Genomic DNA, 63,099 nt, shown 5'->3' with positions numbered 1-63,099 from the left:
AGCGTTTCCGTTAAAAAGGAAGAGGAAAAACAGCGCATTTTTACTGTAAGTGTGACAGCGCATATCTGGAAACCGGTGCCATCCTCAGATGTATATATAGTATGTGCTAATGTGTAATAGCAGGGTCATCCGGGAAATAAAGACCGTTTAGTTATAGAAAATGAAAAACGCAATATTTATTGAAAAAAACAAAACAATTCTGCTACATACATGAAGCATCTTTAAATTCTCTACATAATCACCTCCTACATTTAAACATTTGTCCTATCCGGTCACGAGCTTCAGAATTACCATGTTATACCCTTCTGCCGCCAGTTCATTAAGCCAGGTCGAGTTTCATCGTGCACATTTGTTCGTCTATTGTTGAAGATTTCGCACCATTTTCTCACATTTCCTTTGTTCATTACATTATCACCACAGGCTGCTTTCTGTTGCCGTTAAATTTCTGCCGGTTTCACCTTTTGAGCGTTCAGACGTCGCATAAAACTCCTTACCTCACAGTCGGCGGAATTTTCAATCACGCAGTTCAGTTAGACCATTACAGCAACTGCACAAGGGCGACTTCTTGCAACCTCCACACACAGCGTTATTAGCACAGCTGTTACGGAAGCCAGCTGACCCTCAAAAAAGATAGTATATGTATTTAAAAGAATTGTCTTTTCCAATAAATATTGTGTTTTTCATTTTGTATAAATAAACGGTCTTTATTTTCTGGATGACCCTCGCATGTAAAAAAATAATATGTGCTAAAATAAAAATAAATAATATGTGCTGTAAATTATATTAGTAAAAATCTTTGAAAACGTAAAAGACGACTAACAGCGCAAGCCCCAGGACATATGAAGGTGGCGGACGGGGCGCTGGGTCTTGTGTCTTGCGTGGTCACTACTTTTTTAGGCAACATGCACCAACCAGCGTGAATTCGCACTTAATGAGAGTGAAATTTCACTAATTAGTCAATTACGTGTTTGATTGCTCGTGTAATCTGCCACAGGTGATTTCTTTAAAAACTTGGTGCAGCTAAAAGAAATGCACTCTATATTATCGTATAGCAACATTGAATTGTTTCAGTGAGACCGAAAAAAAAGTACACCTCCCTTGAATGTCCGCTGTTCGATATCTTAGTAATGACGCACGTCCGTATAGGATATTCATGGTATAAAATTTATCGGCTGTTCTTAACCGTCCCACATGCGGCGTCCCTTGACCGTCCACAAAACGTTTTGTATTGGACTTTACCGTGCAATCTTATACGGACATCCATCGGATATCCGTTAACGTCCAGTGCCGGACTTGGAAGTTCGCACCTTATCTGGATATCCGTCGGATAACGGTGGTCCATTCGACAATTTTTCGGCACCGAATTTGGTTAGGTTTATGCATACTTAAAATCTAATGACTGTAGGAAGCAGATTTTTTAATTACACCTTAAATTTTTTAATTAAATTTGTTGAACATCGCTATTACTCCAAGAGACGAAAGTATCAAGATTGCAACTCGCCAACTTAGATGCCATAACTTTCGCAATGAAAAAAATGTCACAGTTTCGCCCTAAGGGCGAAGCAATGAATGCGATAGCAACACAGCAATGTCATACGAAGTAAGGTGAGCGGCTTTGGTAGCAATATGAATTGTAGTAAACATGAGCTGATTAAGTAAGCAGGTGTGCTGCGGCGTAAGTAGACCGACATGAAGAGAGATTCGATGACCACGAGAAGGCGCGTGTGAAACGGTGGTGTTGATGAGAAGCGCTTCCCGTGGGCAGCGCGTGCGAAGGGACACACCTGTAGCGCTGCACTGCCGATCCGGGCAGCATTGCGTGTGTAGCGTGCGTTGGAAAATGTGGCCCGACTATTACGAACTGAATGAACAAGCGTGGTGTGAGCGCGCACAAACACGAAGAGATCACACTGAATGACAGCAGACAACGACTGTCAAAACGCTGGCAGCAAGCATACGCCGCAGCGGGCGAAGGTACGTGCGGTCTATCGCTTCAACGGAAACTGAGCGGCGAATGCACTTAAAGGTCAGAGCCGTGTGGAGATAAGAGACGGTGCGAGCGAGCGACGAGCGCGGTTGTTGGCAGAGAAGTGCGCCCCCCCCCCCCCCCCTTGCTCCCTCCGGCGCTGGCTTCCTGCTTCCTTGCTTGCGCGTGGGAGATTGAGTGCGTTCGCTCTCCGTGATAGCGCGCGTCTCCGCACGCTTCCTCTCGGGCATACGGCGCGCGGCGAAGATTTTATCTATAGGGAACGTCACGGCGACGGCGACGGCGACGACGACGGCGACGACGACGCCGACGGCAGAAATCCGGTTCAAGTGTCCATATAATTGCTATCGCAATAAAACGATATCACATTTCTGTATACTGAACCAAATAAGAAACCGAGAGCGGACAACACTGCGATGTTATACACCCCTCTGAAATAGATCGCTAACATGTGAATATGAATTTTGCAAAACGCCTGTAAACATTGGAACAAATACATTGTAACGGATGCAGCTTACAGAACCTTTGTATCTGTTTTCAATGCAGAGTTACGGAGTTATGAACATCATACTCCTATTTTTTTTTTCTGAAACACCGTTTTCGGGCAATTTTTGTAAGAACAGTTCATGCCCTAAATCAAAATTCTACTTCCTACACTCACTATATAGAAGGCTTGGTTCGGCGGTTTTCTCATAAAAGCATCTCTGCGTTTAACACGCATTTCAATAGGCGGCATCGTAGTTGGCCCCGAGCTAAAACTTCCTACGAAGGAGTCAACTGAATCGCTCGCGTATGTAAACACCACAGCATTTCCGGCCAGACCCTCCTCTACTACTCTTTCCCATGCCAGTCACGTGGACGCGGAACCGCCCGCTACGCCCGCTCCGTTTTCAAGTGCCTCCTCCTCATGGCGGCGCGCTACCTTCTGAACCCCTAGCAGACGACCTACTAGTAGCACTGAGTGAAATATATTCCTTACGATGCTCCAAACTCGTATTCGTTTGCACCATGTTGTCAATTGTACATGATGCACAGCGAAAAGTGGCTGCTTTAAGGCTTTGGAAGCGAAAATGTGCTGCTGTTGTGTGCATTTCTGTAAGTCCAGCCAGCGAAAGAATATTCAACCCGACGTTTATTTGTAAGAGATTCCAACGGATTCCGCGCTGAGAAAACGTTGTTTAAAGGTGCTTGCGAGAAAGAACAGACAGCCATACTGAACTTCCAACTACTTTGTAGCCTGCAGTTCAAGCAGCATTAAGAAAAGAAATTGTGAGCTCTTGGGTCGCCAAGCACATACGCACAGACGTCGCGTCAGCTCGAAGTGGTGCTGAACCAAACAGAACCATGGAGTGACGATGAACGAAACAAGAACACAAACCTATGTTGTGGAGCGCATTATTTCTAACAGGTCAATTTGGCTTCACCTACGAGCCATGCTAGCGGCAAACAGCAGCGATAACATGCCTTATCAGGTTGCCAGGGGCCTGGCGCCGGCGCGCATCGGGCTGTGAAAAAAAATATCACCGCATATCCACGACGTGAATGATGATGAGTGGGCGGAGCACCGGGGGATCATTCGGGTAAACCCGAGCTACGGACGAGAGAGAAAGGGAGCGCGTGTCGGGAACGAACGCTCTTGTGCACCGCAGTGCACCTAGTGCACCTAGCTACGGACGAGAGAGAGAGCGCGCGTCGGGAACGAGAGAGAAAGAGAGCGCTCGTCGGGAATGAACGCCCTTGTGCACCGCAGCGCCCTTAGCTACGGACGAGAGAGAGAGAGAGCGCGCGTCGGGAACGAAAGCCCTTGGGCACCGCAGCGCCCCTAGCTACGGACGAGAGAGAGAGCGTCGGGAACGAGAGAGAAAGAGTAAAGTCCCTATATAAGAAAAGTACCGCCATCTACTCTTTCCTCCGCCTCCTCCTCTCCTAAAGCGCTTGCTTTTTCTTTACTTTTTGCTTGCGAAAGCCAAGTCGACGGTGGCGCACCTAGAAAGTCCACGTTGAAGCTTTCAGGCCGGGCGCGCGCCGTCGCCGCCGCCGGCGACTGCGGCTGCGCAGAGGACTTTCAACATGGCTCTGAGGCGGAAAAAAAAAGAAAATATAAAGAAGTGAAAAGCGCGCGCTATCATCGTCCAATCAGAGATACAGGATAACACAGGAGAGAGCGAAGCGGCATTTGTCAAAGGATGGCGGTACTTTTATTATATAAGGACTTTAAGAAAGAGAGCACAGCTGCACCTCTAGCGGGAGCGGCGAGTACTAGCGTGGCTACAACGGCGTGACGGCGGACAAGGCTCGACCCTATGGAGCTTCGCCCCTTAAAAAATCGCACATGATATCACTTTTGCTCGAATCAGGCAACTACGTATTGTGGAAAACAGCTACGTTCGTATCAGGCTGCGTGTATTTCGCGTTTGCCGTCAAACAAACGGAGAAGCCTGGACTGGGAGCCCCAACCGTTAGCGATGCCCCTTCGGGCCAACACAAAACTCTGATCATTTTTCTAATAAAGCTTATCTATCTATCTATCTATCTATCTATCTATCTATCTATCTATCTATACATCTATCTATCTATCTATCTATCTATCTATCTATCTATCTATCTATACATCTATCTATCTATCTATCTATCTATCTATACATCTATCTATCTATCTATCTATACATCTATCTATCTATACATCTATCTATCTATCTATCTATACATCTATCTATCCATCTATCTATCTATCTATCTATACATCTATCTATCCATCTATACATCTATCTATCTATACATCTATCCATCTATACATCTATCTATCTATCTATCTATCTATCTATCTATCTATCTATCTATCTATCTATCTACCCATCTACCCATCTATCCATCTACCCATCTATCCATCTACCCATCTATCCATCTACCCATCTATACATCTATCCATCTAAACATCTATCCATCTACGTATACATCTATCTATCTATCTATCTATCTATCTATCTATCTATCTATCTATCTATCTATCTATCTATCTATCTAAAGCAGCCTTCCTGGAAAAGAAGGGCGCTAGCCTCGAAAGCCAAAAATGAACGACTGAGATCGACGGCCGGTATCACGGGCGATGCGAGTGCCTAAAATAATGAACTTGGACAGCCCAAACACAAATATAACGTGTACAAATTTACTAAAACTGTTTCAGACTCCGAAAAAGAAGACAAGACTACTAGTACTCAACTTGTACGGCAGAGAAACCAGTATGGGTGAAACGATTTTCGACACTCGATTGTGCGCTTACATTGTGCGCTTACAGCTGCTTCACCTTCATTCAAATTTTACAACGGTATTGCGTGCGATGGAGACAAAGAAATACGAGAAACTCGTGCGCGAACATCGCAATGCTAATTATTATTAACCATGCACAAAATCTTCTTTCAATATTTGCAGCATTATTATTGTTTTATAGTAGCATATATTTTCACTGAGACATTAACAAATAAATTCTTAATCATTTTTCTGTGTGCCTCCATGCGAATATTTCTCGCCGTTTGCAGTTTTTTATTTGGGTCGTTCCACTTCATACACACTCTAACAACAGTTGCACCCTTTGGCGTGCATTTTTGCCACACAACAATAATCGTCATCTGTCTTGCTTGCGTTTCCTATCTTGAAAACTCTGCAGTTGCTACTTTCCTGTCGAAAGCGCTGTGTCACGCTGATAACGCTCTTGTCGTTCGTGACCGAGAAGTGCCGGGCGGACAGCATTAAAGAAAGGAAAGCCACGCAAGTCAGATGACGATTATTGTTCTGTGGCAAAAATACGCCCCAAAGGGTGCAACTGTTTTTAGAGTGCATGGTACGGTATTACAGCGATTCTGCGTGCCGTATTTTCAGGTTCATGCACGTAATTGTGAGTACCTGGAGCGTTTAACCATGCCTCTCGTGATGTAAGCTGTGAAATAATTTTTCAATGTACAGTAGAAACACGGAGCCAGTGGTACCGTACTTAAACCTTCCGCTCGAAAGGGAGCGGGAGAATCAGAAGCTGGCGCCCCTGGCGGTCAAAGCGTTAAACGAAGCGGCAGAGGGCTGCCCATGGAAATACGGGCGATCTGACTGCCATTCAACAAACTATAAATAATAGCGGAGGCTCTGACTCGACTGCGAAGCTGGCGTCATCAAGCGGCAATGTTTTACACTATAGACACTTGTTTGTGGCCTCTGAGATTGGCAATTGCCGTGCTTGGGCATGTTATTGTGTGGGTGTACTACCTAATCTTGGAGGCCATGTCTTGCCACCGCAGCGAACGACTTGCAAAAACTATGGAGGTGCCATCTCTTGTAGGGAAGACGCATTGTACGGGTTCATTCGCCTCGCGGCTCGGCTTAACTCCACCTCACACTACGTGGAGCTGGTGGAGCTAGCGGCTGCTACCAGGGCCAGCGCGTGTGGAGGTGGAGATTGCCCCCTGTCGCTTCGATGGGGCGTCTCATTTATCTCTGTCCTTGCTATCGATTGCACTAGTCCTCACTGAACGCCCCTCACAACAACCAACTTCGCCTGCACTGCTGTGAGATGTCATCTTCGTCATCCTCTTCGATGGGTTCCCCGCGAAGGCTTCTCCTGCTGTCAAATTCGACCATGTACAACGGCGAATTCCTCGAGTTCGCCGCCGAGACCATCAAGGATTTCTTCAAGAAGTCGTCGACCAAGCGAATTCTGTTCGTGCCTTACGCCCGCAAGGATTACGCCGACTATGCGGCCAAGGTGAGGGCTCGACTCGGCGAGATGGGCTTCGAGGTGGACAGCATCCACGAAGCCGCCGATCCGGTGAGTGCTGTGAAGATGGCCCAGGGCATCTTTATCGGTGGTGGAAACACCTTTCGACTGTTGAAGACCCTTTACGAATCCAACACCGCCGAGGCAATCCGCATCAGGTGCCTGGAAGACGGGATGCCGTACATGGGCGCTAGTGCAGGAACGAATGTTGCTACGGCCAACATATGCACCACGAATGACATGCCGATCTTTTACCCGCCAACGTTCGTGGCGCTCCGCCTCGTGCCGTTCAACATTAATCCGCACTACATTGAAACCGACCCCGACAGCAAGCACATGGGCGAGACAAGGGATCAAAGGATTGACGAGTACCTGGAAGTGGGCAACCACTTGCCTGTTTTGGGATTGAAAGAGGGTGCCATACTGAAAGTCGAGGGCAACCATGCTGTGCTGCTCTGCAACGAGGCAAAGTTGTTCAAGGAGAATGTGGATCCTGTGTACTACAAGCCTGGCGCAGACATGAGCTTCTTGCTAACCGACACTAAAGTTTAGTGGTGAATCTTGTAGTTACCTACACTGCTGTTTTTTTTTTTCTGCCATTTAGTTTTTTCCTTTTTTTTTGCTTGACTGCGTGGGCGTCGCGGCATGTTTTAATGACGAAGCAGAAATTACGCCTCAGTGCCTTTAGTGTTTGTGTGGTGCTCCTACATCTCCAGGACTGAACTCTGCAACACATTTATATGAACTCTTACCTGAAGGAGTGCAGTCTTGATTGCTCAAATCCAGTGCATGGTGAAGACAGGTCATACGGCACGTTCTAAATCAACCTTGTGTGAAACAACCACTTCAGTGGTGCAATCGGTACATAAATCAGTTGCAGTGGTGTATTTAATGTTTCTTTACAACATTGTATGTTTGTACTGTTCTAGAGTGCTAACATTGGGTGGCACTTTTTGCTGACAGCTGCATCTTTAGGTGTTTACTAATATACATGCGAGTACCTTAGCAACGGAAGCTCAAGATGTACAAATGAAAACACTGTCAAGCCGTGTTTCGTGCTGTGAAGCGTTTAGATAATGCCTTTGCAAAAAAAAAAAAAGGCTGTTCTTTTAGGAGAAAGTGTCAAGCATGCAGAAGATGCTACCAACCCAAACACTTCACCTTTTTCATTAGTCAAGCGAACCGTCATGTACTTATTTGAATTGAATTCTGTAGTTTTGTGTGGCAAAACTAAGATTTTATTATAAGGCATGCTGTAGTGAGGGACTCCGGATTTTTGACCACCAGGGGATCTTTAGTTCCCCCAATGCACGGGACATGGGCATTTTTGCATTTTGCCCCCATCGAAATGCAGCCGCCACGGCCGGGATTTGATCTGACCTCGTGTTTTTAGCAGTTCAACACCATGGCTGCTAAGCGCTAATGAACTCATTTGGAACTTGTAACAAGGTGTATAGGAAATTTCAATGCAAGCCATGCAAACTTTCCATACAGCACATGCTTTCAGCAGACCATCAGGCGCACAATTTTAAGTACAGGCTAACTCATTGCAAGTGTCATCGCTGCTGCTAAGAGGTTGCAACCATTTGCAGTAGAGATTGTGAGGGAGACATTTCTTTTGGCAGCTATACATCTTTTGTAAGCAGCACTGCATTTGTTGTAAATGTGCCCACCTGGCAAAATCATGCAGATTGACTCCACTTTGACAAATGTCAAGGGAGCCAGCATATGCAAGTTCATTGTGAAATATTCTTGCTGGCTAGATCCAACAAAAGCTGGTCAGACTTACGATACTAGCAAATTGCTCCGGTGGTATTCGAAGAACGAGGCCGGAGCAAGTTCAGGCTTTGCACAACTGCTGAGGGTCACATTTATTTCACTGACTGATTTGTACAAAGGAAGCCAGCTCATCACACACATCAAATAAATACTTGGACAACCTGTCATCACAATTGAAGAGCACTGTCATAACTAAAATGCAGCAGTGCCAGCCTACATTGTAGGGCAAGTACACTGGCTAACACGTAGTGAGAGTCATCCTTTGATCCTGATCTTGAAGCCATATTCAGCATCTTTTTTGAAGACTTCATCATTCCTGTACATGCGGGCCACAAACTCCGAGTTATCCATGGGGCCGTTGAAGCCGCCGTACTCTTCAGGTAATATCTCGGGGGGTACAAACTTGTGCAGGGATGCTATATTACATCCATGAAAGTGTATCTGCAATATTACAGAAAAAGAACCAAAGTATGAAAAACCAAAGAAAAAATGTCGCAGTTTCACCCGAAAGGCGAAGCATCAATTGCGGTAGCAAATTAGTAGAGAGGTTCGCGGAGTAAGAATAGTAGTTTTAACAACTGTATAAACTTAGACATGCAGCAGCACCAGCAACGTGCAGAACTGTTGTTGACACCGTCGGCGTTTTGCCCGCATTCGCACCGAACGCGTGCGGCGTTGGCGATTTGCCGGTGCATCTGGAAGTCTCTACCATCTTCTCGCCTCACAACATTTTTATATAACTACGCATTTGGTGCTGCAGCTAAACGTCACCTCCCCTCCCTCCCTCCTGAGGGAAGGGAGGCGACGGTTAGCCTTTTGGGAGGAAAATCGCTGTTGGACTCCATATGGAACCTCACGGCGACGCCGATGGCAGAAATCCGCTTGGAGTGTCCATATAATTGCTATCACAATAAAAGAGAACAGACAAATGTGTCTACGAAAGAAGCCACTAGTGCCGCCCTGTGTGGGCTGTATTTGCCACGACGGAGAGAGCTATAAGTAGGTAAGCGTGAAATGAGATTTAAGGCAATATGATTTGATACTATTCGCATTGCGAATCTGCAAATATCACCAGGCTACTGAACCATATAGCAACCACGTACTGTGGCAACCAGGTCAGTGCCTGCAATATCGGTTTGTTTTGCGGGTAGTTACAGCTAGTTTCCTATTCAGCAACAATGGGCACGAATTACAGCAAATGATTGAGGACCTTAACCAAGAAAGTGTAAGAGTGGGGTTGAGGATTAGTATGCAGAAGACAAAGATAATGTTTAATAGCCTGGCAACAGAAGAATTTAGGATCACCAGTCAGCCTCTACAGTCTGTAAAGGAGTACGTTTATCTAGGTCAATTACTCACAGGGGACCCTGGTCATGGGAAATTTACAGAAGAATAAAATTGGGTCGGAGTGTGTACGGCAGGCATTGCCAAATCCTGACTGGGAGCTTACCACTGTCATTGAAAAGAAAAAGTGTACAATCATTGCATTCTACCGGTGCTAACATATGGGGCAGAAACTTGGCAGTTAATAAGGAAGCTCAAGAACAAGTTAAGGACTGCACAAAGAGTGATGTAACGAAAAATGCTAGGCGTAACGTTAAGAGACAGGAAAGGAGTGGTGTGTATCAGAGCAATGGGGGTAACCGATATTCTAGCTGACATTGGGAGAAAGAAATGGAGCTGGGCAAGCAATGTTATGCATAGGGTTGATAACCGGTGGGCCATTAGAGTTACAGAAGGGATACCAAGAGAAGGGAACCGCACTTGAGGACGGCAGAAAACTAGGTGGGGTGACGAAGTTAGGAAATTTGCAGGCGCAAGTTGGAATCGGCTCGCGCAAGACGGGGGTAATTGGAGATCACAGGGAGAGGCCTTCATCCTGCAGTGGACATATATATATATATATATATATATATATATATATATATATATATATATATATATATAGGCTGATGATGACAGGTAGTTTGGCGCCATAACCGACTGATGCACAATATATACAGCCGAGTCGAGTCGAGTTCATAGCTGGATTAGTTGGTAAAGCATTGCACTGCATAGCAATAGGGCAAAAAAGAACATGAGCCACACAGAATGAACACCGATTTCAACTAGTAGGGTTATTGAACATGTGTTATGTGTCATTTTTCATCCTCTGTGGTTTGTATTTATCTTTTCACCCAGCACAGACCTAGTGTTGTGCTCCAAGTTCCCGAATTTTAACGCGAAAGCATTAAGGGCTCCGTGTCGCAGAAAACACGGTGTCGGAGGAGCTGTCCGCGAGTGAAAATTTCCATAAATATTTAGGTATATGTAATGCCATGCCTTGCTATATGGTATATGTGGGTTATATTGCCACACGATTCTATCACTAAAGTTGCTCATACGTTGTCTTACATTCTTGACCAAGTTATTACCCAGAATTTTGAAAATGACCATCCACAAAGAAATGTGAAACAAAACACCGGCACCGCATGCCTTTTATGTTAAATGTTCTCGCACTGAAATATTAAAAGTGTGAAACAATAACAGAAACCTGAAAATTATGCAACTCTTTTGGTGCAGCTGTGCGCTACCTCGGCGATTGACCCACGCAAGAGGCTGCGTTTCTACCAGAAATCTCTCCTTCATGCATAGCGTTCACCGCCAGCGTTTCCCGGTAAACATTAACGGTTACATAAGCTGTTGTTGCCAGGAGGTGCGAGAAGCAGTCGGGGATCTTTGAATGCTGTCGCATTCCATGGACTCTTAAAGGCGAAACTTAAGCATCCTCAAATTTTTCTAATGGCTATTAAATGCATGGATTTATTGCATGGATTTATTGCATGGATTTATTGCATGGATTTATTGCATGGATTTATTGCAGCATTATCCACCTTGTAATGCTTCAGCAACTGCTCCCCATCAACCCAATGCATGCTCACTACTGAAACCACTTCTCCCCATCCTCGTTCTTGCCATAAACTAAATGAAAGAAACTTAAAGACTGCAGTGGCTGAGATGTAGGCATGGAAGCAAGGGGCAAAAAAAAAAAGGGAGGGGAAAGAGCTTAAGCAAGTAAAAATAAAACAATGTCAGCAGAATACATAACATGGCACTGCTTGGAAAAGGTCGTGAATGAACAATCCAGTTCATAGCACTCTTACCACATAATTCTCATTGTGAGGTGCATCATTTTATGTGCTACTATTATGACAATATACACAGCCTATGATGTCAAGCTAAGCCACTGGCTAAGTAAGTATTTAAAGGGAAACTAAAGACATAAGTTGAGCTGTAGTAGAATATGCTTCTACAATACCAAAAGAGCCACTCTTAACATGGGAGGACGCTTGATAAGCCAGGAAAGATGCAAAATTGAAAGGTGGGTGTCAATGCCATTTCGAAGTTCCCGCACCAGCTTGCCGTGATGTCGTAGCTGTTGGCTCTGCTCGGGCATAATAAATTGTTTATTGGTAATTGTGGAATGAGTTGCATTTAAAGCAGCCAAAGATTAACTCAGAAATGTTCAAGAACTTTCACTGTGGCCCCCCACAATGGCCTAAATACTTTATGATATACCACATCCCACTGATATACTGGCACTTAGGATTGGTACAAAATTATAGAAATGACGTTTACGCTTCATTGTTATTTGATCAAACTCTTGCCGTGAAATTAACGAAAATAGAGTTGTGAAATTCATAGATCCTTTAGGTTTTTATGCACGCAATACCCAAAAGACTGAATTTTATTCTGAAGAACAGTCCACTCCATTTACTTGGTAATGAAGACCATGCAAGTCGCAATAGCCTGCAAATACTGTATAATGGACAATCCAGAGGGCACCAGGATTGGTGCACAGTTATGTTTGATAAATGAACATTACTGCTAAATGCACAAGAAAGCAGCACACATGAGCTTGACAGATGACGCATGTGTATATATAACACATCAAGAACATGTAACTGGAGTCAACTATGGGATAAATTGCTTCATTTCCCTTGCAAATATGGGTGCCGAATAGGCACTACGGGAATTTTTTCGGGGTTGAGAACACCGTTTTATTAGTGCGGATAAAATGACGTATGCTTCATCACTCTAAACTGGTAAAGTTTTCTTTAGTCTCCCTAGGGATTAAGTGTTGCTTCTAACACTTGGAACTTGTGTATAGAAAGTTGTTTCCAGCTTTTTATCAACTTGCATTTGGCAAGGGACACTCATTGGCCTAAAGCACTAATAGTAATGCTAGTTCCAGCTGCTATGCTGGATGCCGGAAACATATGCAAGATCAGCAGCTGATCTTGTGTTACCATTGTTCCTGGAAACAAAGCATGGAGGCCTGAATACGTACCCTTTGTTGGAGCTTGTCATTCAGGAATCGCCTCACAATGCTGAACAGCATTCCGAATATAGCTGGTTCATTGATGATATGGATTGCTTTGAACCTAGCAGGGAAGCAGTCCTATTCATAAAGAAGAACAAAATCAGTAGATTATTGGAATTGGTGTATACACGCACAGAGAGAGAGAATACTGCATGAAGATAGATCAAATTAACAGCTCACCACGACGATGAAATACTGGTCTAAAAGCAATGTATTACAGAATGACATTCTCACAACTATGGCTCAAAACCTAAACCAACTTTGATAGCATATATTTTTCGAAACAAGAAACCTTAAAAATTGCTAGGGCAAAATTTCATGGTTAGATGGTTGTAATAACTTTCTCTAGTGGGTTCACCTATGCTGTAAATTATAATTAGAGAATACCAGACCCAACTGATTGGTGCCATTTCCTGACCTATTAGAGGTAATGAAGGAGACTAAGAAGTACCAATGAAATCCTGTATATTGGAAGGCAGTAAAGAACCCTGCTTGTGTTCAAGCCTCCCGATGCCAAGAAGGTGTCCAAAAAATGCTAAACACACACGCACATGCACAAAATAACCAACAACCTGACAGTGCAATGTTTTTCTGTCCCACACTGCCATAGCCAGTTTAGAGCTGTTGTTAAGAACGAGAAGAGAGTAATTTGTTAAATGTGCACTTTTTTTTACCAACTATTGTCAACAGCTAGAATTTGGATGCTGTCGTAGAACGTGCAGCTTAAATGCAACTACTTTTCACAGCCATGCACCCAGAATTCAAAACCCAGTGCTGAGCAGTTTAGTATATCCACTGATCAGCCATGGTTGGTCAAAGCTGTTTCATGCCCCCATACTGGGAATGTGCATGATTGGGTATCACATAACCTACCTGTATGAGGGAGACAACCTTCTGCAGGTTGCTGGGAGGACAGAAGCGGAGATGTGTGAAGCCAAACCCCTTCATGTCCATGACTGCCACAAGCCCTGTCACCTGTGTCACAGGGTCCATAATGGCTTGCTCTAGGCAGAGAACGTTGGCCCGGAAAATGTCCTCAGAACTGCAAACATATGGATCCCATTGACCTAGAAGAGCAAATGATTAAGATTGCAGAGATGGACCAAACAAAGGAACAGTAAAGTACGAGATACGATCAACCCATGACACTATAAGCAAGCTCCATAATGTAATATCAGAAATATGTATGGCTACCATCAGTTTCATTGTTGGGAACATAGACTACCATTATTAGAGAGAAGGAGGTGCACGTTAGCACCTAGCAATATCAGTGCAATTTGTACGAGTTTTCTGAAGAGACTAGGATCAAACTATCAAATCAGGTTTATTTTTCCATAAAGAAATGGAGGGAGGCCAGAACAAAAAGTGAAAACTCGTTCACTTGACAAAAGCTCAGGCCCCTGTTTACATGGCAGACAGCAGTGGTGACCAGAAAAAAAAAAGAACACATAGGAAACAAAAGCACATAGTAATACAATTCAGTTGCAATTATACAAGTTTGATACAAATATAATGAACGAGAAGAAAGGGAACCGAGGTTATTGAGTGGTGGTGCTGGCTAACACTCCCAGGGTTAGTTCTAGTTGTAAAACAAATACCCCAGAAAGTGGATGGGAAAACGGCTCCGCGGTAGCTCAATGGTGAGAGCATCGCACGCGTAATGCGAAGAGGTGGGTTCGTTCCCCACCTGCGGACAGTTGTTTTTTCATCTGTCTTCATTTCGATTAATTTATCATTCCTTTAATTCAATTAGTAAGTACAAGTAATTTCCCCTATGTTGTTCTTGGTGTCAATGTTTGTTGGCTTCTTATGATACAAATATAATGAGATGCAAGACAGAAGAATAAAGTAATATAATGTAATATATCACCGTATTACAATATTATTACCATAATATAATGGGATGCAAAAGAAAATATGCAGCACATAATGTAAATCAATGTGATTTGAGACAATTATACAAATATAGACAATATAAATACAAGGTGTCCTACAGTTGCATAACAAAAAAAGCATGTAAACTTTTTATTTACATTTTTATTTTAATCTCGTTGTCATGCAGATAATTCAGGAGAACAGGAAGAGTGTGTCGAAGCATCTGCTTACCATAAGATAATCAAGAATACGGCACACTCCAAATATCTGTATGACGTGTAGGGTAAATGCGTGCCCTCAATGTTAACTGAGCAATAGAATCTAGCATCTTGTCAGGGGTGATAATATTTTGTATTTTATTGCCAGCGTATATGCGTAAAGACTTAGAACGGAGATAAGTTTAAAGCGCTTGAAAAGGAGTTTTGTTTGTGCGTAGAAAGGCTCCCCAGCTATGTGTCGAAGGGCTTTCTTTTGAAGCGTATGCAGACGGTTTATATTTGTTAAAGTTGTTTTACCCCTTTTACCCCAAGGATAGCAGACAAGGATAGCATATGGCGGCAATTTTCAAATATTTATTCAAAGATTACTGTTTAAGGTGACAGAGGAGCAAAGAGTGAAAGATAAACCTATCTACCTTGTTAAGCACCCTGTTTAAATCACCAGAAAGTGATGTAACAAATATGCAGTGGTGAAATTGCCATCTCTACACGGTACAACATGTACAAATTTTAGTACAATCCCTAAAGGTATGTTTCAGTAAGTTTCGTAGCAATGAATCTTTGAAAGTGGCAATAGCAGTTTTTGTATGGTATGCCCTTTCTCTATAATTACAGACTAGACCACTGTGCACACTGACACTTGTATTCAGAGGTTCTGGCACCGGGGCGGGAGGCCGTGGGGGCAGTCGCCCCCATAGTTTCTAAACTTTAAGATGAGCCCGCTCAAACTAAATGTTTAAAAGTGATGAAGTTATTAGCGACTAATTACCACGTATCACCCGTCACCCCATGGTCACCATCCCTGAAGGCATGTCTCCGATCTTGCCTTTTTATTTCAAAGCTGATATATTAGATTATATTAAAGTATTCGTAGAAACACCCGGTATAGTTTCCACTGCAATCTTTGGCCACGCCTCGTGGTGGAGAAGTGCGGTTGCACGGAAATAATTTTTTTTTCAACTGTAGAAAGGAACTAGCTGTTCTGTTTTGGCTTCAGTGATAAGAACAAGAGGACAAATGTGAAAATGAAAAAAACAACAAAAACAATTCAGAATGCGCATTTATGGAGCGTGTTCTGCCACTGCACTTTAGTGAAGGACCGCTCAATCAACGACCGTTCGACGTGAAAAGTGATTTTGCTCTGTCCCGTGTGCGTGGAAGAAATAGGACAGCATGATAGATCGAGTGAGGACATGGACGCTGTTCCCCTTGTTTTTAACTGCACTGCATGCTTTTGCGTTATTCTACAAGTTGCATATAGTTACTCTAATTAGCTATTTCTTCATACTTGATCCTATATATCATGTAACAATTACGAGTTGTAAGTACACATAATGCAGTATAAACGAAGTACCCAGCATTTGTGGCAAAGAAAGGCGTAGCAAGGAGTAGTATATTCTCCTAAGACCCCTTGTACAATATATTGCATGTTGCCTTCAATGTTTTTTCAAAATTCACTCGGAAGTGAATACGCAAAATATTCATTTTCGGTATGAAGTACGGTGCATGTGTAACTCTAAAGAAGCGATTTACTCATTCTTGTCATCCACTTTCGAGAAATTTGCCACTAAATTGATCTAGACCTCTGTCGTCCCAGACAGCCGAAAGGAACTTTGACGACGTGCGTTTCGATATCACCGAGATTGCGGGAGAATACCGGATGCGACAGCAACATGGCAATGTACTACACGTAGCTCCCTCTTCATCTGTAAGCAACGAAATGCAGTTTTTACCATCGCAAACAAAGAGATGATGGAGATGCCACGTACATGAAGACGCTGCTTTTGGCATCCAACGGTGGTATTGCAATATTTAAAAATGTTTTTCATGTTCATAACATAACAGTATTGAATTGAATGTTTATTTGATCTTGAATACAGTAGACAATAAAATGCACCATGAAGAGCGATTATGTCCCGTACCTGTGGTCGAGTCTCAGCATGATATACGTTCAAGAGACATAGTACATCGTGTAACAAGACCGAGCTGCAGAATGACAATCCTTCCGACAGCTGGAAAGCCGCAAATAATGCAAGCAACGGACTTTCATGGACACTGGTGAAGGTTAGAACCAACATTAGTTAGAACAACGTTACTTTCTGTACAATTGTGCTTGCACGGTTTTGCAGGAAAATCTTTTTAAAGGGATACGGGCACAAAATCTGAAAATTTTACGAAAATGCTGAGAATGAATCCTCAGTGTGTGATTACACCGAAAAGAAGTAGTCACTTAGCTCATTTTTGAGCCGATGACTATTTTTGGCGTTTTTGTGAGCGCGCGCCTCGCCGCCCGACCCGCAGGAGTTGGAAGGCGTGACGTCACGACACCCTCGCCGGATAGCCAGCCGGCCGGCCGCGGTCATTCGAAGCGCGCCGACGCCGCCATCGCGAGCATGGATTCGAGTTCTGGTGCGTCTACCAGCGATGAGTACACGTCTGAAGACGAGGACCATTCCAACTTGACAAGAAATATTACCGCTTACGGTTACGAGCCTTCCGCGTCAAGCGACGAAGAGCAGGCGGCCGTGGAAGTGCCGGTCAGGTTTTCGCGAACCGTAGAGCGAAGATTTCGCTCTGCGCCAGACACTTATGCAAGAATTATTGCTCATTTCCTGGTGTAAATTTTCGGCAGTAGCTTAATGGTGTTGCTGTCGAAGATTTACACCAGCAGCGAAGTAGAATACACTTGGTTACGGCAATATTAGCTGTTTTCTGAGCTCTGCGCCACCAGGTGGCAGCACCATACAGGCCGCTCACGTTTACGGTGCCGCCCGAACGCCCGCGTTTACCCGAATACCAGACAAGCTAAAGCTCTCTAATAGGCTGGTATCCAAAGTTTATGCACCTTCTCGTCTCTGGGAAACGTGTGCGACGGCGTGTCACGACCGACGATACTGTTATAACAGCAATGTCTGGGCATTTCCTTCCGCCGCGACGAACGCGTCAATACCAAGCGACAACCACCGATGGGACAGTGTTTCAGACGGACCACGTGCAAAGATCGCCGAAAGGGGTTAAGCGCTGCAAGGGACCGACACCCCTAGAAACACTGCGACAGCTAGCTGCGGTGTAATGACGTCAAATTTCAGCTTCTGCCGGCGGTCGCTCGGAGGCAAGGTGCAACAGAAAAATCGAAAAAAAAAAAAAAACAAGTTTCTCGTTCTTTTTTTCAATGCAGCTTGTTCTATTCGTTATTTTCAAGAGTTCAACTTTTGTTCCGACGCAAAAAACCACCAGCCAACTTTTGTGTCCGTAATGCAGGTCGAGACGCGTATTCATATATATAAGAGGAAAATAACTTGTGCTGTATTAGAAAATCACGCTCTACAATAAAAAACGCTCTCACCACAAGAACGCTATTACTTCATAGGCCAGAAAACACGCAGCAACAAAAGACTGGTGCCGGAAATCCAGGAATGCCATTGATATTCATTTCCAGTTTCAGTAATGAAACCTTGAAAGCGAGAAAACGAAAATAAGCTTATGAAAGGATACGTTATTAGTATAAACAGATTTAGAGCAGTCCGTTTAACTGTTTGACATAGTGCATTGTGGGTGCTTCCGCGGAAGCTGCACATTTTAGCAAGACCTTCGTTCAATTCAGTTCACTGCTTCACATAATGGTTAGGTTTTGAAATCAATAGGAAATGCAAAAAGAGGTCCCATGGTCAATAACTTCATTAACTTGGGATCTTGAAATTATTCACCAAGCCGGCTTCTTTCGCTTTGACAGATCACACCAACGAAACTGCTATTCGCAAGGTAAACAGACTCACCGCCCTTGAAGATGAACACCGCGCATCCGTTGGGGTCGCGGTCGGGCAGCACCGTCTGCAGGTTTCGCTCGAAGGTGGCGCGCAGGAATGTGGGGTAGAAGTCGCGGAAGAGCTGTGTGTTGTTGTGGCGCAGCCGGTAGTACTGGCGCAGCACCTTGTACGCCCGGCTGCTGTCGAACTTACGGCAGCGCAAGAACCGCACCAGGAACGCGTCGTCCATGCGGCACTCGAGGTCCCGGTCGCCTGCGTGGCGTCGCAAGGAGCCGGCGGCTTAATAACAGCACTTCACAGTAATGTTGAATTATACGAGAATAATTTATTAGCTATAAAGATCCAGCCTTAAGCCCTCGTTGTCAGCCTGGTGTTCAAGACACAGGTCACAGAATGACAAAGTCTCGAAGCCAAGACCCGGTGTGTCTGAGTGAGGGTTCGAAGTTAAGTTCCCACGTCGAATCGTTGGCTCCAGGGTGACGCCTCGCATGTTCGCCTGCTGTTAATCGGTTCGCAATGTTGTGCAGTGTCTGGTTAAAGAAACCTATAGCTAAAGCTTGCATTCCAAAAAAGTGTGCTACATGTGAACGCAGGTCTTCCAATGCCGCAGCCCAGCGTCGGCTCAGGGTTCCACTCCAGAGAACAATGCCATATTATGCGGTGGTATATTTCGCTGGGTGCAGTCCTCACCAAAAAAAAAAGTCTGAGGAAACTACGCCAGAGCCTTCTGCGTGTATCAAGCCTGTTGCGAGTTGGTATACCGGCCTTGAATCGCAGTTATCTCTGCTTGTTAATGTTGGGTAATTAATATGCTTTAACTTACCTATAACGGCCGAAATATTAAATAACTAATGAGTGTTGAGCTCATTGGTGAAACACCCGTGTTTCACCACATTCGCCTGGCTGTTTCATGGCAGGAATAGAGGCTGGAAACAAGATCATTTTGAAGTAACGCCTCCGAACACGTATAGGGCATTGAACGCTTGTGATGAACTTTCTTACCGTCTACTTGCCTGCCCGCCTCGCTTATCTAGCTACAACCCAACACATGCCATAATCACTTCAAAAACTGTCTACTTGGGACTTCACCAGACCACCCGGGCTCTCCCATTGTGAAACAACTTTGTTGTGTCGCATGTGGTTGGGCGTAGCCTTTACAAACGCCTATTAATTTCTTATAATAGCCAACAGTGCGACGTGCAATTTGTGCGGTTGCAACGAGGCAATAGAGCACCTTATGTGCCACTGCCCATCCGACGCTCAACGATGCGCTCTACAAGCTAGACTCAACCGATTAGATAATAGAGCGCTCTCGGAGCAGATGATCTTGGGACCATGCCGTATGCATTCTTGCATGCACAAGGTAATAAAAGGCCTTCCTGAAGACGACTGGATTGTACAAATGCTTGTGACAGCGGACATTCCTTTGCTAATGTGTTCACAATGACCGACTTATTTTTCTTCTATTTTCTCATCTATTCTTCCCTTCGCGCCTCCCCAAGTGTTGAGTAGCCAACCATGCACGTCCTATGTCAGCCTCTCATTACATATATTATTCTCAACTCAGTTTTGTAACGACGTCTAGAATTCATGCTTGTAAGTTATCAGCTGGAGTTAACGCTTATGCTGACTCGTTCAAGTCGAGCTTCATTGTTAAACAACAGCACGTGCTTCCAGGCGTTTACTAGCAATTAAAAACTAAATTCTACGTTTTTACGTGTCAAACCCACCATCTGATTAGGAGGGACGCCGTAGTTGGGGAATCCGGATTAATTTCGACCACCTGGGGTTCTTTAACGTGCAGCCAATGCACGGCACACGCCGCACGGACATTTTTGCAGTTCGCCCCCATCGAAATGCGCCGGCCGCGGCCGGCATTTGATCCCGCGACCTTGTGCATGGCAATTCAGTAAGCAACCACGGCATGCGTTTACTAGTAGTTACACCATGTCATTACGTTGACTTCGCGTAATAGCACCAACGCTATGTCACAATGGAACAGACGCATGTTGACCAGTTTCTCACGTGCCGGCAGCAACAGGAGATGAGTCACCGCATTTATGCGTGCCTCTAACGCACGCACCGCCGCACGTACCAAAACATTAGCCATTGCACACTTTCGTTTAAAAGAAAGTCACCTAAAGCTGATAAAGCCACCGTGTCCCCTGAGTCGTCCCACGTGCATCCTGCTCCTCGGCATAAAACGCAACTACCAGTTTTATTTTATTGCGATAGCAATTATATGGACACTTCAACCGGATTTCTGCCGTCGCCGTCAGGTTCCGTATAAAGTCCAAGGGCGATAAAATCGTCGCCGCGCGCCATATGCGCGAGTGAAAGCGCGCGGGGGACGCGCGCTATCACGGAGAGCGAACGCACGACGGAAAGCAAACGCGACCGTCGCACGAAAGGTCGTGGGGATACGGGAGAGAGGGAGGCGGGGCGACACTGTGCTGAGGCACCAAATACGTATCTTGCAACCGGGAACTGGCCACTCAATCTCCCACGCGAAAGCATGAAAGCGGCGCGGGAGGGAGGGAGGGGGGGGGGGGCAGCTTCTACTCTGCCAACTGGGCTTGTACTTTGCCCGCTTGTGGCGGTCGCCCGCACCGTCTCTTATCTCCACACGGCTCTGACCTTTGTATGCGCTTCGCATTCGCGGCTCAGTTTCCGTTGAAGCGATAGACCGCACAAACCTTCGCCCGCTGCGGCGGCTGCGCTTGTTGCCAGCGTTTTGACAGTCGTCTGCGGTCATTCAGTGTGATCTATTCATGTTTGCTTGTGCGCGCTGACACCACGCTCGTTAATTCAGTTAGTAAGCGAATGTGTCCAAGTTTATGCGGCCGATAAAACTACTATCCCTACTCTGGACAGCTCTGTACTAATTTGTTATCGCAATTGATGCTTCGCCTTTCGGGCGAAACAGCGACATTTTTGTTTCTTCATGTAAAGTGCGCAATTTGAGCCAACACAATCACTTTTCTTTCAAGGTATTACATTTATATGCCATTTTTGTATCGCCGATTTCTATTTTCGTAGACGCGGTGGTCATCCGAGGCACGTGTTTCTCATTTGTGCGTTATCTTTCACATGGAACAAGCAGAAACACGAGACAAAGCGCTTTGTGAAGCGACATGCGTGACCAATACATTGGGTGGCGCAGGCAGATGTATGCGCTCCTTTTATAGCCGAGTTGTATACTCCAGATCTGGTTGCTTCAGTTCCACGTGCCGTCTGTTTTGCAGAAAAAAAAAAGCAATACACATACAACAGTTTTTTTTTTTACTTTTCTAGTCTTTGCGACTTTGTATGCCGTCCGCACGCGTGGGTTCGCCGAATGCACCACTGAAAGCAGTGATATGGCGGGTCGTCAGAAAAACCAGTCGAAAGAAAAGCACGCCAGCGACAAGCACGTGTATACTGTATTGGGCGATCTTTAGGGGATATAAATACCCGCAGGCTTCGATGTGGGTGCTTCAGCAGCGCCGCATGTATTGGTTTTCGTGGTTTGTAGAAAAGATTCCCGATTTTATCCGCGTGTACGCGTGTACGCGAACTCTGTACCCGTGGCGTTGTATTCTTTTCTGGTCGACAGCCTCCCCGTTTTTTCCTCGTGCTTTTATTGTCATGGCAAACTGTAGGGGCCCGGGTCAGCCGGGACATTGGTGTACGCTCCTTTGGCAAGCGATTCGTCACGAGCGATTATCGTGAGACATACCACCGAAGTCAGCAGCCACCGCGAAAATGGACACAGCGGCGGCTCGTTGGCTTGAACGCACTTTCGTGGTTGTATTACGCACAGGGCTTCGATGGTCGTTCGCCTGGCGCGGGCGTCTTTTCCAGGAGCTTCGTCCCTGAAGAAGCCCGACAGTCGGGCCCGAGTACGCTCTTTACCAGTTTTTATTGCGATAGTAATTATATGGACAGTCCAAAGCGGATTTCTGCCGTCGGCGTCGCCGTGAGGTTCCGTATGACGTCAACGGCGATGAAATCGTCGCCGCACTCCGGACGCTGTATGTGCGAGTAAAAGGGCGCGAGGGACGCGCGCTTTCACAGGGAGCGAACGCACGTCGAAGAGCAAACGCGCGTTCTGCGCCGATGATGATAAGTGGTTCTTGAGGGAAAGGGAAAGGTTGGCGCTATCTTCTGCAGCCCTTGAGGGACTCCTGAAGGGCTGCAGAATTACGCGTCTCTTTCCTCCTTTCCATATATAGAGAGCAAACGCGACTTTTTCCGTCGCGCAAAAGGCTGTGGGGGGGAGGGGGGACGGGAGGGAGAGAGAGGGGAGGCGCCGTTTAGCTGCGGCACCAAATTCGTATTTATATAAAAACGCAGCACGCGTTCAGTGCGAACGCGGGCAAAACGCCGACGGCGTCGACAAGAGTTCTGCGCGTTGCTGGTGCTGCTGCATGCCGAAGTTTATACAGCTGATAAAACTACTATCCTTACTCCGTATAGCTCTACTAATTTGCTATCGCAATTGATGCTTCGCCTTTCGGGTGAAACTGCGACAATTTTTTTTCCCGGTGGGTAACCAGCCGCAGGTTCTCCACAAGGAAAGTAGAAAATCATATATATATATATATATATATATATATATATATATATATATATATATATATATATATAAAGGGGGACAGGCAAGGAGACAATCTCTCCAATGCTATTCTCTGTATGCTTAGAAGAAGTGTTCAATCTGTTGGACTGGGAAGGCTTAGGAGTGAGGATCAACGGCGAGTATCTCAGCAATCTTAGGTTTGCAGATGTGATTGTCCTGTTCAGCAACACTGAAGATGAATAGAAAGAAATTATTAAGGGCCTGAACCGAAAAAGTACAAGAGAGGGGTTAAAGATGAATATGTGTAAGACAAAGGTAATGTTCAATAGTCTAGTTAGGGAAGAGGAATTCAGGATAGCCAGTCAGCCAATAGAGTCTGTACAGTCATCATCAGCCTATATTTATGTCCACTGCAGGACGAAGGTTTCTCCCTGCGATCTCCAATTACCCCCGTCTTGCGCTAGCGTATTCCAACTTGCACCTGCGAATTTCCTAACTTCTTCATCCCACCTGGTTTTCTGCCGTCCTCGACTGCGCTTTCCTTCTCTTGGTATCCACTCTGTAACCCTAATGGTCCACCGGTTATCCATCCTATGCATTACATGACCTGCCCAGCTCCATTTCTTCCGCTTAATGTCAACTAGAACATCGGCTATCCACGTTTTTTCTCTGATCCACACCGCTCTCTTCCTGTCTCTTAACATTACTGCTAAGATTTTTCGTTCCATCGCTCTTTGTGCGGTCCTTAACTTGTTCTCGAGCTTCTTTGTTAACCTCCAAGTTTCTGCCCCATATGTTAGCACCGGCAGAATGCAATGATTGTGCACTTTTCTTTTTAACGACAGTGGTAAGCTTCCAGTCAGGATTTGGCGAGGCCTGCCGTATGCACTCCAAGCTAATTTTATTCTATACAGTACATCGGCGGAAAGTTCATTTTTCCGGGGGAGGGGCCTACCCTGCTTGCCGAACCCCACCCACGTATCCATAATATATATATATATATATATATACACACATTCCCTTTAATAAGTTACACTGGAAACTTCGTGTGACCTCGAAAGATTGATCACTGAAGTGACGAGCCTATATGAGTATTTGCAAGACCTCAAAGTAGGAGACAATTCACTTTTACAGCCTCACTCCCCTCGCACCGCCATGCGACAAGCGGATTCAGTTAAACACATTAGGGAGATGCATGTGTTTTGTGCGTATTAAGTCGCACAAGTACACATCTATGAAAGAGCAATGCAACGCCTTGGAAAACATTTAATACAAAGGATATAATCAATATTTTCCTGACGAAAGGTCAGTTATTAAGATAAGGCATAACATATATAAACATTAAACGATAAATAACAATTTCTGAACAAAACTTACGACTAGAATTATTAGCATAAGTATAATGCGATTCCATAACGCCATTGTTTCTTTACATGTCAAAGCATTCCTTATGCCACTGGTTTCGTTTATTTTCCGGAGGCAGAACAAAGGATTATAGAGTAAAAATGATCAGGTGTCGAAATAAATAAAAATATTAACAAATAAGACAGCGATATCTCAAAAGCACGAAAGGACTCGATAGCAAATAGTAAGAACGTGGATTATGTTACTGAGAGGCAAATGCAGCATAAGACGAATTAATAAGGAAAATGCAGATATACTAGGGAGTTTTGCAAATAGCGCAACCACGTGTTTTTCTTACCCAAATGCCCTCACTCTGCTTGCGGTGTTATGGACCCCCATTGTCGTTCCTTTGTATAACTTTTTGCGTTGTTTTCAAAGCCAGGTGGTTTTGCTTTGGCTTAGTTGGTGCCTGTCTCTCTCCTATTAAAGACATCAGTTCGTTGTCTGATGCGATGATTTCACCATCATGGAAAAAGTGTTCGTTCGGGCACTTGATCTGGAAATGAAGTCGTCGGCAATCTTATTCAAATTGATTTTGCGGGAGAGTTCTTTGTGGGCGTGCAAAATTGCCCGATGGTTCAAATGGGCTTGTCAAGTCGTCGACCGCAAGTACATTTTCAGTCGCCGAAGGCAGGAAAAGGACCTCTCGGATGTGGTGGATGAGACCGGTATGGCCAACGCAATTTTTAGCTTGGCCATTTCCGGCAAAAGGTTTCGCATGTGTTCGCCCTTGCCCCCCCGTAAACATGTGCACAACGTCCCAAATTTGTGCAATGATGCCGACCTTTGCTGGCTTAAAATGTTAGTCAGCATATCTCCGTGCAAAATCAGGCGTCCTGGTTCAAGGTAGTCACCGTAGAGAGAGAGAGAGAGAGAGAGAATAAAACATTTGTTAGTGAAAAATAGTCGTTTTGTGGTCGGACCTCCTAGTCCGGAAGACATTGGCTTTTGCCGCCATCCGGGCTCGGTTGACCAGAGCCGGTATTTTGTAGCGATGCTATATGACTTATTCTATACTAGAATTATCATTCCCCGCTCACGACCGGCTGATCCCATTGATAAGGCGAGCGGACCGTCGCTCTGACCACTTACAAAGCGCGATAAGCGCTAAAAGGCATTAGCACCGGAAAGGCATTGCTACAATATCCTGGCTCAGGGCTTGTTGCTGTTCTGGGTCCGAGCTGGACAGGGTCGCCTCCCACTCGACTATCATCGGATTATGCATGGCCGATATTTTCGGATTTTGTTGGCACGCCCAGACCATGTGGTATAACGTGGCCGTCTGGGGACAGAATTTACATTGCGGATTGTACGTCGTAGGATCTATATACTTGATAATACATATGGATTTGGAAAGGACAATGTTTGTAAACACTTCAGTTACTAAGTTAATTATATATATTTATGGCGCCTGCATGCACGCTGCGATGTTTCCATACCCAATAAATGTTCTAAATCATAAGTTTTTTTATGAGTAGCTAGCAGCAACATATTGATTCTCTAGACATAGGCTACCCATATCATTAAATATAATTGTTAGTTGGCTACCTTTTTCTCTTTCAAAGTATTATAAATTTTGTCCTGTGTACACATTGAAATATAATGTGTGTGTGCATGGTGTTCACACCATGCATGCACACAATGAAAACATGTTGAAGTGAAAAAATACGGATGAGGGAGCCCCGCCGTTGGTGCTTCTAATGCAGTTGTTTTCCTATGGCCAGGATTTTCAGAAATAAAGTGAAATTATGAATAAAAGTCGTGCACGTCCGCGTTAACAATGATGCTGTTAGCTTGCAGCCACAATAACATTTTAAGGGAAAATGTAGAGGCGACTTAAAAGAAACCATAAACGGTTTCGGTAACAGGACTCTGGTAATGACATTTTAAAAGCGCAGGGAGGGGGGGGGGGGGCTCTGCCCCCCCCCCCCCTTGTAGTCGGCGCCTGTGGTACAGGAGTACGTTTATCTATGTTAATTACTCACACGGGACCCTGACCATGAGAACGAAACTTACAAAACAATAAAAATGGGTGGGGGAGTATCCGGCAGGCATTACCAAATCCTGACTGCGAGCTTACCACTATCATTGAAAAGAAAAGTATAGAATCCTTGTATTCTACCGGTGCTAACATAGGGGGCAGAAACTTTGAGGTTGACAATGAAGCTCGAGAACAAGTTAAGGAGCGCGCAAGGAGCGATGGAACGAAAAATGTTTGGCGTAACGTTAAGAACTCAGCGCAATATAAAAGACAAAAACAAGAAAGGGACAAACAAGGACAAGCGCTATCTTGTTGCCGTGACTCGCTGCTACTGGTTCCTCAAGCCGAAAACGCTGATTACTCCGTGCACTCTCCAAATGAGATAAATTCCTGAGCTGAACAATAACACCCCCTCCTCCTATGCCTGTTTGTGGCTTGCAGATGAAGATTGACAATAAAGAGGAATGATGCAACTGGCACCAGAACGGATAAAATGCTATACATAATGAAGCACAGCCACTCACATCGGATCATGTCTCTGAGGATCTGCAGGTCCCTCTGTCGGCGAGCTGGCGTCTCTCGCAACTCTTGCTCTGCGAGCTGCCAGAGGCTCACTTTGAGCGGGCCACCGCTCGGGTACTCGATCTCGTCGTCGTCAGACGCCGTCGTCGACGGCGGGTCCAGCAGGTCGCTCTCTGTCTACAATTGAGGTGCGAGAGCGGGAAGAAGGCACAAGAATAAAGGTGAGTCACCGCGCGGTGCAAGTGAATTGATTCGCATTTCCGCGACGAGACGGCAAGATTCCTCGTGCGACCCGGCCTATACGATCAATGGTACCAACAACCCCGTCCTACCACCTTTGCGACATGCCGAACGTATAGTGCCAGACGCCGCGTCGTAGCGTGCATGCGTGTCTCGCAAAAACGCATTGAAACCACACGACCAGCGGGACGCGCAGCGTTGGAAAGGCGGCTAGTCGGACTGCTGAAAGGTTGTTCGACTGACTTGCTGGTATACGAAAAATCACACATTGGGCCAGGTTGTCTTCACGTACGCGTTTTCTTTTTGTTATGACGAGCGATGCAACATAGTTCCATGGCTTGCGCTGATGTCATCGCTGTTGCCATGGTGGTGCAGCAACGGCGCGTCCGTATGCGATCCTCTGATCACCAGATCCGCGGTGTAGGATGGGGATAGTTCGCCTGAATGCCGATCGAGTGATCTGCCTGGTGACGGCAGAGGTTTTTGGTGCCAGGTTTTTGGCGCCAGGCACAAACGGGCGACCATGAGAAACCAAGTCAAGACAGAGCGCTGGATTCGCCGCTGCAGCTCCTCTCGGTCAAGTGACGTGGACCGTTCGGGCATCCCGCGATAGTACATGGATGTGGAATTCTGTGCTACCTGCAGTTTGTGCGAGTTCCGCGAGCCTTAAAAACCAGCGCCGCACCACGGGAAAATGACACTAGAGCACTGCACGGGCTTACCCGAAAGCCCGGCCCGTGGGCCGGGCCGGGCCGGGTAGCACAGTTTTTTCACGGGCTCGGGCCGGGCTCGGGCACGGCGTGTGCTTTTTGACTCGGGCCCGGGCCGGGCTCGGGTTTTTTGACGCGGGCCCGCGCCGGGCTCGGGCTTTCTGGTGGTGTGCATGTAACGTGCAGCGAGTTATTCTCGGGTTTATCAACTCTGAAAAACATAATTTTTCGGTCTCGGGCCGGGTTCGGGCCGGTTTCGAGTCGGGCTCGGGCCGGGCTCGGGCCTAAGGTAAAGGGGTGGCGGGCCGGGCCGGGCGGGTAACGTAGATTATTTCCGGGCCCGGGCCGGGCCCGGGTCTCGCCATAAAGGTTTTGCTCGGGCTCGGGCGGGCCGCCCAACGTAAAAACGGGCCCGGGCCGGGCCCGGGCTGAAAAAATCGGCCCGTGCAGTGCTCTAAATGACACTACTGGAACGCGAAAGTGTGGGCTGCGTAGAGCTGAGCGAAAACGAAACCTTTCATCAGCCCGCATCGTTGTCAATGGTAACGTCAATGAGTTTTTTCTGAGTTGCAATAGCATTCTAATGCAATACAATTACGAGCGGTTGAGCATTAGTGACACTTATAATAAGGACCGCCTACGTCATCGGGCTAGTGCTTAAATGTCCCGGGAGAGTCAAATCGTATCCGCATTGACCTGAATTTATCGAACACTACAGCTTTGTTCGCTATAAAATTGACGCCTCAGACGTTCTCGAGCAATAATCTATTGCTTTAGCGTGACTTAATACTTGCCTCTTGTGCCAACCATTCCAAGTGTCAGCACACGAGTCTACAGCCTAGGGGGAAGAGGAAGGCTCCAGAGCGCAAAGCTCTTCCGCAAGCGTACGCCCAGTACAAAAACGTACCAGAAAGAATCCAGTCGACAGGCCGCACGCACGCTAACCCCATGCACGAGTGCATAAGTTTATCGAGTGGCGCTTCGTGGCAGCCGGTCTGCAGCCAAACGTGTTGGGCAGCAGGAAGCGTGACTGCTGCTTGTTCAAACACTGTTGCACCGAACACCGTTTAGACGTGCCGCGTAATGGAGGGCCCCGACGAGCCCTTCCTTGTTTGATAAGAAGGCTGCCCCGGAAACTTTTTTCCGGAACGTTGCTGTGGGAGAGGCACGCCCTATTGAGACTCAAGGACAACATTGTTTACTCTTGCGATAGGGGGGGGGGGGGGGGGGTAAGTACCGGGGGGACAGGTGGGTGTGCAGCGACCGTAAAAACTTGTTCCGTAGCAGCAATCTCGAATATGCGATATACAAACCTCGAATATGAACCTTACAGGCTTTGCAGCGCCGCAGTAACGGAAAGTTATAAAGATATACTGCTTTAACTTTAATACCGTATATCGGGATTGCAAGTGACAACTTCGAATAGAAACGAAGGTTTCTCAGCAGATATGCTTGTCGCATCACGCGTAGCTGTTTTTTCACGGGCTCGGGCACGGCATGTGCTTTTTGACCCGGGCCCGGGCCGGGCTCGGACTTTCTGGTGGTGTGCATGTAACGTACAGCGAGTTATCCTCGCACATCTCGACTGTTGCTCCGGCGCAGCTGGAAGCTAGCAGTGCAACCCCTGTGTACTTCCCTTTTCTGCTTTCGTCGTATTTTGCGCTGTTTGAACAGAAAAAGTCCAGAAAGACCGAAGTGGCCTCAATCTAAAGGATGCCATTGTATTCCCTACCTATATTAATGTAATTAATGCTTTCAGCGCGGTGCAAGCGCGTTCGCTACTTGCTGATTCTTCAAAGGCGAATTGGTAAAACGATGAGTGGTAAGATAATTCGTCACGTGGCTGAAATATGGCACTGCGTCCATCCATGATTGCACGCATGTTCTCAACCGGCCGCCAGCGCATTACGCGGCACCACGGCAGAACAAGAAGCTTTCTCCATTTACTCCATCCATGCGCTGCGCTCACGACCGGTCGTGGCTGTGCTTCGGCTATAGTGTATTAGAATACGGTCGAGTGGGACGAGCGGCTGGGGCGGCGCATGCTTTGCAGTGAGACGCCCGCCGTAGAGAAATACTGTGGCTGCGCTGAGATAGAAGTGAATTGGGCCGCATCAAGGTCGTGCCGTTGGAAACTGCTGGCGATACTCCTCGGCAGGGACATTCGTACTACTTCGCGCGCTGGTATTTGCGTTCAGACCGCTCGAATGGTGTTCATAATTGCATATGACATATATATGTCTTAAGAATGAATTCCCGTCATTATCCTCTTAATTGTTTTTTTTTTACTGCCGCTCGGTGATCTGTTTAGGTCTCGGGCCGGGCGGGTAACGTAGATTTCCAGGCCCGGGTCTCGCCATAAAACTTTTGGTCGGGCTCGGGCGGGCAGCCCAACGTAAAAACGGGCCCGGGCCGGGCCCGTGCAGTGCTCTAGACTGTACTAAAACACAAGCAAGACCATGACACAACGACACATGTGTAGCCACTGCCGGAAGGAGCACGCAAAGTTGAAGAAAAGCCTTAACGTAGCTTACCTTCGTCATGTCAGCTAGTGCCTTCAGCAGTCAGCAGTATATGCCAGGCACGGCGCTAGGCTGGAAATGTCTTGTTGCACTGCACTGGTGAACACTGCGTCGTTGTAACGGGGCACAATCCGCACAACTATGACCTGTTTAACAACGTAGAGTGGCGGCTGGCCCATCCCGTTTGCGGGAAACGTCATTTAGGCGTAGGTAGCATGTCTTCCCCGAGCAGGTCATAGCGGCTGGCTGTGCACCGGCTGGACCCGTCGGCGCAGCTTAGTTGAAGGTCCGAGAAGATTCTGGAGCTGCCCGGCGTCGCGCACCGCCCCTTCGCGACTGCGGGGCAAAAACCGTTGAAGCAGTTAATCTGGGGAGCAAAGTGGCAAGGGCAACGTCAAGTTTTATGAAGGAGGAGGAGGTTTCAGCTGCATGCTCCCCTTATCTTTGCGAAACTAAACCGAACAGACAGTCCTTTTACTGCTGTCATTATCTGCTTTCTTTTTCGTTTTTTTCTTCTTTTTTTGTGGCCCTAAGGAGCGAAGGCCAGTCATAGGGGGCTTCGATGCGGCGCTGACATCGAGGCACCCTAGCGAGTCAGGCCCTGAATGCATTCAAGTAAAAAAGAAACAGGGGTGACGCGCCGGTTCCACGAGGTGATAACCCAAAGGGTAAGGGGAAAGAAAGGTAGAAAGGAAGGACACGTGGTACGACAAATGACACGTCAGCGGGTCGAGCTGAGGGAGCGTCGGCGCGGGTAGAATCAGAGCGAGTGGCGGGGGACCTCGTTCGACCCTTCTGGTGAAACGCGCGTGAATAACGTGTGGTATGTTGCAGTTGTCTCCTTTCCGACAGTTGCACGTGTCTGTGCTAAGCTCTTCTCCCGCTGTAGCGAAAAAGAAGAAGTAGAAAAAAAAAAAAAAAACAGTTTCTGGCCTGGCAAGGTAAGTACCTTGCCTCATAGCCTTTGGCTTTGTTCATGTCATTGACTCCCAACTTTTGGAAAAAAGGCATTATTATACACATCAAATGCGAACCATACACCGCTTTTGTGCACGTCGCAAATACTGCGTATTTACATGTTTTTTTTTTTGTATTGTCAATGCTAATATTTCTTTCAGTAACTTCCAGTCAATTTTGAATTCGCTGGGCAGTCACTGTAAGGGGTCACTCAGGAGAAAAATAATCGAGCTGTATTAGCAAACTACTTTTCTACAACCCGCCGTGGTTGCTTAGAGGCTTTGGCTTTGCGCTGCTAAGCACGACGTTGCGGGATGAAACCGCCGGCCGCGGCGGCTGCATTTCAATGGAGGCGAAATGCGAAGACGCCCGTGTAGCGCACATTGGGTGCACGTTAAAGAACCCCAGGTGGTCGAAGTATTAATCCGGAGTATCCCACTACAGCGTGCCTCATAATCAGATCGCAGTTCTGGTACGTAAAATCACATAATCTCATTTTCTTTTTCTTTTTACTTTTCCACAATACCAATAAAGAAGTCACTCTTATTGGACGAGAAGGTTGGGTTAGCGAGAAAAGACAGTGAAACTAAACACGGGTCCCAACGCCTCCTTGGAAGCTCCCGCGCCTGCTCGCTGGGACGTCATGACCGGACTTCCACCACGTCTGCTCGGCTGCCAATTAACCGCTCATTGGCAGAGATGGATGACTTGGCGTTCGATGACTTTAGAATGTATTGTATATTGGAGCTGTTCAAGTTTGTGAAAGCCATATAGGCTTCGCTTGTCGTCTCTACTCAGGTATAATAATGCGACTCCGGCTTTAAAATCTTTCTCGTCAGTAGGCAGCCTGCTTAGTCTGGTGCCTGTAGGGGATCAAAGTGAAGTGAGCCTGCAGCCCAGCGACGACGACCGCGCACGTCTAGACGGGTACCGGCTGGTTGAAGATGCAGGTGTGTGTCTAAATGAAAACACGGGATGCGGGAGCGTTCTCAAGGTCGGAGCTTTTCGTAGAAAACTGGGAGGGTTGAACACACCGTCTGAATGACCCGCGCTCGTTAGGAACAAAAGCCCGAGCTAGTTCGCTGTGGCGCGTCGCTTTGAAGCGGCCACCTCCGCACGGGCGTAAAATCCCCGCTTATCCTCCCAGGATTTCTGCATCCGCGACACATCGGCGCCGGATGGGTTAGAAAGGAGTTGCCACCGGACGCGAGGAAGAATAGAAGGAGCGCGGGGCCCCCTATTGCATTGTATGGATTAACCTTGTTTGTTTTTCCCACGTTTGACGTTTGGAATGTGGGAGAGAGTCGTTGCATTGTCGGTATATTGGCGGGTGGGACGCCCAAGAAAGTTGAAAAAAAAAAGTTTTTTTTTTTTTTTCAGCCTCCTTGGGGTCGCCGACCAGGTACGACCCCGTGGGCACGAAACGGAACAGCTACATTTCAGTGCATTTACTATGTGTTGTTTGTGACTCGTTGGACTGACACCCGCGCCTTTAAAACGACGCCCGGAACGATTGTCCAGGGTTCGGGTCTAAGGTCACGTGCAATGAATCTTCGGCTCCTCTGAGTGGGACAAGTTTGCATGGGACGTCTTAATGTAAAGTAATATATATATAAAGCTGAGTTCGTGTTACAACTTCAAGCCTCCTCCAGTTTCTACAGTCACAATCACCAAGAACCCCGTCTCTGGCGGTCGCACCTCTGGTGTAACGAGCCGGGTATGTTTTTGATTTCTCATCGGACTGGGCTTCAGTGCTTCAACGAAGCGGTGGTCAAGAAGAACCACGAACGAAACTTTACTGTTCCATTCATAAGTAGATCGAAAGCTACGTGACTTCACATGTCCCTGTGTGCACGACTTTGTTTCACTTCGTGGAGTGCTGCTGATAAGTATCGTAGATAAGCTTATCGAGATGGCTTATCGGAGCTTTAAGTCAGCCTAGCTGGGGTAACTTAGCTGCGGATCCATGTATATGAGCATTCATGGCTGACGCGTAATCCTTGACTTAGCGTGCCCGTAATTGACGACGTCACATGGTCTGGAGGAATAAGCACGCGTGAGAATGTGCCCCACAAACTGGGGGATTGATGTTCTGCACGTCGTACTGGTGCACACAGTTTCCGCAGTTATTGTCACCGCTGGCGCGTCTACCAAAACAAACAAACAAAGCTACTTGTTGCAGGAATATTTGGGTCATGCATGTTATTGTGTAAAAGGACGCGAAATCATATAACGCTACCTGTCCTCCTACATGATATACAAGCAAACACTTCCCTAAAATTTTGTGTCTGCACTGCTTTAAAGCCTTCAGTGGCGCGGCTTCCAGTTGGCAGCGCAACCTGAATTGCTGTTCACGGAATGGCGGCAACGAGATTGCGACGTCCGGATTATCAATACGAAAAAAAAAGGTGGTGCATGTTAAAAAGCCCTAGGTTGTCAGAATTATCCCGGAGCCTGTATGATACGGCTTTTCTCATGACACAAGTTTGCGTGAATGCGTGCTGTGTGCGTATACGTGTGTGTGCATGTGCGCGCGTGTGTGTCTGAGCTCTGCAAGAGTGACTTCGCCGCTAAAAACGGCATTACTGTGGAGACTCTGCAGGCCAGCTCTGCTCCGGAAGTACAAGTCCGGGTCACAGCACGAGCCCAAGAAGTCGCCTTCAGCACCGACTGAGGGCCATCTGGTGGGGTCGCAGAACCCATCACTCCCAGTACCGATAATAAAGTTTTATGACTGACTGAATGACTGAAACCACCTCCCTGTGACCTTGCACGCTGTAAGGGTTACAGCTTTTGTACGGAGCAAGCGCAGCATGCTACTGGGGTAGGGTAGTAGGAGTTTATATTGTACAACTTGTTGTGAATATGGAAAATTGTTCGCCAGAACATTTGATATAGAAGAAAGATGGCCAGCCTCGATCTACGTTGAGCGCTGCGGTTGATAATTTCACGATCATTATCTAGGACGTGGCCTTAGCAATACAAACGAATCCGTTTTCGCAGATTCGCATCTCAGTTGGCCGAACTTTCGTTTGCGTGGTGCCAATATCAGTGCGCGCGTGTGTAGACGTGCATGTACTCCACACAAGGTATCGCTAAAAGCACTGCGCTTGCAAAAGTAGTGCATGGTATTCGGTTGTACCTAAACAGAATGTCAACTGAAGGCAATAAATAATGAAAACGAAAACAACATATTTTCTATTACGACTTTTATAAAGGCAAGTTACACTGACTGTCTTTAGAACTTTCTCAGCGTCCCCCGAACCTGCCCCTTCCCCATTCCGCCCACCTACACATAAATAGACGCAAAAAAAGAAAAAAAAAAAAAGAAGATAAGATTCGCTCCTCAAGGGCGCCACGAAACAGAAATAAGTAGGCCTCCACCTTTCCTTCAACAATATAGGTTCACAACCAGCTACAGAAGGAAAAAAAAAACATGAAAGTAAAAGCAAGGAGTTGAATATACGCATGCGAGGAGACAGTGATGCCACGCTGCAGAATTTCGGGGCACCCTGTCAACCTGGCAGGGATCAGAGACGGCCTGCCTCAAATTGTTTCTGGACGACGACTGTGACCTCATTCGAGCGCCGCCTGTGATTGCCAGTCGGCGCCGGTTCCTCTTTCTTTGTATTTTTTCCCCTGCGGCCTTTTCGGCGCTCGTCTCGCTAGCCGCCTCGGGCTTTAACCGGGTTACGTAAAACCATGACGCGGGCGCACCTAGCCGCGTGTACAGTACGGCAACGGGAGAGACGTGGACTGATGCGTGGAGAGGCGCAAGCGCGGATCGACTGGCAGACGCGCTTTTGTGCGTGCATCGCTCAAGCCAGGTTTGCCCCGGCTGTGAACGGTATATGCAAGCTTCGTCAGTCAAGAAGACCCTAAAATAAACTCATTGGCCAGAGGTAAAGTGACGCTAAAGAGGCACAGTAAATCAGTTTAGGCTGGTAAAGCATTCTTTCAGAACTTCTGCGAACTTTCAGATCGTCGAGAAAAGCTCGATTATTTCCTAACAAAATGAAGATGGAACTTTCTTCCCTTTTTGTGCGTAAACCTTAGTCTCGGTATTACAACGTGACGTCACGAATCGCAAAGTATGTACTTGTATTTGGACAATTTTCGCACAAAAAAAAAAGTTTTCGAAACTTGCTAGATAGAGTCCTTGGTTCCCTTGAAATGCAACGTACTCATTCTTTACAGATAAAAAGTGAGCTAACATCCGTGTTGACGGTGTCGAAATCCAAATGGCCATAGCTATCTAGTGCGGGAACTTCATAGCTGCGTCACCACCAGTCTTGTTGTTGCGCTGTCTCGGGCTTACCATTGCCTGCTCTCGCGGTAAGAATGCATGGTCATTCTGCTATATTGCAGAAGCGTAATTTACTGATCCACCTAAACCTAATATTCTTTATTTAGCATTATTTTTTATTGCTCCTTTTAACGACAGTGAGCAGGAATTCGGCGTCTGAGTGAGCACTGAAGGAAAGCAAGAAGTACTGTCATACATAATGACCTAAATGTCCTTCCAAATTCCTGAACCAGCTAAACCTTCGAGATAGGAAACGATCGATCGACTACCTCAAATAAATTTAACATATAATGCTTTAAATATGGCTTCATTACATACCGAAGTACGATAAACTTATGTTTGGGAACCTTTGTAGACTTTGATTTATTTAATGACGCCGTGCGTTACAGGGTTTTGGCGAGCGAAAGAAAGCGAGGAATTGAGTTCCGCCTTCAGTTCTGACTTTATATAACTTCATATATAACATTATGCTTTTGAAGAAAAAGGAACGTTTAGAGAGTGTTTAAATGTGGAGCGTGCCGATTAGCAATACTGTTCGGAGCGTGCACATCTAGCATTAGTTTAGTATTTCTCATTCAACACAAACTTTTGTCCTTATACCGTCATACGGATTTGGTGCAGTGCTACCGCTCTTGCCAGGTACTGCCTATGTACGCATGCTCGGTGCAGTTGAACTATGTTACATAGTGCGCGCAAGCGGTAGCTGGAAAGCGCTGTAACGACGATATATGAAAGCGGCAGCGCGTTGTGCTAAAATGCACCGATGTCGTCCTTGTTGCCGTCACCATGCAATCTTTCATGTCTCAAGGCAACAGGTAGCCACATTGTGGCGATCCAGGCGCTCAATTCGACTGTTATGGACACGCAGCGAGACCACAAAAATCATCGTACTGTGCTTCAAATTTATTGAAAAGTGAAACCTGAGCCTACGAGGGAACGAAGACAAAATTAAACCCGTCACCTCGCTGATGAATTCGGAGCGTTTTCGCATTTACGGTGCCATGTTTCTGGATTGATAAATTTTCGTGGAGCAGTACGGCTGTTTTCTTTTGTTTTCGAAAAGCTAACAAAGGTGTAGAAATTAAGAATAAGGAGAAGTAACTAGAAAAAAGAATCATAGTCACGAAGAAAGGAATGTACAAAGAAACGAGCTATATAGACGAAGCACGTGCGATTTTGACAGCAGGTGTTTGGTAAAGACAGGTTATATATTGTTTAGCAGCTATCAGGTGCACATGCACCGTTACGAATTAAAGGAAAAGTCAACGAATGAAGGAATATTCATCCGTTCCACGTCGCCGATTAGTTGATTAAGCCGAAGACTATAGGCATACTCGGGAACAACCGTTTTAACAGCAGCAGGACAGTGTATGATAGAAACTGCTTGTTTGAGCAAACAAAGTAAGCACGTTGTTATAACATTCGTATCAATGCTGCAATTTAGGCCAGGCAAGTATGTGATCAAAAGTTGGAAGATGTAAAGCAGCTCACGAGAGAAAAGAAATTCGTCTCGCGTGTAAGCCTTATGAAACACCAACGTCTTTGGCCACGATTTACCTTTCTAAAAGCAAACCACCCATCAACGACACTAAACAGTCAAGTAAGTCATTGGAGTTAGGGAATGAAGTTTCCTGAAGAAAACTGCGGCTGTCGTGAATATATCGCAATAGTGTTGTTGGCTGCCGGCATGCAAAGGGCCGTTATATCAAATTGATATTTCTTGTCAGGTCGAAATCGACAAATAGAATAGGATAATAACTATGAACAGTACTACAGTGCAAATTATTAAACTTAGGCGCGTACAAACAGCAATTACGCCGTTATGAATGTCAATGCATACGCTCTGGCAACAACTGTTGTCCTACAGTGGATCCGTGTGATGATTGGTTCTCGAGCGACAGAGAGCGAGAATATACAAATACCTCTGCTGCACGAAGGTTAAGGTTAAGAAAAGTAAACAAGTGCCAGGCGTTTCTCATCCAGGACCTAAAGCTCGCCAAGAGCAGTGCAGGGCAAACGAATTCGTAGGTAAATTTATATATAGTGATCTATAGCAGGAAATGACGCTGAATCCTGCAACACTTGAGGGAGCGCGCATGGCGCAGCGCCGAGAACTTGTAGGTGAGGGAAGGGACAAGTTTTGATCGGCTCAATGACTGTGAAGAGGCGTTGTCGCCTTGCCGAAGCGGCTCACACAGACACGCCAAGTTTACGCGGAATATGGTTATCTTATCGCTTCTTCATGGCTCTCGGCCAAGAGTTCTGCAGTTCCCTGCAAGCACAGTTCATTCAAATACGGCCTAGAGAAGGGTAGTAACACTTTCGCTTTCAGTGACCTCGTAGCCATGTGGATGAACTTTCTCGAGCTAAGTTTCAGCCCTACATTCAATGAAACATTTACTTTTAACTTCTGCACGAGCTGACAATCAGAAATGACCCACTACAATCCTCAACAAGACACGAGTTATCGCTGTCCCACGATCACGGCCCAGAGCCGACGGCACAACACGGACGAGTCGGTGAAAGTTGCGCAGGAACGCACGCGTCACGGGCGCTCGGCTCTCCGAAAAACGAGGAAAAAGAATTGTCTCGCAAAGGTCATCTCACCTGCGGCTTGAAAGAAAAAAACCCCGGGACCTCGAAGGAGCGGGAGCAAACACCGTGCGACTCCGGCCAACTATACGCGGGAGTCACACGGTGACCTTGGCCGTTGTCGGTTGGTCACACTCCCGAAATCGATGGTCGAAACCGTCCACCGCGATCCAGCGGCGGAGTTAGCAGCCGCACTACTAGCAGCAGGTGGCAGTGGGGGAGGGAAGGGTGGGTGGGAGAGGGGGCGAAGGGTGCCGATGCTAAATCCCGGCAACGGCGACGACCAAAGCGGTGGGGCGTCGCAGGGTCTTCTTCGTCGTCCTCGTCGTCGTCGGCAGGCGAGGCGCGGGAGGCGATGCCGGGTGCATCCACGGGGAACGGCTGACCCACATCTCCTCCAGTGGCGTCGGCCGCCGCGGCCGCTGCTTCTTCTTCATGCACGCCACTCTACACGGTGCGGCAGCGACCCGCAGACTGGCTCCTCCAGAAATTCCAGCCTGTGGCGGCTCTTACCATTGACCTAGTTCTGAGGGGAGGGCGGGTGGCGACTACACACACAACACACGCACCACGAAGCGTACGTCTTCTTTTCGTCGCTGCCCCACCGAAATAAGAAAAGAGGGAGATTAGAAATAAATAAAAGCGGACGTTCTCGTCCCTCTTACCAGCATACACACTAGATTACCTAAGCGGAAGCAGGCTGTCTTGCATTCAGGGGAAGTGAGGGCTATATACTGCTCGGAAAGAAGAGCACTTCGCCTCATCTAACATTCCCCTCCCCCTCCTGTCTACGTACGCCTTACCGATTCCAGCGGGCGCTATTAAAATCCGGAATGCTCAGGCCATAACTCATCGGTGGCGCGAGAGAATAGGTAATGACCCGGTCCCGTATAGCGGACGCCCGGTCGGCGGGAGTGTGCTGGTGTAATTTGGCGGTCAAGGTCGCATCCTTCCCGCGCCGCCGCCGTCGTGCGCCGAGTCCGTCTCGGCTTAAGTGGCTTTGCAACGGACGCGAGTGGTCGGTAGTGACCGGCCACGTTGGATCTGTTGCACGCGTGTATACAGAGCTGATATCGCGAGTCGATGCAGTTGGCATCGATCGTATACGGCGGAAAGACGTCGCGTGCGCTTCGGACAGGAAGCGCACCGCGTGGATACTGCTTGCAATTTATAACGCACAAAGCAAACCGTGTGTCTTTGTATAGCGTTGCGAGTTCCTGTCATTTTCTGTAGGACATACATCGAGTGCTATATATTTGCAGTGAAAGCACAAGCTTGAGGTCGACGTGCGAAAAGCGCAGCGCGGTGCAAGCACTGCGGATCGCCTCTTCCGTTTACTTCTTTCGTGTAAAAAAGACGTAAAGTAAAGAAAACACGTTACCAGCTATAGATGGGACGAATTCTTGGCCAATTCCCTACTGTAACTACGGTCTATGGACCCAGTGGTCAACAACCCTATAAGGGGCTGCGCTCTACTGTTTATAAACTATTTCTAAAGTGGTGCCGTATCAACCGGCTCGAGTTCTGTATTCGTACGGTCATCAATCGTTTTACTGCAAACAAATGCAAATAGAGCTCTAATGAGTAACGCAGCAGTCTGTTCTGGCCTGGTGTTTCTATAAGTTCCTCAGTAAATGACTGAATAACCGATGTTCGGTAGACCTATCAAGCGGGTTCATAGTTTCCTCTCGCTCGTTACCGGCAGCAATATGCGACAGAAGCTGCGCAGTGACCATCGCTTGACCATTGCTTTCATAGGAGCCGTTGACCATCACTTTGCCGGAGAGATTGCCAACTTGTAAGGTGGTAACCTCAGAACATTTCATTGTGTTGATGGAAACCTCGTCGCAGAAGGGCTCTACTCTTTGATAACGAGTGGAAAGTGCAGCCTTTTGCAAAAGTTCTCAGGCCAAGCCACATCATTGTTCTGTCCGTTGACGACGACCACTACCTGTCCGTCGCTTTGCTTACTGCCCTGCAGAGCAGGAAGGAAAGAAAGAAAGAAGAAAGAAAGAAAGAAAGAAAGAAAGAAAGAAAGAAAGAAAGAAGCCGGGCGCAGTGCCATACATGTAGTCTACTATACTCATGTACACTTTGAAGTGTGGGAAACAGCTGGCACATTTCGAAGGGAACGTTCGTGTGAAGCACGGTAACTTGAGCACGCGCTACGCACTCTTTGAAATTGTATAATACAATATTGAAAATCTGTGTAGCTTAATAAAGTTTCCTTAATTTAGCTATTTCCTCTGTTCTTGTGTGGTCAGAGCTCCAACTAAACAGCTGTGAAAAAAAAAAATCACAGCATATCCACGGGGTGAATGATGATGAGTGGGCGAAGCTCCGGAGGGAATCATCGGATCTCCCGCTTAAGGGGACGCTAGCACAAACGCGTTAGAGACGTGCAGTACTCTCTAGTAAGGGGGAGCAGCCACAGCGTCTTACGCAGCCATTTACACATGCCGGAACGTGCGCCGCGTTTGCCGACGCCATCACATGACTGCTGAGAGAGTATACCCCCCGTATTCATAAACGCTCCTCGACTTGAACTTGACTTTCCACCGCCTTGGGCAGCGCGTTCGAAACGCGTTGAAGGTAAGGCGGAGAGGCCACAGCGTCTTACACCAGCTTCTTACACGGGCCGTAACGCGCTAGCACAAACGCGTTAGAAACGCGCTAGAAACGCGGCCTTTCGTTAATGTTGGGTATTTACTGCCATCGTGGTGCTTGTGTCTATGTGTGCTTCGTGGCGTAGTGGGCTAACGCCGCGCGCTCGGAAGCGAAGGGTCCCTGGTTCGATTCCGCGCTACGGACACAACTTCGGAATTTTTTTTTTCTCATTTTTCTGAGACTGGTTACACACTACTACTACGACGAGGGACGAACGGGTGCCGCTTTAAGGAGCTTCGCCCCTAAAAACACACATAAATAAAAAAATTCAGTGGAGGTTATGGCCGGCTCGTACGCAAGCTAAACAATGAAATAAAACAAAAATAAAAAGGGCATTCAATAGCAAGAAGCTGCATTGTGGTTAGACGAAGGCACGCAAGCAGGCGCTCACCACGTCTCCTTGCATCTGTTCTCACGCAAAGAACGCATTGAGTACACAGCACATCACTGCCGGTCTTCTGCACAGGCTTGGGCTGAGGAGGCGTTTACACCTCGCGACGTGCACTTCGTGTGACGCAATGACTGTCTAGACAGTCAGGCTATGCATGTGCCCGGATCTACAGACCATGTACTATATGCTTGCCCCCCTTTATATGCAAGATCGACAGTGGATCGATAGAAGTAGGCTGCTGCCTCTTGCCTGTCTCAACAGCCAAGCCTTTTCAGAGAATGTTATACTGGACCTTTAGCGGTACCGTAAACGTAACACTCAAGTCACCCAGGCCTTAGTTCACGTCCTGAACAGTACGGCTTGGGAGTATAGCCCCTCCCGGTTATATGTGCCTCTCTTCAATTCCTCTGTCCTCATCGTCAATCATCTTGTTCCCCTTTCTTTCCTGTTCCCTTTCACATGGCGCAGAATAGCTGGCTTGAGAGATGTGACTAAGGCTGACCTCTACGCCCTCGTTATTAGTAAACTTTTTCTATCTCTCTTAACACAGATCGATCTTGACCATATTGAAGTTGCTGTATAAGCTAGCTGTACTGTTTCAGGAATAGCCATTAAGAACACTTTACGCAGATTTCGAGGCGACTTTCGCTGGTATTATCATATCAATGGTTTCTCTACCTATAAGAATCCGCCCGAAAAGAAGCATCTATTTATCTCCACCCAACATTCGGGTTCACTTCTGCGAAGTGTGATCTATGGCTGACGACAACATGCGGAACGGCGCGACGTCTTGTGCGCGTGATCTTTCTCCAAGGTTTGGGTAATATACGGCAAGAAACTTTCTTTTAACCAGGACGAAATCTTCTCGCCTATCTGAGAAACTTGTATGCTGCTAAATTTTTCCTTCACACCAATTTGTGCTCTGGGTGCCACGAACAACCAGAGAAACATGTTGATATGCACCATTAAAATTTATAAGAAACATGTATAGTTTGTTAAGTCATGTCAGAATTGGAAAACCCGAATAGTGAGTATACATATACTGCTGAAAACTTGTTTGTTTGTTTGTTTGCGTAAGTCGATTCATTGCGCGTAAATTTGTGTTCTAAAATTTCATTCGCTGCTAAAATTCTGGTCACACGCAGGTATCAACATTGCTTACCAGTTTAAAGAGAGCCGAATATATATATATATATATATATATATATATATATATATATATATATATATATATATATATATTTCAAGAACCATACCACATAGCAGAAAGATTGGCTCAGGTCACCAACGCATTGATTCTCACCAAGAGCGGCGGTACTCCATGTTCCAGCTAACGGTCTCTACTGAGCGACGTGCGATCGCAATGTTCATCCAGAAAAAACACGCGCCCCCTTTGTAGACTCTCGATCAACATTGGGACATAGCCAAATTGCCTCTATACACTTTTTCCGACGAACGGTGTCGCTCGAAAACCCAATAATAGAGAATCACGCGCATGTATTAGACGATAAGGTATACTGTGCGACTACAATATTTTGCTGTTATACTATAGGTATAGAATATTTGTCGCTACGTGAATGGCGTGTATCATAAATTCTAGTTCTGCCTCTGTTATAACATACCCACGAAACAAGGGGATTTACTTACAGGTGGTAAGAGATGGCCGCCCCAAGTTAGGGCCCGCGCTATTCGCATCCTGGCACACAACTGCCGCATTGGATCAGCGGATACCTATAGGCAAGCATCCACAGAACTCGTGCGCGGAACGAAAACTGAAAAAAAAAAAAAAAACGGTGCCTTTCTCACATCGTTCGCTGGGAAAGAAACGCGGAAAAAGCAGTCATGGCCAGTCGACTCGTCATCCGGGAGGATGGGAAAGAAGTGGCTGCTTTGAGTAATTAAGGAACGAATCCTCCCTATCGCCGGCGTATCTTATTTGTGCACGCGAGAAGCACAGGAAAGGGAAGTTTAGCGCTTGCGCTGCATGATGTGAGCAAGGCTCCACAGCACGTATACGCCTGCGAACACATCAGCCGGCTGTTCCATGGTCGCACGTAGGCGGGTCTACGCGCGTACTTTTCGGCACCATGCGCCGGCTACCACAAAGCTTTGGTTCCGTGAAGCTTCACTTATCGTGGGAAGAATGCACCACAGGCTGCAGTCAGTGTATCTAAACGCGGAGTCAGAAATCATGTTCTCTGCCTCCTCGCCGGCGCGCTGTGGTAGCGATGCGCGCGACCTGAAATATGTCCAATAAAGTGCGACGATTTCTCAAGCGACAGTCAGCATATACGCGTTTGTGCTCATAAACATAAACTCCAGATGGACTTTAAGTGGGTCGGTGTGTCGTGCGTGTCTCCATTTCATCCTTGCAGTGCAGTCAGAATGCGTAGGCTTTTTTTTTTTCGAATCTCCGGGCGTCTAGCTCACAAGTCAGTCTGAGAGCCACAGGAAGTCCAAGCAGAGAAAAACAAGTAGAAGCGAGCGATAAAGGTGTTCTTTTTAGAAAGACGCAAGAACTGGGCAGCGGCCCGTACTTGCGGTTATGAGAACAGTCCAGTTGGCTGGGCTGATAAGGCATCTTTTTTTTTAACACGAAAGTGTTTTATGCCGGGGTCCACCAAGACTTCACTGACGTATTTCCGTCACGGAAATACGTCATAGAACATAATACAAAGAAAGAAACCAGAAGAAAAAGTTCCACAAACATGCAAAATTTGGAAATCGAACCCACGACCTCTCGGTCCGCGACGATAGATCGCCGAGCGTTTAACCCATTGCGCCACAAACGCATTTGCAGAGAGCTACACAGACGCGCCTTATATATCTAACACTCCTCCGTGTACCCGCGCTCTTGCTCGGGGCGGTGCCGCCGCCTACGAGCAGAAAAGAGAAGTACTGCATTATGACACTAACGCGCACCGACAGTGAACGCTTCGGTGGTCTCAGCACTACGACGCCTCGATGCCAGCATTCGAAGGGACGCTGGCATCAAGAAGCACTACCAACGCCACTTAGGTGGCGTTCACCGTACTCAGCACAGCGGAGCGTGGCCTCCGCAATTAGCTCTGAAAATGTTTCTGAAGTTGATCGCGGAGGCTGCAATTACGACGCGCTGTACGCGCTGATTTGACTCGGTGACGATTCAGTTACGTGCTTTGTCTTGCGCGTTGTATTAGTGTGTCAGTTACGTGCTTCGTCTTTCGCGTTGTGCTAGCGTGTGCAGCGTAGTGCAGCTTCCATATGCACGACGGTTGCTCATGGTCATCGACGTTGGTAGTCGTGATGGAGGAGACGTGCCACCAGGCGTCAGCGTGGGTGCATCAACGCCTAAGGGCGCTTTAGCCACAAAACACCAATAGACATTATATATCAATGTGCAATAAAACATTACACTACTTCTGTGAAGACACGTTTCACTTTCGTGTTCTATACCGATTCCTATATAAGAGGGATCAACCACATTTTTTTTCATAAAAGCCGGCAAAAGCGGCGGATTCAACCACACGGTACAATTTGCGAAGATCATTATGAGCTTCTTTCAACTTCACTTCGGCAACGGTAATGAGATGACTCATCACGATTACACCCTTTGATTTAGGTTCACTGCGGAGCACGTGCGTCCGAGCAGCCCGGTCGCGCGCAGCTCGGCGCATTTTCGCGAGATATGTAAAACAAGAGAGGAGAATCTGCCACGACAAGATGGCGGAGTAACGCCAACTTCCGACGTCACTTAGCTTCACAGAGAGTGAAGTCAGGGCCCCTCCGCAGTTTTTTTCCTTCCTCCATGGAGCCTCCGTTGCGCTCAGACTACCGAAGCGCTCTCTGTCGGAGCTCATTAGTGTCATATGATTCAATACTTCGTTTCTCCGCTCGTAAATGGCGGCGCCATTGCTGTCAAGACAAAGTATTTTTTACGCGTCCAATCCGTTACAGGAAGTTGATCTTGGAGCCCGGCATAAAACACTTTCGTGTTAAAAATTGATCCTAGAACAAAGTCTGCGCATCATGAGACGTGTGTGTATATTTAATATATACACTTGTTTCACGATGCGCGCCTGGCGAAATTCGTGCCTATAAAAAGCACCGAAAAGGAAGGTTTTGAAGAAAACACCAAATTGACATCTCCACAATATAAGATCGAAAAAACAATTAATGGAACAACGCCACCGCATGCACGCAACAATATCACGTTCAACGCATTCGAAGTGCTTCGAACAGTCAAAATAAACACACTTTTCTTTGTTTTTTGGGTCAGCGCATTTCACAACATTCACTGGTTTTCTTTTTTTACCAGATATCGGCTGCTCTGATCAGTTCGGAGTGTCATGTAGAAAAACGTTAGTTCTGGCGTGAACACTGCGTTCAAGCATGTACTCGTGGCTTTGTGTTTGCAACCTTTCGTGCTGTAGTTTTAAAACGAGCTGAAGCAAGGTTTTTATTTGCAAGAAGAGAATGTTTTGCCGCGTGGCAAAATGTGCAACAGCGGTTCAACCAACTCTCAGAGGTACGAATGATGGTAATCCTGGCGTATATAGGGAATTAGAACCGATTACTCGAAGCAAGTCGTCGCTTCGCTTTTTAATCAGTGACGGAGTGCACAGTGTCGCCTTGACGTTTTCTTTTGTTCTTCCCATCTTCTCATTTATCCCCATGCAGGCCGCGCACATCAAGAAAACAGCTCCCGCAAGAGCTCGCGTTAGCGAAGTTTGTATTCAGAAAACGCTGGAGGAAAAATATTACACAAGAATTAATTATTTATTAAATAACTTTAGACATACCGCAAACCCGTCACTTCTCAACAGAAGTGGTTATTTGTGACGTTATTAAAGTTTCCAACTAAAAGGTGGTATCTATTGAATCCAACGTTTCGGGGCCAGCTTGACTGCTTCCTCATAGGTTTAAGGGACAGTAAACCGAAAAAAAAGATATATTAAGCTGTATTAGTTGATTGCCCTTTTAGAATACCCAAAAAATAAGAAGAAAATAGAAAAGAAACGACGCCGTGAGCCACTCTTAGACACTCTCATACCATGCAAAAGTCACTCTTACCGTGAGAAGAGACTTTAGCTAAGTCAGAAAAGACGCGATAGACGGATGTCGACGTTGTCTCGAAGTTCCTGCACGAGCATGCCGTGACTTCATGGTCTGTGGCGGCGTCTGCTCGAGTATGGTTCAATATTTATCGGTAAAGATGGACACCAAGATAATTTCCAACAGAAGCAGGGCAACACTTGACTTCAATCAACCAAGAGAACAGGCTAGCTTCAGGACGGGATATTCTACAATGGATTACATCCATGTCATCAATCAGGCAGTTAAGAAATCTGCAGAGTACAGTCAACCTCTCTATATGGCTTTCATTGATAACGAAAATGCACTTGATTCAGTAGAGATACAGCAGTCATAGAGGCATTGCGTAATCAAGGAGTACAGGAGCCATACGTGAATATCTTAACAAATATCTACTAGGATTCCACAGCTACCTTGGTTCTCCACAAGAAAAGTAGAAAATTACCTATCAAGAAAGGGGTCAGGCAAGGAGACGCAATCTCTTCAATGCTATTCACTGCATGTTTAGAATAAGTATTCAAGCTCTTAGAGTGGGAAGGCTTAGGAGTGAGAATTAGCGGCGAATATCTCAGCAACCTTCGGTTTGCAGATGACATAGCCCTATTTACCAACAATAGAGACAAATTACAACAAATGATTGAGGACCTTAATCGAGAAAGTGTAGGAATTGGGTTGGAGATGAATATGCAGAAGACAAAGATAATGTTCAATAACCTGGCAATGGAACAAGAATTCAGGATCGCCAGTCAGCCTCTAGAGTCTGTAAAGGCGTACTTTTATCTAGGTCAATTACTCACAGGGGACCCTGATCATGAGAAAGAAATCTACAGAAGAATAAAATTAGGTTGGAGTGCATACGGCATGGCATTGCCAAATCCTCGCTGGGAGCTTACCACTGTCGTTTAAAAGAAAAGTGTACAATCATTGCATTCTACCGGTGATAACATATGGGGCAGAAACTTAGAAGTTAACAAAGAAGCTGGAGAACAAGTTAAGGACCGCACGAAGAGCGATGGAACGAAAAATCTTAGGACTAACGTTAAGAGACAGGAGGAGAGCGGTGTGGATCAGAGAACAAACGGGGATAGCGGATATTCTAGTTGACATTAAGCGGAAGAAATGGAGCTGGACAGGTCATGTAATGCGTAGGATGGATAACCGGTGGACCATTAAGGTTACAGAATCGATACCAAGAGAAGGGAAGTGCAGTCCAGGACGGCAGAAAACCAGGTGGGGTGATGAAGTTAGGAAATTTGCAGGCGCAAGTTGGAATACGCTAGCGCAAGACAGGGGTAATTGGAGATCGCAGGAAGAGGCCTTCGTCCTGCAGTGGACATAAATATAGGCTGATGATAATGATGGAGAAGACAAAGGTAATATTCGATAGCTTGTAAAGCGAACAATAATTCATGATCGCCAGTCAGCCTCTAGAGTCTGTACAGCAGTGCCGTTTATCTAGATCAGATACTCACAGGGAACCCTGATAATGAGAAGCAAGTTTACAGAAGAATAAATGTGGGTTGGAGTGCATACGGCAGGCATTGCCAAATCCTGATTGGAAGCTTACCACTGTCGTTGAAAAGAAAAGTGTACAATGATCACATTCTACAGGTGCTAAAATATGGGCAGAAACTTGAGGGTCACCAAAGAAGCTCGAGAACAAGTTAATGACCGCGCAAAGAGCGATGTAACGAAAAATGTTAGACATAACGTTAAAAGGCCGGAAGAGAGTGGTTTGGACCAGACAGCAAACGGGGACAGCCGATATTCTAGTTGACTTTAAGAGAAAAAAAAAAATGGAGCTGGACAGGCCATGTAATGCGAAGGGTCGATAACCGGTAGACTATTAGAGTTACAGAATGGGTGCCACGGCAGGGAATCGCAGTCGAGGACGGCATAAAACTAGGTGCGGCCGTTTTTGCATTTCGCCCCATCCGAATGCCACCGCCGCGCCTGGTATTAAAAGCGTCACCTCGAGCTTAGCAGCGCAATGCTAGCAACGCCCTAGCCACTGGGTTACGGCGGTGGGTTCTTACCAAATATAAGGCGCCATATATGTGTCTTAATCGTATGTCGGCGGCTGTTACCATGTCGACATTGCCGTTCAAGTAACACGAACTTACCATTCGCACCTATTTATATTCATGTACTCTTTATATTCATGTAAAACAATGGTGGCGTCTGGCTTACAAACCACTAACAAACCATGCAAGAAGGGACGTCAAGACTGACTGCGGAGAGTGTGAGAAAAAAAAAAAAAACTGATGTGCGTTTGCAGAGCAAACAGTCACTTCGTGTGTACTGCATACACCAAGACGAGGAAAGTGAAAAGGTCGCGGCTGAGAGCGGGAACAAGGCCGGCTGCGATTGAACCAACAGCAAACCGGTCTCCTTACAGCGCGGTACTTTCGCTGCCGCGACTATCTTCTAGATTGCCGATTGAAAGGCTGACACGGCAACCGAACGACACGGTGAGTGGCCCGCTGCTGGAAGCAGTTTCCCGAGTGTGTCTAACACATAGCATATCTCAAGCGCCGAAGTCTTTTGGTATATCACGTCGCCCCTATGCGTATAGTAAGGGAAACCAGCGCTGGATTGGAGGCGCTACAGCTATTTGAGTGTGCAGCTAAAATATGCTGACGCCGTCCGGTAGGGAGGCCACGAAAATGGCACGGCATTATTGAGCGATAACAGAAGCGCGCCGCGATCAACGTGTGGCTTGAGCCCCGATGCGTACAGCCCCGCTCTGTCCCTGGTTATTCACTTCGAGAGGAGCGCATACGATCCTATACCTTCTGGTAGAACGCTAGTACTCACTCGGGTCAGAACATGGAAACATCTGCTTCAAGATGAGCGGTCAGTTTGTACACATTCGTAATCGCAGTATGTACTGCTAAATACTGTTTCCTCTGCCAGCAAGGCTCTGTGTTAAGGCACTGCTGTTGGGCGTGCGAAGTCTCGGCGCTGGTTGCCCATACGGAGTGCGGTTTTGTTAATTAGTTATGTGGGATTTTATGGCGCAAAAGCAACTGAGACCATGACGCGCCAGCGACATGGCTTTGTTAAGGGCACACGAACTTATTCGGAGACAAGTTATTTGTCTCTGCCAAACATTTAGTTATATTAGTCTTTATTGCATCTTTTACATTACTAAACAAACCAGCAGTGAGAGAGGCTGATAATTTGGAACATATTGATAAGTTTTTATCGTCTCCACATATGTAAATTCCACGCCTGATCTCCGAGCATCGTTCAGCTAGAAGGAGCGAGATCGACCGTTTCACGTGCAGTGTGTTTGGAAACACCCACCCAGTTTCAAAGTTCACCTGACATAAAGAATTACTGTTAAAAGTGAACAGAAAAGTAGGAAATCCGCCACATATAGTTACTGTCGCTGCCGGAAGCAATCGAACACCTATCTTCCAGCACTTTTTTTTTCGAACACAACTAAATCTTAATCAATTTTAGAGGAGGCCAAACTAATAATGTACTAAGATTTGTGCAACATGTTTTAAACATCCTGATTTTGTCTAATTCTTGTGATTGTCTGGTGTTAGGCTGATTGTTTGGACTCTTCACAAAGTCTCGCAAAAGGGCTGAAGAAACAGATGAAATCGGTTCACAGTGGTACAGATCACTATTCCAAATATCTCTGCGCATTTTGTCGAAGGAATTAAGAAAGCTGTTCTTAGCGCAGAAAATGAAAGACGAAGATTCCTATTTAAATGGCACGCTCAAAACGAGGCATTGACTACGCCATTGAGATGTGAATAACGTCTTTATATTCTGGTGTATTTCGAAGTCGTAATGGTTCAGAAGAACTTTCAGTGGTCGTTATTATTGATGACTATCTGGGTTGCGGATTCGCGTATTTCTACCCAATACACTGCGATTCGTTTCTATTAATGATCTTTTAAGTAACATCTCCCAGAAGTCATCAATATCCATGACGTCATTGTGCGGATATCACCTATGGCAGCACCGCTACACCATTATGAAGTTGTGGCTCGCAAGGGCATATAAAATATAGACACACCAGTTCGATTTCGTGGAACTTAGTGACACTAGTACCGAGCTAGTTGGGAAGTTGACAAAACGGAAGGAGCTGAAACCCACAGCGCAAGAGTCAGCTCATAGTAAAACGCACAAATCGACAAAGGTGAACCCGCGTTCGTCGTCATTTTCATGTTGATTGAACAAGTTGCACAATCGCAGCGTCACATTCCTTTTATTTCGCTGTAGCATGTCTGAATGAAAACTTATGATGCAATAAATCTCTCTTATTGTACATTCAAGTAAACCAACGAAATTATGATTGAAATATACGCGTATTAGCCGGCTTCAATTGAAGTAGCATGCGTTCATTAATCATTAAAAATAGTTACGACTGTTTGGAGCGGCGTGTTAGGGCGACACCGGGTAAGGATGAAAAGTCTTAACGCGTGTAGACGTTTTAAGGAGTGTATTATTGCGCCTTTTAACACAGTACACAAAAAAAAAAACTTGCACAATGAGTAGCGTTAATGCACTTAATGTCAACTGCAAAGGAATTTTGTTCCGCGTAACAAGCCTAGCTTCAGATAGTCTAGATATAAAGCAGCGATGGTTCCGAATACGAATCAATGTTTCACGAAGAGCTCGCAAAAATGAACAGTTCTGACAACAAAACTACAAAAAAGAAATAAAAAAAAAAGAAGAAAGAGAAAGCGCCGTCATTACCACTCACCGAAAATGAGAAGCAGTGCTGTTACAGTGCCTAGGCACTATAGTGCTGTGCATGGGCATGACCTCCGAGATCGGCGTGCTGAGAATCTCTGACGACGTGGTCTGGGAGTTGCGTCGCATTCGCTAATAAACGCTATCTCTCCCTCTCTCTCGTTAGCTAATAGGTACACGCCTCATCTGCTTAGATGCTATTTAAAGGCGGTTAAAAAGAAAACTACACAATTGACAGCCCTACAAAATTGCCAAGTGCTGCTTAAATAGCACATACTACTCAATGATTACAAATTTAGCCAAAGAGGTATCTCGCTACACTAGATCTTTAAATGCGCGCGTGACGATGCCCGCAGTACCCGCTGCGTTTCAACGTATACCCGGGTGCTGCGATGCCCATTGTAACCATGACGCAATGTGGCAATGTGTCAGGAGAACCACCTGCAGGTACAGAATGCTGGCGGGCACTGGGGAGCTACTGCCAGCTCACCTGGAGGAAAGAGCGCGAACGGAATTGAACGAGACGTCCCAGCGGCGAGCTGAAGCCCTCGAGGAACTGCGTGCGTTGGTCGACGGTGAGTGTCATTTACGGAGCGATTGTTCCAGATCATTGCACGACCTGTATTCTACGCGATGACCTTGCACACCACTGTTACGCCCCTGCTCTGTCCTAATTCGCTTCACCGACGGCGTCTCTGCCGCAGTGAACAGAGAAGCGCTACTGTTTGGCGCGGCCCGCGGGGTTGCGTGAGCTGTGGACAAACGTCGAACGTGTGGCGTGGGGGTTCGGTTATAGCTATAATTTGTTTTGTTTGCCTGTGATACGATGATAATTAGGGCTTCAGCGAAAAGCGGTTGTTGCTTGAAACGTTTCCTTAGAGTAATCCTGTAAGATTTACATTAAGTTTTTGTGTCATCTGAAAGACACAGGTTTGGTGTGCGTCTAAGGTTGTGTTGTCAAGTAGTTAAGTGGTGGGTTATGTATGTGTACTTACGTTTTGTGCACTCGTCTGCTGAACTGTGCATTTCTATGGGTTCTCGGACAACTTGTACTTCGTTGTGCAACCGGTGTGCATGCTTATTTCGTCACATTTTACGGCTCCATTTTGTTTGTCAAGCGACGAGTAGCCCGTGCCACCTAAAGGCGCCAACCTCTCCTATTGCAGCATGGAAATAATTAAAAAAAGAAAAAACGTTTGAATTGTGAGGCCATGGATCCAGGAAATTCTTTTCTTTCTATGAGCAAAACCTGTGTTCAGATGTGAACGACTGGTGCAAGGCTATGGGGTGGCTCACAAATTTGTTTGAAGCCTTGTCGAAGTAGAAATTAAAAAAAGACATATCCGTCATTAACACCACCTTCAATGATCTGACATTTTCGTATACGAAGTATTATAGAAAGGAGGTCATACGGGATGTATGACCGCCTTTGATTCTTAAATACGGCGGTTACAGGACAGAGAATTTTCATTAAAGTTACCACCTTGTATTAGAACAAGCTACATGTCAGCCCGTATCGTAATTGGGATACGGTTTAAAAATATTACTTACGCTTCCTTGTATTCATTTTTTCCTCCTTTCTTCTCGCGTTTAATTCTGCGTCTCAGATTTCTTCGTGTCCTACTGCAGGCGAAGCGAAGGTGCTGAAGTCGAGAACAGATCCCCTGTTCCTACTCCGCTTTCTGAGGGCCCGGAAATTCAACACACCCGCTGCGTTTCAGTTGCTGTGCAACTACTACAGAATGCGCTTCGAGAATCCTGACCTGTACCAGAATCTGTACCCTTCAAGCGCCAAGGAAGTGCTCGACCTACAGTGCCTCGGTTTTCTCGAGGACACCGACCCAGAAGGACGAAAAGTGTTCTTCCTGCGAATGGGTAAGGTAGGCCGGAGGAGACTTCTTGAAAACACTGCTGCTTGGCAAATTAGAACACAGCCGAAAAGAACATAGTATGATAAATTCGAAAAATTTTGATATGTAATTAATGTTGTCTTCAATGTAACTATGGCTTCGACTTTCTCATTATCCTCGCTCGTCAGTCTCAGCATTGTTATTATATGGAGGGTTCTCGTTCACATATAATATATATATATATATATATATATATATATATATATATATATATAAATCAGAAGCACAACTTCGCGGTTATCTTAGGTTTATTTGCCCAACAGGCTCGGTCGGTGGACCGACCTTTTTCAAGGGACCGACCTTTTCCCCTTGAACAAGGTCGGTCCACCGACCGAAACTGTTGGGTAAATAAACCTAAGATAACCGCGAAGTTGTGCTTCTGATTTTTCTAAATACGCTTGGCCCATTGAAAAATCCAGTTACTTCTATATATATATATATATATATATATATATATATATATATATATATATACGCCGTGCCGTGCGTTCGCTCCCCGTGAAAGTGCGTGAGGGACGCGCCCTTTCACGGGGAGCGAACGCACTGCGGAGAGCGAACGCGACTTCTTCCGTCGCGCGAAGGGCTGTGGCAGGACGGGAGGGAGGGAGGGAGGGGAGGCGACGTTTAACTACGGCATCAAATGCGTATCTTTCAACCAGTCGTTTTGTTTTGCCCTTTTAATGTTTCAGTCTGAGAAGATTTAACATAAAAGGCATGCGCTGCCGGGGTTTATTTTTCATGACATTTGTTTATGGGCTGTCATTCTCAAAATTCTGAGGAGCTGTGTAAACTTGGACATGTAGCAGCACTAGGAACGTGCAGAACTGTTGTAGATGGCGGCGGCGTCTTGCCCGCGTTCGCACGGAACGCGCGCGACTTTTGTGATGTGTTTATGAAGAACGTGCCAACCTTTGCCGTACACCCTTTGGCGGTGTACCGTAGCGACCATGGTCCCTGTGGTCGCTGGTCCCTGTGGTCATGGTCCCTGCGGTCACTAAATAAATGAAAACCACCGGATCATATATATTTCTCATTATTTAATAGTTCAAATAACCAATTACACAATCACATCGTGATAGTCATAATTGGAAATGCATAATTCCCACCATAGTACAACTTCCCTGGTCTTCCATCTCCACCCCAGTGGAAGGGCTCACAGTTCTTTTTCCCGAGGAATAATATGTGTGCATATACATGCGAGCCTAGCTAGATGCGGAGGCGAGAAAAAGAGACACGTAGGAAAAAAAAAAAAGAGATGATGCTGTCACTCTCGCAGGGAAGTGGAGCCCCGACGCCTGTTCCCTGGAAGCCATGTATAAGCCGTGCACGCTCGCCTGGGAGCACGCGCTCGAGGAGCCGGCGACGCAGGTGAACGGCATCGTGGCGCTGGTCGACCTCGAAGGCGGTTCGCTCAGACACGTCGGCTCCATGTCGCCCGAGCACGCCTTCAAGATTGTCTACTGCGTCCAGGTATACGTGTCGCCAACAAAGGAACTCACAAAAACACGTTACGGACTGTAGGACACAAGCGAAGGGACAAGTACACCAAACACGGCACTTGTGCCTTTGCTTGTGTCCTGTGCTAGGAACAAAAATAGCGCTGAGAAACGGGACAGGAAAGATTAAAAAAATAAAAATAAACGAAAAAAAAAACCCGAAAGGACTGCGCAAGAAGCACAGCGTTCCTGGCGCTGCTTTTGTTCCTAGCATCACGTACCAACTAGCCCAACAGCAAGTTCTCCTTGTGTCCTGTCCATAGCCCTCTTTTGCAAGTTTGATATGAATCACTGACTCACCCAAGTTCAAACTCAACAAAGGAGTTCCATATGACCAGCAGACACGACGGGTAAACAGCAGGCCGCGTACTCTGTGCCATAGGGCTATTTTGGACATTGCCTAATTTCGCCGTATTGTTGAATTCGCCATCTCGTCAGTTCTAATTGGCTCGTGAGGCTGCTACGGCCTCTCCGACTGGCTCAAAACGCCAGCATTGTGGAATTTGATAGTGTCCAGATTCCAGAGTGGCAACCCCGTTTTCACTGTGGTCCAATATACAAGCGCTCAACATGTCAAACAGGATACGTGGCGCTCTGTGTTGGAATGAAGCTGCAACAGCAATAAGTAAGCTTATCGCACCACTAAATACAACTCCTAAGACTGTGAAAATAAACGAGGAAACGATCCGCCGAAAGTTTAAAGCAATTGCAGTGTCATTACTGCCAGTTTCCCGAAACGATAACTTTACGAATAGCACCTATATGCCCTCAATACGTGGGCGCACCTGTGCCAAGCAAGAAGTTCCTCTAGTATCCCGATACGATCTACGCCGTCCTACGCAGCCACTCTTTACGCTTAGTTAGAAACAGGTGAATTAGTTCGTGCTGCTTTATTATCTTGAAAGGAGTGATGCAAGGTCGACGCGTCGAACACAATTTCTTTTTTTTTTTTTTTGCTTCTTAGTTAAGCATTATGCGAAGTGGGAGGTGATATGCGCTCAACAATTCTGCACACGTGTTACAGCTTCTGCTCCCCATGATTCTTTTATACGTCTCAATTAGGCACAGCGGCTTTGCGTACTTCTTTTTCTTTCTGTTTCAGGGTGTCCCGTGATGTAGCTCTCAAAATTTGCGTGAGTAAGTACGACAAGCGCAAAATATGCTGCAGCGTTACAGACACTGATAACGCTGATAGTGGCGCGGGCAATTTCCAACATTTGCGCATACTTATCAAGGTAGCAACGAATTTGTTATATGGGTGTATTGTACAACATTTCTAACCGGTTCACCATGAATGCCAGTCGGAGGCCGACAACAACATTAGAGTGTGTTTATGTGGAATGATGATACTCAAAGCGTTTGCTTTTTTTGCTTTTTGTACTGCAGGAATGTTACCCTATACGTCTTAAAGCGATCCACATCGTCAACCAGCCTTTGTTCTTCACAATTCTGCTGAGATTCCTGAAGCCATTTGTGAAGAATAAGTTCTTCCAGCGAGTAAGTAAGAATCACTGTGCAGCCCTTGTTTGGATACATGTGGAAGTCTGTCACCTCGCGCCAGACTTTTGGGTGCTAAGACACTTTTTAATTTTTTAATTCTCTTTGACCATTGCCGTCGGCTCACAAATCGCCGCGTCGCTGTTGTCACTGGGATCAGGCGGGGAGGGCGACGAATGATGTAGACTGAATATAATCATAAGATGGGAATCCTTACAGAGTAAAGCCCCTGCTTTGACAAATCATTCGCTCTGATATCGCAGTGAATTGTTGCCTACATTCTTCTGCTTCAGAAAGCGACGCTGCCAGATTGCAGCTGGGAACGAGCTGAGGCAAGCGGCTTTAACTAATCTGAACCATTACACTGTCTCGGAACTGATCAAAACCCTGCTGATAGCCCCTCTCCCACGCGCAAGCAAGGAAGCGGTAAGCCAGCGCCGGAGGGTGCGGGGGGGGGGGGGGGGGCGCACTTCTGCGCTGCCAACAGCCGCGATCGTCGCTCGCTCGCACCGTCTCTTATCTCCACACGGCTCTGACCTTCATGCGCTCAGTTTCCGTTGAAGCGATAGACCGCACGTACGTTCGCCGCTGCGGCGTATCCGCTTGCTGCCAGAGTTTTGACGGTCGTTGTCTGCAGTCATTCAGTGTGAGCTATTCATGTTTGTGCGCGCTCACACCACGCTTGTTCATTCAGTTAGTAATAGTCGGGCCACATTTTCCAACGCACGCTACACATGCAATGCTGCCCGGATCGGCAGTGCAGCGCTACAGATGTGTCCCTTCGCACGCGCTGCCCACGGGAAGCGCTTCTCATCAACACCACCGTTTCACACGCGCCTTCTCGTGGTCATCGAGTCTCTCTTCATGTCGGTCTACTTACGCCGCAGCACACCTGCTTACTTAATCAGCTCATGTTTACTACAATTCATATTGCTACCAAAGCCGCTCACCTTACTTCGTATGACATTGCTGTGTTGCTATCGCATTCATTGCTTCGCCCTTAGGGCGAAACTGTGACATTTTTTTTTCTTCGTTTTTAAATGGCACCGGTTCCTCCACCGCTACCCATTTAGGAATCGCTGCTGCTTGTTTATCTTGTTTTATTGTATTGATGCACCTCGTACAAAAAGAACAATGAGCATCGATATGTTCTTTTTTTTTCAGTCAATCAGTCGAGGCTGCGTGCATGGACGACATGCGCACGTTGAGAAATCAACGCATAACGTTCTACCTTTGTGTACTCACTCATTCGATCGATCAATTCACACGCTATTGGGGAAGTAGGTCATAACATAAGCCGTGATGAGCTATTTGGAAATCAATCAATCAATAAATCAATCGCTATTGTGGAGAAAGATCACAACAGATATGATAACAGTGTTGCCATGCCACGTACAAATCACGGAGTGCGCAGGGGCCACTGCCCGAGCTCCGCAAGACAAAAATCTAGCAGCAGCCTGCGTTGCTATCTTGAAACACGCGTGGCAACAGAAGCAAGTCCGCTTTATCGACGTTTGAAATCGCCCCTGCTTCCCATGCAGAGGTATGTTAGAATGTCACTGGACGAGCGTATAGATAACTGTGGCAGTCTCGACAGCAATCAATCGGCATAGCAGCTTCGAGAGCGATCGAGGCCCAAGCAGGCGCCGCTAGAAGATGTTGATTTATACACAGCTGCTTCCGCACGCTTCCGCACGCTTCCGCATATGAGAACGCCAACTGCTTTCCCCTTCCCTAAATAATGTATTTTGTTTTCTTGAACTTTTTTTTCGTGATCTCTTCCGTGCATCGCCAGCTTCACCTGCACGGAAGGAACTACGCCAGCTTGCACGAGTACCTGCCCCGCGAAATGCTGCCATGCGAGTACGGTGGACTTCGGAAGCCCCTCGACAACTCGGAGTTCGTCGACGCCCTGCTGCGGAACGAGGAAGCCTTCAAGTTACACGAGACGTTCGGATACCGGCATCGACCACAGCAACTTTCTCCAGTCATGTCCGACCGCGCGTCCACGGTGGGCAGCGGCGGATGCTTTCCCCCGCGCAACTCCCGCGTCGAGCTGGCGCAGAAGCTGTGGCGCCGCTTCGCCCATTCGCCCTTGCTTCCGGACGACGTATCCGAAGGATCGGTGCACGCCAAGACGCTGCACAAGTACCTGAAAAAGATGGAAGAGTCCAGTGGCTGAGATGCACGTTCGCGATCGAGTCGAAACACCGAGTAAGGAGAAAAAAAAAAAAGCGCTGAGGTCGTCTGGCAACAAGGCATTCAGGATGCACTATATTGCAGTCAAACCAATTTTGGTTCGGTCCATAAGCATTTTTATCTTCATCAGCCTGCTTCAAGCCCGTTGCAGGATGTCTAGCACTTTCTAGCTTCGTTCACACGAAGGCAACAGTAGCGTATATATCGCATTGCTCAGCGCGTCAGAACGCGACACCATTTACGTGTGGCACGTCATACCCCGCGCGACGGCACCCGGAATCTGCTTCCGGCGATTGCGGCTTCGCCGGTGCGTGGAGAAAAACACACGCGAGAGGACGTCTCGTTCTCGCTCTCCCTTTCGTAATGCGACTAGCCCGCATTTACATGCACTGCGGGGATCGATCTACCCTTCTCGATCTACCATCTTCTGGCGCATGAACCTGCTTCACCTTCCTATAGCTCTTTACCTCTATAGGTTCAAATTGAATGCGACGTCATATAAGTGCGATATGACGTACGACGCGTCACCGTCGAGTTCACGTAAACGTTGACTTCTGACGCTTTCAATTGCCCCTCAGAGTCCTGCGCCAATCGAACCTATCCTATACGCCTGCTTTGTGTTTCCCAATCTCCTTACGCCTCCTCAACCTATGCCGCCCTGGCTAAAAGTGCACACTGCAAACACTGGGACAACTGCTCTGCGAATGCCCAGCTTCCCCTTCCATCAAGAGCGGCGCTCGCGAAGGTCTATCGCAAAACCTCCCTTGCTCGGCGGTGGAACATAGCCTGCAGCCCTCGGGCTGCATACACGTCGAATCACAGGGTGCTTCTCCGTGCTCTGCTGACCTATGCTGACGACGCCAGCCTTACCAATGGCCTCTAACCCCATCTGCTTTCTGCGTCCACGATGCTATACCGCTGCTGCTGCTGCCTCAGCTCGCTCCCACATTTCTGTCCCCACTCCCCAGTGCAGCGCGATTGAGGTGTCCTCCTCTGAGAGACAGTTACTGCGCTGCACCTCGCCCAACCTTCCCCTCCCCAAACCAAGGATCTGTCTGTCTGAGGTGACGCCGAGTAGATATGAAGAGTGAAGCGCGCTTGTGTGGCCAGAAAAACACAACTGATCGCAGCGCCGCACGAGCAAAAGGAGAGGGATTAACGTCTTGATAAGGTGGGAGAACGGTAGTTTTACAGCGAAGCTGTTAGCCTCGCGGTGGTGGCCATTTTTTTGTGTCCTGTCCGTGAGCAAAAATTATCATCAGCAGCAATAGGTCATACCCCTTGAAGCAAGCAAAAATGCAATGGCTCATATCCCCCTCGTAATGCAGAGGCTACAAGCACTCAGCAAAGCGAAGCGAACCATGCATACATTCATTGGAATCGCGCATACAACGTACAGAACAGCGTACGTTTCAATAAAGAAAAAGCTGAAAACAAGCATCTATCATCATCAGCAATGGCGCATACCCCGTTAAGCAATGGCTCATACCCCCGTAAGGCAAAGGCTACAAGCGCTCAGCAACGTGAAGCTAACATGCATACATTCATTGAAATCACCCATACAACACACAGAACAGCATACGTTTCAATAAAGCGCAAGCTCAAAACGAGAATGCGAACCATCAATAAAGCATTGCATACCCCCTTCAGCAGTTGTAATGGTGATTTGACAACAGCTTCGCCAGACATCCACTCTCGCAGGGCCGGAATGGCGAATCATTATTATTTTTTTAAAGATTCCGCTATGGAAAAATTAGCGCAAACCGACTCGTCCTGTGCATTTGGCGAAGGGTTATTGTGGACCAAACATTCATCTCAGCGACCAAGAATTGAAGGAACGGTACGGGTTGACGACAAGTAAGGCGAAAGTGCGTTTAGGCACGCATGTTAGCTTTACTATAATTGGGGCTGTATTCACTAGCAGAGCGCTTATGCGACGTAGTAGATGGGTATTATTCCGTAGCTGGTAAGACGTGGGCAAACACTGCGCACTGACATTATGTTCGCACAACTTCAGTGAAAACCGTCGATCATGGCAGCGTCGTAATGATCTGCTGTTCGGGCTTGAAGCAACAAGCGTGGCGGTGCGAGGTATTAAATTACGCCTCCACAAACAAAACCTCCACAAACTAAGACGACCCGGACTAGAATTGTGTTTAAATAGAGTTGTATTATTATCCCGTATATATTCATATAATCAATATCTTCACACACCCGATAATATGTAGAGGGAGAGACGGAAGAAAGGGGAAGAGCAGGGAGGTTAACCAGAGGGGAAGATCCGGTTTGCTACCCTACGCTGGGGAGAGACTGCCGATCATGAATTCTGGTTCGCTTGACAGGCTATTCTACATTACCTTTGTCTTCTGCATATTAATCTTCAACCATACTCTTACACTTTCTCTGTTAAGGTTCTCAATTATTTGTTGCAATTCATCCCCAGTGTTGCTGAAGAGGAAAATGTCATCTGCAAATCGAAGGTTGTTGAAATATTCGACATTGATTCTCACTCCTAAGACTTCCCAGTCGAAAAGCTTGAAAACTTCTCAGCATGCAGTTAATAGCATTGTAGATATTGTCTCTCTATTCCTAACCCTTTCTTGATAAGTATTTTCCCACTTTTCTTCTGGAGAATCAAAATTCGACAGACACACTTAAGACTGCTTACGGGTGGGAATGCGAAATCATTATAGTCGCTTTGGTGGAACATTTTTACAGCGAAGCTGTTAAGGGCTCAGTCACCGATGATCGTGTCCGCGTGTAGAAAAATAACTCTCATTGGCCGTATGCTGTATGTGCGAGTGAAAGCGCGCGAGGGACGCGCGCTTTCACGGGGAGCGAACGCACGGCGGAGAGCAAACGCGACTTCTTCCGTCGCGTGAAAGGCCGTGGGGGGGGGGGGGGGGAGGGGAGCGACACCAGCAACGCGCAGAACTGTTGTCGACGGCGGCGGCGTTTTGCCAGCGTTCGCACCGAACGCTCGCGGCGTTGGTGACGTGTTTATCAAGAACGTGCCAACCTTTTCCGTACACCCTATGGCGGTGTACCGTAGCGACCATAAGGTCATGGTCCCTGTGGTCACTAAATAAATGAAAACCACCGGATAATAAATATTTCTCATTCTTTCATAGTTCGAATAACCACGCACCATCACATCTTAATAGTCATAATTGGAAATGCATAATTTCCATCATAGTACAGCTTCACTGGTCTTCTATCTCCACGCCAGTGGAAGGGCTGACAGTTTTTTTCCCCCGCCCGTTCCTTGTCCGGGCAAGCTCTCGCCTGCGTTCTAACTGCGCCTCGGTAAAGTCAAATCAAAAGGCGCAAAGCCTCTCAATGCGCTCGAACTCCTCGCGCATAAGCGAGAGAGCGAGAGAGATAAAGACAAAGAGAAGGTGAGCGTCATTTCCTTCTTTTGATCACTCTTTCTCTCTCTCTCGCGTGCCCGCGAGGAGTTCATAACTCGAAGGACCGTTCAACGGCGATCAATTGGACAAAAAAGTCGCACAAATTGCCACATAAGCATCTGTTGCGACAGCAAATTAGTGGACAGCTTGCAAAGTAAAGATAGCAGTTTTATCGGCCGTATAAACTTGTAAACATAGGCATACTGACTAAATTAACAAGGATATGGTGGCACGCGCGCACAAGCAAACATGAACGCATCTCACTCGATGACCGCGGAAACTGGCTGTCAAGACGCTGGAGTGAGTCAGCGCAGCAGGAGCAGCGAGCGAATTGAACTTCGTGCCGGCGCTCGCATCAACGCGATCTTAGCCGCGAGAACGCAGGAAGGGCGGACTCTTCCAACGCCGCAGATGGCTTTCAAAATGGCGTTCTGCGCCGCGCGGGCTGGCGCTCGCGGCGCAGAACGCCCCGGCACCTCACGGAACCTCACGGCAACGGTGACGGCGACGACGAAAGTGACGACAACGACTGCGGAATTTTGCCTAGATTGTCCATATAATGGCTATCGCAAGGATCTTTAACGCGACAGCGTTAAGGGCCACGTGTCGCAGAAAATCTGGTGTCGGCGTCGGCGGGGCTTTCCGTGAGCGAAAATTTCCACACACACACACACACACACACACACACACACACACACACACACACACACACACACACACACACACACACACACACACACACACACACATATATATATATATATATAGGGTATATGTATATGCCACGCCTTGCTATGTGAGATGAGGTATATGCGGGTTATACTGCCACACCATTCTATTACTAAAGTTGCTCATACCTTATCTTACATTCTTGACGAAGTTATTCCGCGGAATTTTGAGAATAACAGTCCACAAACAAATACCATGAAACAAAACACCGACAGCGCATGCCTTTTATGTGAAATCTTGTCAGAATGAAATATTAAAAGTGCGAAACAATAACGGAAACCTGAAAATGATGTAATTTTTTTTGGCACGGCTGTGCACAGCCTCCGGGATCGGCCCACACAAGGGGCCGCGTTGGTAACGGAAAGCTCCTCGCCTTCGTGCATATAGCGTTCGCCGCCAGCGTTTCTCGGTAAACATGACGATTACATAAGCTGCAGTTGCCTGGAAGCGTGAGAAGCAGTCAGGGAA

General features: G+C 46.7%; 4 protein-coding genes across 6 annotated transcripts in view; 3 read left to right on the top strand and 1 right to left on the bottom strand.

Annotated features, from left to right (window-relative positions):
• The first annotated feature begins 6,352 nt into the window (after positions 1-6,352).
• LOC119450170 (alpha-aspartyl dipeptidase) lies at positions 6,353-7,827 on the top strand. Its single transcript, XM_037713544.2, has one exon. The coding sequence runs from the start codon at positions 6,546-6,548 to the stop codon at positions 7,299-7,301; it is 756 nt and encodes a 251-aa protein (XP_037569472.1). The 5' UTR covers positions 6,353-6,545; the 3' UTR covers positions 7,302-7,827.
• A 761-nt stretch (positions 7,828-8,588) lies between these two features.
• LOC119450169 (alpha-tocopherol transfer protein-like) lies at positions 8,589-31,073 on the bottom strand. 3 transcript variants are annotated; one of them, XM_049665677.1, is made up of 6 exons: positions 30,692-31,073; positions 27,219-27,389; positions 18,761-19,003; positions 13,765-13,958; positions 12,859-12,969; positions 8,589-8,969 (listed from the first exon to the last, which is right to left on the bottom strand). In XM_049665677.1, exons 2-6 carry the CDS (start codon positions 27,226-27,228, stop codon positions 8,784-8,786), a joined length of 744 nt encoding a protein of 247 aa, XP_049521634.1. In that variant the 5' UTR covers positions 27,229-27,389; positions 30,692-31,073; the 3' UTR covers positions 8,589-8,783. The 3 variants fall into 3 exon arrangements, with proteins under 3 accessions (XP_049521634.1, XP_049521633.1, XP_037569471.1); XM_049665676.1 differs by having other exon boundaries at positions 27,219-27,391; positions 30,696-31,073; XM_037713543.2 differs by having other exon boundaries at positions 27,219-27,393; positions 30,701-31,073.
• Positions 31,074-51,827: 20,754 nt separating this feature from the next.
• Positions 51,828-63,099, top strand: part of LOC119448658 (uncharacterized) — an 89,978-nt gene continuing 78,706 nt past the window's right edge. Inside the window, exon 1 of the mRNA XM_049666450.1 lies at positions 51,828-51,965. Within this exon, the coding sequence (XP_049522407.1) occupies positions 51,845-51,965 (121 nt within the window). The 5' untranslated portion in view covers positions 51,828-51,844. The remainder of the gene's footprint in view (positions 51,966-63,099) is intronic.
• LOC119448659 (uncharacterized) lies at positions 55,880-58,712 on the top strand. The gene is made up of 2 exons (XM_037711888.2): positions 55,880-56,293; positions 58,089-58,712. Exon 2 carries the CDS (start codon positions 58,143-58,145, stop codon positions 58,473-58,475), a length of 333 nt encoding a protein of 110 aa, XP_037567816.2. The 5' UTR covers positions 55,880-56,293; positions 58,089-58,142; the 3' UTR covers positions 58,476-58,712.

Source organism: Dermacentor silvarum, chromosome 4 (assembly GCF_013339745.2).
Source record: "Dermacentor silvarum isolate Dsil-2018 chromosome 4, BIME_Dsil_1.4, whole genome shotgun sequence".
NCBI classification, from domain to species: domain Eukaryota; kingdom Metazoa; phylum Arthropoda; class Arachnida; order Ixodida; family Ixodidae; genus Dermacentor; species Dermacentor silvarum.
The sequence above is the reverse complement of the archived record's forward strand: the minus strand, read 5'-3'. Positions and strand labels throughout refer to the sequence as shown.

Bases quoted from the DNA above. Each gene is read 5' to 3' on its own strand.
- LOC119450170 (XM_037713544.2), top strand. From the start codon at position 6,546: ATGTCATCTTCGTCATCCTCTTCGATGGGTTCCCCGCGAAGGCTTCTC.
- LOC119450169 (XM_049665676.1), bottom strand. The intron at 19,004-27,218 runs GTGAGTGGCTGT...GACGCCACGCAG, and splicing joins CCTCAGAGACATGATCCGAT to GCGACCGGGACCTCGAGTGC. The intron at 12,970-13,764 runs GTAGGTTATGTG...CTTTATGAATAG, and splicing joins AGGTTGTCTCCCTCATACAG to GACTGCTTCCCTGCTAGGTT.
- LOC119448659 (XM_037711888.2), top strand. From the start codon at position 58,143: ATGCTGCCATGCGAGTACGGTGGACTTCGGAAGCCCCTCGACAACTCG.